Below are 72089 nucleotides of genomic sequence, written 5' to 3' on the forward strand. Positions count from 1 at the left end.
CTAATTCCATATCTAACCATAGCAGAGTATAGCTGTTTGTTGCAGAAATGAGAGCCCCCATCACTGATTAGTACTCTGGGAACACCAAATCTGCTGAAGATGTGTTTCTGGAGGAATTTTAGCACGGTCTTGGTATCATTAGTGGGTGTAGCAATTGCTTCTACCCACTTAGATACATAGTCTACCGCCACCAGAATGTGAGTGTTTGAGTATGATGGTGGGAATGGCCCCATGAAGTCAATTCCCCATACATCAAACAATTCTATCTCTAATATTCCTTGTTGAGGCATGGCATATCCGTGAGGCAGGTTGCCAGCTCTTTGGCAACTGTCACAGTTACGCACAAACTCTCGGGAGTCTTTATAGAGAGTAGGCCAGTAGAAGCCACACTGGAGGACTTTAGTGGCTGTTCGCTCACTTCCAAAATGCCCTCCATACTGTGATCCATGGCAATGCCATAGGATCCTTTGTGCTTCTTCTCTGGGTACACATCTGCGGATCACTCCGTCAGCACATCTCTTAAAGAGATATGGTTCATCCCAGAGGTAGTACTTGGCATCTGAAATTAATTTCTTTCTTTGCACTCTGCTGTACTCCTTGGGTATGAACCTCACAGCTTTATAGTTTACAATATCTGCAAACCATGGAGCTTCCTGAATGGCAAAGAGTTGCTCATCTGGGAAAGTCTCAGAGATCTCAGTAGAAGGGAGGGATGCCCCAGCTACTGGTTCTATTCGGGACAGATGATCAGCTACTTGGTTCTCTGTCCCTTTTCTGTCTCTTATTTCAATATCAAACTCTTGCAGAAGCAACACCCATCTGATAAGCCTGGGTTTTGAATCCTGCTTTGTGAGTAAGTATTTAAGAGCAGCATGGTCAGTGTACACAACCACCTTGGATCCTACTAGATAAGATCTAAACTTGTCAATGGCATAAACCACTGCAAGTAATTCTTTTTCTGTGGTTGTGTAATTCTTCTGTGCATCATTTAGAACACGGCTAGCATAATAAATGACATGCAGAAGTTTGTTATGCCTCTGTCCCAACACTGCACCAATGGCATGGTCACTGGCATCACACATTAATTCAAATGGCAATGTCCAATCTGGTGCAGAGATGACTGGTGCTGTGACCAGCTTAGCTTTCAAGGTCTCAAATGCCTGCAGACACTGTGTGTCAAACACAAATGGTGTGTCAGCAGCTAGCAGATTACTCAGAGGTTTTGCAATTTTAGAAAAATCCTTTATGAACCTTCTGTAAAATCCTGCATGCCCCAGAAAGCTTCTGATTGCCTTAACATTGGCAGGTGGTGGTAATTTTTCAATTACCTCTACCTTTGCCTTATCCACCTCTATTCCCTTGCTTGAAATTTTGTGCCCAAGGACAATTCCTTCAGTCACCATAAAGTGACATTTCTCCCAGTTTAAAACCAGGTTAGTCTCTTGGCACCTTTTCAGGACAAGTGATAGGTGGTTAAGACACGAGCTGAATGAGTCTCCATATACTGAGAAGTCGTCCATGAAGACTTCCAGAAATTTCTCTACCATATCTGAGAAGATAGAGAGCATGCACCTCTGAAAGGTTGCAGGTGCATTGCACAGACCAAAAGGCATCCTTCTGTAGGCAAACACGCCAGAAGGGCAAGTAAATGCCGTTTTCTCTTGGTCCTGAGGATCTACTGCAATTTGGTTGTAGCCTGAATAGCCATCCAAAAAGCAATAATAATCATGACCAGCTAGTCTTTCTAGCATTTGGTCTATGAATGGTAAAGGAAAATGATCCTTTCTGGTGGCTGTATTGAGCCTTCTGTAGTCAATACACATGCGCCACCCTGTGACTGTTCTTGTGGGAACCAGTTCATTTTTTTCATTATGAACCACTGTCATGCCTCCTTTTTTGGGGACAACTTGGACAGGGCTCACCCAGGGGCTATCAGAAATAGGATAAATAATCCCAGCCTCTAGTAATTTAGTGACCTCTTTCTGCACTACCTCCTTCATGGCTGGATTTAGCCTCCTTTGTGGTTGAACCACTGGTTTGGCATTATCCTCCAACAGGATCTTGTGCATGCATCTAGCTGGGCTAATGCCTTTAAGATCACTTATGGACCACCCAAGAGCTGTCTTGTGCGTCCTTAGCACTTGAATTAGTGCTTCCTCTTCCCTTGGATTTAAAGCAGAGCTTATTGATGAGCGGATAATTTATACGCTTTTTGGCATTGTTTTTACATAGTTTTTAGTAAGTTTAAGCTACTTTTAGGGATGTTTTCATTAGTTTTTATGTTAAATTCACATTTCTGGACTTTACTATGAGTTTGTGTGTTTTTCTGTGATTTCAGGCAATTTCTGGCTGAAATTGAGGGACTTGAGCAAAACTCTGAAAAAGGCTGACAAAAGGACTGCTGATGCTGTTGGATTCTGACCTCCCTGCACTCGAAATGGATTTTCTGGAGCTACAGAACTCCAATTGGCGCGCTCTCAACGGCATTGGAAATTAGACATCCAGGGCTTTTCCAGCAATATATAATAGTCCATACTTTATTCGAAGATTGATGACGTAACTTGGCGTTGAACGCCAAGTACATGCTGCTGTCTGGAGTTAAACGCCAGAAAAACGTCATGATCCGGAGTTAAACGCCCAAAACACGTCATAACTCAAAGTTCAACTCCAAGAGAAGTCTCAGCTCGTGGATTAATCAAGCTCAGCCCAAACACACACCAAGTGGGCCCCGGAAGTGGATTTATGCATCAATTACTTACTCATGTATACCCTAGTAGCTAGTCTAGTATATATAGGACATTTATCTATTGTATTAGACATCTTTGGTCTCAGTTCTGTTTTATTCTTCATCCTAAGAGGCTATTGATCACGTTTTAGGGGGCTGGCCATTCGGCCATGCCTGAACCTCTTTCACTTATGTATTTTCAACGGTGGAGTTTCTGCACACCATAGATTAAGGGTGTGGAGCTCTGCTGTACCTCAAGTATCAATGCAATTCTATTTTCTCTTATTCGGTCTCTATCTTATTCTTATTCCAAGATATTCATTCGTACCCAAGAATATGATGAATGTGATGAGTTAATAACCCTCATCATCATTCTCACTTATGAACGCGCGTGATTGACAACCACTTTCGTTCTACATGCAACCAAGGCTTGAATGTGTATCTCTTAGATTCCCCAACAGAATCTTCGTGGTATAAGCTAGATAGATGGCGGCATTTATGAGGATCCGGAAAGTCCAACCTTGTCTGTGGTGTTCCGAGTAGGATCCTGGGAATCCGGAAAGTCTCACCTTGTCTGTGGTATTCCGAGTAGGATTCCGGTAATGAATGACTGTGACGTGCTTCAAACTTGCAACCTGCTGGGCGTTAGTGACAGACGCAAAAGAATCAAGGGATTCTATTCCAGTAGGAGCGGGAACCAACCGGTGATTAGCCGTACTGTGACAGAGTGCGTGAGCATTAGTTTTCACTGCGAGGATGGGATGTAGCCATCAACCATGGGTGATGCCTCCAGATGATTAGCTATGCGAGTGACAGCCGCATAGGATATTTTCCCGAGAGGATGAAAGTAGCCACAGCTGATGGTGAACCCCTATACACAGCTTGCCATGGAAAAGAGTAAGAAGGATTGAGTAGAAGCAGTAGAAGAGCAGACGTCCTTGAGCCATGCAGCATCTCCATGCAGTTATCTGAAATTCTCACCAATGAATCTGCATAAGTGTTCTATCCCTTTTTATTTTCTTATTTTATTATTTCTATTTTCGAACCCATAAATAATGTTTAATTCGCCTAACTGAGATTTACAAGGTGACCATAGCTTGCTTCATACCAACAATCTCTGTGGATTCGACCCTTACTCACGTAAGGTTTATTACTTGGACGACCCAGTACACTTGCTGGTTAGTTGAACGGAGTTGTGAAAATAAACAGTGCCCTAAGAGTAAACATCATCAAAGTATAAAGAACATGTGATCACAATTTCGTCCACCAAGTTTTTGGCGCCGTTGCCGGGGATTGTTCGAGTATGGACAACTGACGGTTCATCTTGTTGCTCAGATTAGGTAATTTTCTTTTCAAAATCTTTTTCAAAATTTTTCTTTTATTTTTCGTTTTTCCAAAAAAAAAAAAAATATTTTCGAAAATAATTAATAAAAATCCAAAAAAATTAGAAAATCATAAAAACTAAAAATATTTTGTGTTTCTTGTTTGAGTCTTGAGTCAATTTTTAAGTTTGGTGTCAATTGCATGCTTTAAAAATTTTTTTTTTTCGAAAATCTCATGCATTCATAGTGTTCTTCATGATCTTCAAGTTGTTCTTGACAAGTCTTCTTATTTGATCTTGATGATTTCTTGTGTTTGTGTTGTTTGTTGTTTTTCATGTGCATTTTTGCATTCATATTTTTCATGCATTAAAAATTTCTAAGTTTGGTGTCTTGCATGTTTTCTTTGCATTAAAAATTTTTCAAAAATATGTTCTTGGTGTTCATCTTGATCTTCAAAGTGTTCTTGGTGTTCATCTTGACATTCATAGTGTTCTTGCATGCATTCATTGTTTTGATCTAAAAATTTCATGCATTGAGTATTTTTGTTGTTTTTCTCTCTCATAATTAAAAAATTCAAAAATAAAAAAAATATCTTTTCCTTATTTCCCTCCAAATTTTTGAAATTTTGGGTTGACTTGGTCAAAAATTTTCAAAATTAGTTGTTTCTTACAAGTCAAGTCAAAATTTCAATTTTAAAAAATCTAATCTTTTTCAAAAATCATATCTTTTTCATTTTTTCTAATTTCTCGAAAATTTCAAAAATCTTTTTCAAATTATTTTCAAAATCTTTTTCTTATCTTTATATGTAATTTTCGAAAATTCACTAATAATTAATGTGATTGGTTCAAAAATTTGAAGTTTGTTACTTTCTTGTTAAGAAAGGTTCAATCTTTAAGTTCTAGAATCTTATCTTGTAGTTTCTTGTTAGTGAAGTAAGTAATTTCAAATTTTTTTTTTGAATTAAATCTTTTTATCTTTTATTTTATCTTTTTCAAAAATTTTATCTTTTTTCAAAATTTGATTTCAAATATCTTATCTAACTTACTATCTTCTTATCTTTTTCAAATTTGATTTCAAATCTTTTTCAATCAACTAACTAACTTTTTGTTTGTTTCTTATCTTTTTCAAAATCACCTAACTACTTCTCCCTCTTCTATTTTCGAAAATTTCTCTCTCTTTTTTAAAAGTTCTTTTTAATTAATTAATTGTTTCATGTTTTAATTTTAATTACAATTTATCTCTAATTTTCGAAAATCACTAACTCTTTTTCAAAATTATTTTTGAATTCTCCCTCCTCTTTTCTTCTTCTATTTAATTATTTAATTACTAACACTTCTCTTCACCTCTCTTCATCCAAAAACCGAATCCATTCTTCATTCTTCTACCCCCTTTCTTTTTCTACTAACATAAAGGAATCTCTATACTGTGACATAGAGGATTCCTCTTCTTTTTTTGTTTTCTTCTCTTTCATATGAGCAGGAACAGGGATAAAGGCACTCTTGTTGAAATTGATCCAGAACCTGAAAGGACTCTGAAGAGAAAATTAAAAGAAGCTAAATTACAACAATCCAGAAGAACCCTTCTAGAAATTTTCGAACAAGAGAAAGAGATGGCAGAGGAAATAATAATATATAATGCAAGGAGAATGCTTGGTGACTTCACAAAACCAACGTCCAAGTTTGATGGAAGAAGCATCTCCATTCCTGCCATTGGAGCCAATAACTTTGAGCTTAAGCCTCAACTAGTTGCTTTAATGCAACAAAACTGCAAGTTTTATGGACTTCCATCTGAAGATCCTTATCAGTTTTTAACTGAATTCTTGCAGATCTGTGAGACTGTAAAGACGAATGGAGTTGATCCTGAAGTCTACAGACTCATGCTTTTCCCTTTTGCTGTAAGAGACAGAGCTAGAGTATGGTTGGATTCACAACCCAAGGATAGCCTGGACTCATGGGATAAGCTTGTCACTGCATTCTTGGATAAATTCTTTCCTCCTCAAAAGCTGAGCAAGCTGAGAGTGGATGTTCAAACCTTCAAACAAAATGATGGTGAATCCCTCTATGAAGCTTGGGAAAGTGATGAGCGGATAATTTGTATACTTTTTGGCATTGTTTTTAGTATGTTTTTGATATGATATAGTTAGTTTTTAGTATATTTTTATTAGTTTTTAATTAAAATTCACTTTTCTGGACTTTACTATGAGTTTGTGTGTTTTTCTGTGATTTCAGGTATTTTCTGGCTGAAATTGAGGGACCTGAGCAAAAATCTGATTCTGAGACTCAAAAGGACTGCAGATGCTGTTGGATTCTGACCTCCCTGCACTCGAAGTGGATTTTCTGGAGCTACAGAAGCCCAATTGGCGCGCTCTCAACGGCGTTGGAAAGTAGACATCCTGGGCTTTCCAGCAATATATAATAGTCCATACTTTGCCCAAGATTTGATGGCCCAAACCGGCGTTCAAAGTCACCTCAAGAAATTCCAACGTTAAACGCCCAAACTGGCACTAAAGCTGGCGTTTAACTCCAAGGAGAGTCTCTACACGAAATTTCTTCATTGCTCAGCCCAAGCACACACCAAGTGGGCCCGGAAGTGGATTTTTATGTCATTTACTCACTTATGTACTAGTTTTCTATAAGTAGGACCTTTTACTATTGTATTAAAAAAGGCTTTTTAGCAGACTCTTGGGTAGCAATCTTTGTTTTATGCTATCTTAGACCTTTGGGAGGCTGGCCATTCGGCCATGCCTAGACCTTATGCTTATGTATTTTCAACGGTGGAGTTTCTACACACCATAGATTAAGGGTGTGGAGCTCTGCTGTACCTCGAGTATTAATGCAATTACTATTGTTCTTCCATTCAAATTCCACTTGTTCTTTATCCAAGATATCACTTGTTCTTCAACATGATGAAGGTGATGATTGACGCCCATCACCATTCTCACTCATGAACAAGGTGACTGACAACCATTCTTGTTCTACACGCATCCGAGGCTTAGTGAATATCTCTTGGATTTCTGATTGCATGATGCATGGTTGATCGCCTGACAACCGAGTGCTCGCCTGACAAACGAGCCAGCCATTCCATGAGATCAGAGTCTTCGTGGTATAGGCAAGAACTGATGGCAGCATTCAAGAGAATCCGGAAGGTCTAACCTTGTCTGTGGTATTCTGAGTAGGATTCAATGACTGAATGATTGTGACGTGCTTCAAACCTGTAACCTACTGGGCGTTAGTGACAGACGCAAAAGAGTTATTCTATTCCGGTAGGGGAGGGAACCAAACCGGTGATTGGCAGCACTGTGACAGAGTGTGTGCATTAGCTTTCACTGCGCGGATGGGAGGTAGCTGCTGACAACAGTGAGACCCTACACAAGCTTGCCATGGAAAGGAGTAAGAAAGGATTGGATGAAGACTGTAGGAAAGCAGAGAGACGGAAGGGAAGGCATCTTCATACCTTGTCTGAAGCTCATACACCAATGATATACATAGTATCACTATCCTTATCTTTTATGTTATTTTCGTTCATCATCATATATATCTGAGTTTACCTGACTAAGATTTACAAGATGACCATAGCTTGCTTCAATACTAACAATCTCCGTGGGATCGACCCTTACTCACGTAAGGTTTATTACTTGGACGACCCAGTGCACTTGCTGGTTAGTCGTGCGAAGTTGTGTAATGCCATGGTATTAGGCGCACCAAGTTTTTTTGGAGCCATTACCAGGGATTATGAGAGTTGTGAAAAAGTATAGTTCACAATTTCGCATGTCAAGTTTTTGGCGCCGTTGCCGGGGATTGTTCATGTTTTGAGCAAGCTTTTGGTAACATCAGAGCCAAGATCCGGCAACAACATCAAATTTTTGGTGTTATTGCCCGGGATTGTTTAGGCTGGACAACTGACGGTTCATCTTGTTGCTTAGATTAGGTATTTTTTTTTCGAAATTCTTGAAGGTGAATTCTAGAGTTTCATGATGATTTGTTGAAATCTGGCTGGCTGAGAAGCCATGTCTAATCTGATTGGACCGAGGTTTCAACTTATCACCACAAGAGCTTGTTGATTTCGTATCAATCTTGCTTTTGGAGCAGTGATTTGCTAAGGCTTGGCTGACCTTTGGTCATGTCTAGTGTTTTGGACCGAAGCTTTCTTTGGAAGCTTGGCTGGCTGTGAAGCCATGTCTAATTCCTGGACCGGAGCCTTAGACTAGCATTGCACTGATTCCTGGAATTCTCATTAAGAATTTTGATACCTTTTTCCACTTAGTTTTCGAAAAATACTTAAAAATTTGCAAAATCATGAAAATCCAAAAATATTTCTTGTTTGAGTCTAGAGTCTCATCTTAAGTTTGGTGTCAAATGCATGTTTTTGTTATATTTTTCGAATCCATGCATATATTTTGTGTTCTAATCTTTGAATTCTATTGACTTGAGGTATGTTTTGTGTCTCATATGCATTCTCATATTGTTAGTGTCAGTAGTACACAAACTGCTAAGTTTGGTGTCTTGCATGCTTTGTTATTTGATTCTTGTTGCATTTTAATCATAAAAAAATCCAAAAATATTTTTAATTTGTGTCTTTTCAAGTCAATGATACAAAGAATTGAAGATTCAGAACATACTGCAGAGGAATTATACAGAAAAAGCTGAGCATTCAAAAATGCCCAGTGAAGAAGGCAGACTGGCGTTTAAACGCCAGCCAGGGTACCTGGTTGGGCGTTTAACGCCCAAAAAGGTAGCATTTTGGGCGTTAAACGCCAGAATGTATACCATTCTGGGCGTTTAACGCCAGGATGGTGCCAGGGGGAAGATTTTGTTTTCAAAATCAATTTTTTTCAAGTTTTCAAAGTTTTTCAAAACCAAATCTTTTTCAAATCATATCTTTTCAATCAAAATGTTTTCAAAATCAATTTCTTTCCTTTTTCAAAGATACTTACTAACAATTAATGATTTGATTGAACATTTTTTGCCTTTTCTATTAAGGAAGGTTTTATGTTTGAATCATATCTTTTCTTGTTAGGCAAGTCATTAGTTTTTAAAATCAAATCTTTTCAAATTATTTTCAATTCATATCTTTTCAAATTGTTTTCAAATCATATCTTTTAAAATTGTTTTCAAATCATACCTTTTCAATCACATCTTTTTAAAACCATAACTTTTCAATTAAATCTTTTTAACCACATCTTTTTCAAATAGTTTTCAATCAAATCTTTTTAATTTCTAATTTCAAAATCTTTTTCAAAAATCACTTAATTTCTTTCTCACTTTGAATTTTCGAAAATTATCAATCAAATTTTCAAAATGTTTTCAAAATCTTTTGATTGAATTTTCGAAAATTCTCTTCCCTCCTTCCCACATCCTTCTAATTATGGAGTACTACTCCTTCTAAATGCACAATTCGAACCTTATCTAATTAAAGTTCGAATTCTCCTTCTCCTTCTTCTTTCTATTTCTCTTTTCCTCTGACATTTCAAGGAATCTCTATACTGTGACATAGAGGATTCCACATTCTCTTTTTCTCTTCTCTTTCTTATGAGCAGAAGCAGAGACAAAGGCATTCTTGTTGAAGCTGACCCTGAACCTGAGAGAACCTTGAAGCGAAAGCTAAGAGAGGCCAAAGCACAACTCTCTTTAGAGGACTTGACCGAATTCTTCAAGGAAGAAGACATGGCAACCGAAAACAACAACAATGCCAACAATGCAAGGAAGGTGCTGGGTGACTTTACTGCACCTACTCCTGATTTCTATGGGAGAAGCATCTCTATCCCTGCCATTGGAGCAAACAACTTTGAGCTAAAGCCTCAATTAGTTTCTCTAATGCAACAGAATTGCAAGTTCCATGGACTTCCAATGGAAGATCCTCATCAGTTTTTAACTGAATTCTTGCAAATCTGTGACACAGTCAAGACTAATGGGGTTAACCCTGAGGTCTATAGGCTGATGCTATTCCCTTTTGCTGTAAGAGACAGAGCTAGAATATGGTTGGATTCTCAACCTAAGGAAAGCCTGGACTCTTGGGAAAAGCTAGTCAATGCCTTCTTGGCAAAGTTCTTTCCACCACAAAGATGGAGTAAGCTTAGAGTGGAAGTCCAAACCTTCAGACAGAAGGATGGAGAATCCCTCTATGAAGCTTGGGAAAGATACAAACAATTAATCAGAAGATGTCCATCTGACATGCTTTCTGAATGGAGCATCATAGGTATTTTCTATGATGGTCTCTCTGAACTATCTAAGATGTCCTTGGATAGCTATGCTGGAGGATCTCTTCATCTGAAGAAGACGCCTACAGAGGCTCAGGAACTAATTGAAATGGTTGCAAATAACCAATTCATGTACACTTCTGAAAGGAATCCTGTGAACAACGGGACTAGTCAGAAGAAAGGAGTTCTTGAGATTGACACTCTGAATGCCATACTGGCTCAGAACAAGATATTGACTCAACAAGTCAATTTGATCTCTCAAAGTCTGTCTGGAATGCAAAATACACCTGGCAGTACTAAGGATGCTTCATCTGAGGAAGAAGCTTATGATCCTGAGAACCCTTCAATGGAAGAGGTGAATTACCTAGAAGAACCCTATGGAAACACCTACAATTCTTCATGGAGAAATCACCCAAATTTCTCATGGAAGAATCAAGAGAGACCTCAACAAGGTTTCAATAATAATAATGGTGGAAGAAACAGATTTAGCAATGGCAAGCCTTCTCCATCATCTTCTCAGCAACAGACAGAGAGTTCTAAGCAGAGCACTTCTGACTTAGCAACAATGGTCTCTGATCTAATAAAGACCACTCAAAGTTTCATGAATGAAACAAGGTCCTCCATCAGAAATTTGGAAGGACAAGTGGGACAGCTGAGCAAGAAAATTACTGAACTCCCTCCTAGTACTCTCCCAAGTAATACAGAAGAAAATCCAAAGGGAGAGTGCAAGGCCATTAACATGGCCGAATTCTGGGAGGAAAGAAAGGAGGTGGACGCCACTGAGGAAGACCTCAGTGGGCGTGTACCAACCTCCTCTGAGTTCCTCAATGAGGAACAATGGGAATCTGAGGCTCAAATTGAGACTATAGAGATTCCATTGGACTTACTTCTGCCATTCATGAGCTCTGATGAGTATTCTTCCTCTGAAGAGGATGAGTATGTCACTGAGGAGCAAGTTGCTAAATACCTTGGAGCAATCATGAAGCTAAATGACAAGTTATTTGGAAATGAGACTTGGGAAGATGAACCTCCCTTGCTCACCAAAGAACTGGATGACTTGTCTAGGCAGAAACTGCCTCAAAAGAGGCAGGACCCTGGGAAGTTTTCTATACCTTGTACCATAGGCACCATGACCTTCAAGAAGGCCTTGTGTGACTTAGGGTCAAGTGTGAACCTCATGCCCCTCTCTGTAATGGAGAAATTAGGGATCCTTGAGGTGCAAGCTGCAAGAATCTCATTAGAGATGGCAGACAATTCAAGAAAACAAGCTCATGGACTTGTAGAGAATGTTTTGGTAAAGATTGAAGACCATTACATTCCTACTGACTTCATAGTCCTAGAGACTGGGAAGTGCATGGATGAATCCATCATCCTTGGCAGACCATTCCTAGCCACAGCAAAAGCTGTGATTGATGTTGATAGAGGAGAGTTGATCATTCAAGTGAATGAAGAATCCATGGTGTTTAAGGCCCAAGGATATACCTCTATCATCATGGAGAAGAAGCATGAAGAGCTTCTCTCAAAACAGAGCCAAGCAGAGCCCCCACAGTCAAACTCTAAGTTTGGTGTTGGGAGGCCACAACCAAACTCTAAGTTTGGTGTTGAAACCCCACATTCAAACTCTAAGTTTGGTGTTGGGAGGTTTCAACAAGGTTCTGAGTATTTCTGAGGCTCCATGGGAGTCCTCTGTCAAGCTAATGACACTAAAGAAGCGCTTGTTGGGAGGCAACACAATGTTTTATAATTAATTATTTTCTTTTGTTATTTTATCTTTTTTGTAGGTTGATGATCATAAGAAGTCACAAAAATAATGAAAAAAGCAAAAACAGAATGAAAAACAGGAAGAAAAACAGCACACCCTGGAGGAAGAAGCTGCTGGCGTTCAAACGCCAGTAAGCCTTGCTGTTGGGCGTTTAACGCCCAGTCTGGCACCCTTCTGGGCGTTTAACGCCAGAAAGGGGCACCAGACTGGCGTTAAACGCCAGTAAAGGGCAAGAACCTGGCGTTAAACGCCAGGAATGGGCACCAGCCCGGCGTTTAACGCCAGAAATGCCTCAAAACGTGATTTTGAGCAACTTTTGGTGCAGGAATGACTTTTCCTTGACACTACAGGATCTGTGGACCCCACAGGACCCTACCATCACTCTCTCTCTTCTTCCCCCATTCACCAATCACCTCAATACCTCTTCCCCATAAACCCTTCACCTATCAAATCCCATCTTTCTCTTCACCACTCACATCCATCCTTCATAAAACCCCACCAACCTCACCCTTCAAATTCAAACCACTTTCCCTCCCAAACCCACCCATTATGGCCGAACCTTCACCCCCCTCTCTCCTATATATACCCTTCTTCAACTCTTCCTTTTCACACAACATAAACACCCTTTCTTCCCCCTCTTTGGCCGAATACACTACCACCTCCCCTCTTCCTCATTTCTTCTTCTTCTACTCTCTTCTTTCTTCTTTTGCTCGAGGACGAGCAAACATTTTAAGTTTGGTGTGGTAAAAGCGTTGCTTTTTCGTTTTTCCATAACCATTTATGGCATCCAAGGCCGGAGAAACCTCTAGAAAGAGGAAAGGGAAGGCAAAAGCTTCCACCTCCGAGTCATGGGAGATGGATAGATTCCTCTCAAGGGTGCATCAAGACCACTTCTATGAAGTTGTGGCCTTGAAGAAGGTGACCCCCGAAGTCCCCTTTTCACTCAAAAAGGGTGAATATCCGGAGATCCGCCATGAGATCCGAAGAAGAGGTTGGGAAGTACTTACCAACCCCATTCAACAAGTCGGAATCTTGATGGTTCAAGAGTTCTATGCCAATGCATGGATCACAAAGAACCATGACCAAAGTGTGAACCCGAATCCAAAGAATTATCTCACTATGGTTCGGGGGAAATACTTGGATTTTAGTCCGGAGAGTGTGAGGGTGGCGTTCAACTTGCCTATGATGCAAGGAGATGAGCATCCTTACACTAGAAGGGTCAACTTTGATCAAAGGTTGGACCAAGTCCTCACAGTCATATGTGAAGAGGGCGCACAATGGAGGCAAGACTCAAGAGGAAAGCCGGTTCAATTGAGAAGGCATGACCTCAAGCCCGTGGCTAGAGGATGGTTAGAGTTCATACAACGCTCAATCATCCCCACTAGCAACCGGTCCGAAGTTACCATAGACCGGGCCATCATGATCCATAGTATCATGGTTGGAGAAGAAATAGAGGTTCATGAGGTTATAGCCCAAGAACTCTATAAGGTGGCGGACAAGACCTCCACCTTGGCAAGGTTAGCCTTTCCTCATCTCATTTGTCACCTCTGTTATTCAGTTGGAGTTGACATAGAGGGAGACATTCCCATTGATGAGGACAAGCCCATCACTAAGAAAAGGATGGAGTACACAAGAGATCTCACTCATCATGAGATCCCTGAGATTCCTCAAGGAATGAATTTTCCTCCACAAAACTATTGGGAGCAACTAAACACCTCCCTAGGAGAATTAAGTTCCAACGTGGGACAACTGAGGGTGGAGCATCAAGAACACTCCATCATCCTTCATGAAATAAGAGAAGATCAAAGAATCATGAGGGAGGAGCAACAAAGACAAGGAAGAGACATTGAGGAGCTCAAGCACTCCATAGGATCTTCAAGAGCAAGAAAGAGCCGCCATCACTAAGGTGGACCCGTTCTTTGATTTCCTTGTTATTGTTCTTCTGTTTTTCGATTTTTTATGCTTATGGTTATCTATGTTTGTGTCTTAGTGTCTTAGTGTCTATGCCTTAAAGTTATGAATGTCCTATGAATCCATCACCTTTCTTTAATAAAAATGTGCTTAATTGAAAAGGAAAGAATTGCATGAATTCTGAATTTTATAACAGTTTAATTATTTTGATGTGGTGGCAATACTTTTGTTCTCTGAATGTATGCTTGAACAGTGCATATGTCTTTTGAATTTGTGGTTCATGAATGTTGGCTCTTGAAAGAATGATGAAAAAGGAGACATGTTACTGAGGATCTGAAAAATTAATAAAATGATTCTTGAAGCAAGAAAAAGCAGTGAATACAAAAAAAAAACCGAAAAAAAAAACGAAAAAAGAAAGAAAGAAAGAAAGAATAAAGTTGTGATCCAAGGCAAATAAGAGTGTGCTTAAGAACCCTGGACACCTCTAATTGGGGACTTTAGCAAAGCTGAGTCACAATCTGAAAAGGTTCACCCAATTATGTGTCTGTGGCATGTATGTATCCGGTGGTAATACTGGAAGACAGAGTGCTTTGGGCCACAGCCAAGACTCAATAAGTAGCTGTGTTCAAGAATCATCATACTTTACTAAGAGAATCATTAACACTATCTGGATTCTAAGTTCCCAAAGAAGCCAACCATTCTGGATTACAAGGGATAGAGTGAGATGCCAAAACTATTCAGAGGCAAAAAGATAAAAGCCCCGCTCATCTAGTTAATACTGATCTTCATAGATGTTTTTGGAATTCATTGCATATTCTCTTCTTTTTATCTTATTTGATCTTCAGTTGCTTGGGGACAAGCAACAATTTAAGTTTGGTGTTGTGATGAGCGGATAATTTGTATACTTTTTGGCATTGTTTTTAGTATGTTTTTAGTATGATATAGTTAGTTTTTAGTATATTTTTATTAGTTTTTAATTAAAATTCACTTTTCTGGACTTTACTATGAGCTTGTGTGTTTTTCTGTGATTTCAGGTATTTTCTGGCTGAAATTGAGGGACCTGAGCAAAAATCTGATTCTGAGACTCAAAAGGACTGCAGATGCTGTTGGATTCTGACCTCCCTGCACTCGAAGTGGATTTTCTGGAGCTACAGAAGCCCAATTGGCGCGCTCTCAACGGCGTTGGAAAATAGACATCCTGGGCTTTCCAGCAATATATAATAGTCCATACTTTGCCCAAGATTTGATGGCCCAAACCGGCGTTCAAAGTCACCTCAAGAAATTCCAGCGTTAAACGCCGGAACTGGCACCTAATTGGGAGTTAAACGCCCAAACTGGCACTAAAGCTGGCGTTTAACTCCAAGGAGAGTCTCTACACGAAATTTCTTCATTGCTCAGCCCAAGCACACACCAAGTGGGCCCGGAAGTGGATTTTTATGTCATTTACTCACTTATGTACTAGTTTTCTATAAGTAGGACCTTTTACTATTGTATAAAAGAGCTTTTAGCAGACTCTTGGGTAGCAATCTTTGTTTTATGCTATCTTAGACCTATGGGAGGCTGGCCATTCGGCCATGCCTAGACCTTATGCTTATGTATTTTCAACGGTGGAGTTTCTACACACCATAGATTAAGGGTGTGGAGCTCTGCTGTACCTCGAGTATTAATGCAATTACTATTGTTCTTCCATTCAAATTCCACTTGTTCTTTATCCAAGATATCACTTGTTCTTCAACATGATGAAGGTGATGATTGACGCCCATCACCATTCTCACTCATGAACAAGGTGACTGACAACCATTCTTGTTCTACACGCATCCGAGGCTTAGTGAATATCTCTTGGATTTCTGATTGCACGATGCATGGTTGATCGCCTGACAACCGAGTGCTCACCTGACAAACGAGCCAGCCATTCCGTGAGATCAGAGTCTTCGTGGTATAGGCAAGAACTGATGGCAGCATTCAAGAGAATCCGGAAGGTCTAACCTTGTCTGTGGTATTCTGAGTAGGATTCAATGACTGAATGACTGTGACGTGCTTCAAACCTGTAACCTACTGGGCGTTAGTGACAGACGCAAAAGAGTTATTCTATTCCGGTAGGGGAGGGAACCAAACCGGTGATTGGCAGCACTGTGACAGAGTGTGTGCATTAGCTTTCACTGCGCGGATGGGAGGTAGCTGCTGACAACAGTGAGACCCTATACGAGCTTGCCATGGAAAGGAGTAAGAAAGGATTGGATGAAGACTGTAGGAAAGCAGAGAGACGGAAGGGAAGGCATCTTCATACACTTGTCTGAAGCTCATACACCAATGATATACATAAGTATCACTATCTTTATTTTCTATGTTATTTTCGTTCATCATCATATATATCTGAGTTTACCTGACTAAGATTTACAAGATGACCATAGCTTGCTTCATTACTAACAATCTCCGTGGGATCGACCCTTACTCACGTAAGGTTTATTACTTGGACGACCCAGTGCACTTGCTGGTTAGTTGTGCGAAGTTGTGTAATGCCATGGTATTGAGCGCACCAAGTTTTTGGAGCCATTACCAGGGATTATGAGAGTTGTGAAAAAGTATAGTTCACAATTTCGCCGACCAATACATTTTTGGCGCACCAAGTATAGTTCACAATTTCCCCGGCAACGGCGCCAAAAACTTGGTGCGCGAAATTGCAATAACACTTTTTGCAATCCCGCACAACTAACCAGCAAGTGCACTGGGTCGTCCAAGTAATACCTTGCGTGAGCAAGGGTCGATCCCACGGAGATTGTCGGCTTGGAGCAAGCTATGGTTATCTTGTAAATCTTAGTCAGGAGATCAGAAATTATCAGGATTTATTGTGAAAAGCAAAAGAACATGTAATGGTTACTTGTATTGCAGTAATGGAGAATAGGTTGAGGTTTGGAGATGCTCCATCTTCTGAATCTCTGCTTTCTTACTGTCTTCTTCATCAAACACGCAAGTCTCCTTCCATGGCAAGCTCGTGTAGGGTCTCACTGTTGTCAGCAGCTACCTCCCATCCGCGCAGTGAAAGCTAATGCACACACTCTGTCACAGTGCTGCCAATCACCGGTTTGGTTCCCTCCTCTACCGGAATAGAATCACTCTTTTGCGTCTGTCACTAACGCCCAGTAGATTACAGGTTTGAAGCACGTCACAGTCATTCAATCATTGAATCCTACTCAGAATACCACAGACAAGGTTTAGACCTTCCGGATTCTCTTGAATGCTGCCATCAGATCCTGCCTATACCACGAAGATTCCGATTAAAGAACCCAAGAGATAACTACTCAATCTAAGATAGAACAGAGGTGGTTGTCAGGCACGTGTTCATAGTTGAGAATGATGATGATTGTCACGGATCATCACATTCATCCGGATTAAGAACAAGTGTTATCTTAGAATGGAAGCAGGCATGATTGAATAAGAAACAGTAGTAATTGCATTAATCCATCAAGACACAGCAGAGCTCCTCACCCCCAACCATGGGGTTTAGAGACTCATGCTGTGGAAGAAAACGTGTACAATGTCATAAGGTTGCATAAGGTTGCATAAGGTACTGATTACAAAGTCAAAAGGTCCTATATGTAGTAAACTAGTATCCTAAGGTTTACAGAAATGAGTAAATGACAGAAAAATCCACTTCCGGGCCCACTTGGTGTGTGCTTGGGCTGAGCAATGAAGGAATTTCGTGTAGAGACCTTTTCTGGAGTTAAACGCCAGCTTTCATGCCAGTTTGGGCGTTTAACTCCAATTTTTATGCCAGTTCCGGCGTTTAACGCTGGAATTTCTGTAGGTGACTTTGAGCGCCGGTTTGGGCCATCAAATCTTGGGCAAAGTATGGACTATTATATATTGCTGGAAAGCTCAGGATGTCTACTTTCCAATGCCGTTGAGAGCGCGCCAATTGGGCTTCTGTAGCTCCAGAAAATCCGCTTCGAGTGCAGGGAGGTCAGAATCCAACAGCATCTGCAGTCCATTTTGGTCTCTGGATCAGATTTTTGCTCAGGACCCTCAATTTCAGTCAGAAAATACCTGAAATCACAGAAAAACACACAAACTCATAGTAAAGTCCAGAAAAGTGAATTTTAATTAAAAACTAATAAAAATATACTAAAAACTAACTAAAAGATACTAAAAACATACTAAAAACAATGCCAAAAAGCATACAAATTATCCGCTCATCAACCATCGATCCTGACCTAACGGGATATTGGCTTCAGCACTTACCTTGGAGGCTCAAGTATGGGCACAAATTATGTCCTATTACGTCTTTCCGAGCACTCACGAGTCTTCCTTCACTGCAGACATGGTTGTTCTACTCTGGTGTATCCTTACAAACCAGCCTCTAAACTTACCAAGACACATCCGGCATGCCTTGGGACACGTACAAATTGCGGGCAACCTACCTTTTCCCGTCCTGGTTTCAGATCTAGTCTCAGCAGCCGGAGTATCCTACAGATCTGGGGACATCAAGGCCATGATTCCATGGGATGATCAGTACGTCCCTAACGGGAAGTATATCAGACCTCCAGCAGCCACCACCAACCGGCCTGCAGAACCGGTCGAAGATATTCCTTCTTCTTCCACACCACAAGAACCTTCAACAAACCAATTGCTCCATCAGATACTTGAGAGGTTGGACCAACAAGACCAGACGGCAAAGCTAAGGGAGCGCCGTAACCAGCGCCGATTCACATACCTCAAGGAGCTGCTTATGGGAAACCACCCACCCGGGGAAGATCCGGACTCCACTTCATTTACCAGTACAGGGAGTCATGACGGTCCCGATTGTGGAGATGATGCTACCAGCCCCCCTTTGTTCCTGACTGATGGCACCGAGGACAGTGCAAAACCTTAAGTGTGGGGAGGTCGGTCAGTACCTGACTTCTGGAGGCAATTTCTTTTTCTTAAACACCAATAGGTTATTTTTCTTTTGTTAAGATAGGATAGATTGCATAGTAATAGGTTACCTGCATGCATGTTCTATTTGATTGAAAAATAATAAGTTTCTTTTTAAGACTCTATTTTTGAAAAATTTCACTAATTCAAATCAAAACTTTTGTGTTAAATTTGTTTGAAGATTGTAAATTGAAACATAGTTTAAAAAGCTAAGAACACACAACCTGTGAGATTTGAGCTTAATTGCATGGTTACACTATTTAACCATAATATTTTATTCTTATGTGTTTACTTCTCTATGATTGTAATCTATATTTTGTTCCATCCTATATGTCCAATGTTTAGTGTATTTATATGCATGCATAGGATTGAGGCCATTATTTGATTATCAACTCACTTATCCCAAATAAGCCTACCCTTTTATGTCACCCTTGTTAGCCCCTTTGAGTCTTTTAATCCCTATTTATTCTAAAATTTTACCACATCACTAGCCTTAAGCAGAAAAATAATTTAATTACCCCAAATTGAATCATTGGTTAGTTTAAGCTAGAGATTATGTGTCAATTAAGTGTAGGGAAACTGTGGGAACTTGGGATGATAGGAAGGTGTTAAATTGACAAAATATTTGGAATTTGGGTGCATGCTCATGTAAGACTAAATGATTAAAATACTATGTGCATTGATATATTATGTTTATCAATATATATATATATAATTTTTAATTGAGTAAGAAAATAATGGGACAAAAAAATTGCCCCAGTATTTAGTATAGCAAAAATCAATGCACATGTGATAAAATTAAAAAGAAAAGTTAATGCATGAGTATGAGATGAAAAAAATGGGAATTTTGGGTTGCTAGGAATGATTTAAGAAGTTATATAGAGTGTGTGTATGTTTATGTGAGAGCTTAAGTTAGTCAAGGATTCAATTTATAGCTCATTTAGCCATACATATACCCTCACCTTTACCTTAGCCCCATTACAACCTTGAAAAGACCTCATGATGTTTGCATTGGTACATTAAATACTTGTTGATTGGTTAGGTGAAGAACAAAGTTTAGAAAGCATGACTAGAGAAGAGTAGAGTGATTACCTTATACACTTGAGAGATTAGAGTGCATATACACCACCAGTGAGGGTTCAATGCTTGATTCTATGTTCACTGCTTTTATGAGCTGTCTTCTTACGAGTTTACTTGTTTTTACTATATAATTTGAATTAGTGGAATTTGATTTATGTTTGTCTTGAAGAACTTATTTACTTTTAACCAAGTAGGCAGAATCATATAGTTGCATTCATATACATAGGTTGTATTGCATTGCATGAGTCTTGCTTTTCCCTACTCATTTTTCTATCTCCTTAAGCTAAGCATGAGGACATGCTAATGTTTAAGTGTGGGGAGGTTGATAAACCACTATTTTATGGTTTATACTGTGTTTAATTGAGTAGTTTTTATCAAGTCCTTGCCCACTTACGCATATGATTTGCATGATTTTACAATTCCTTCCTAGTTTTGTTCTATGGTTAAAAACTTGCTTCCTAAAAGTCTTTAAATTGTGTATTTTAATTGTCCTTTATGTCATTCGATGCCGTGATTCGTGTGTTAAGTGTTTCAGACTTTATAGGGCAGAAATAACTTAGAGAAAAGAGAGGAAGCTTGCAAAAATGGAAGGAACACAAGAAACTGAGGAGATGACCAGCGAGCATCGACGCGCACGCATGGCTGACGCGTGCACGCGACATGAAGAAATTTGCAGCGATGCGTGCACGTGCCTGACGCGTACGCGTGAATTAGATTTTGCACGAAGACACGTGCGCGTGACTGACGCGTACGCGTAATACGCCAAGACGACCAGCGACGCGGATGCGTGACCGACGCGTACGCGTGACTTGCGCAATCTGCAGAAATAACAGAAAATGCTGGGGGCGATTTCGGGCCGTATTTTGACCCAGTTTTCGGCCCAAAAACACAGACTAAAGCCAGGGAACATGCAGAGACTCAACACACATTCTCATTAGGATAATTTTTAGTTTTTAGATCTGATTTTACTCCTCCTCTAGGTTTTCTCTACATTTATAGAATTTTAGTTTATTGCTTTTGCTTTGGATATTGAAGAGCCATTACCTCCATGGAAGTACTATTCTAGTTTGTTTCCCTATTCTCTTACTCTCTTAGTTATTTATTAATTCTGTTCAGATACTTGTGTTACATTTTAGATTTATCAATACAGTTTATCACTTTTTCTTTTAATCAATTTTCAATCCTTATTTTATTTAATTTATCATGTTTTCTTCTATTATTTCTGCAAGCGTTTCATTCATGTCAATGGAGTAGACCTCCAACTTGACATGGGGGTTGATTAAAAGGAGACACTTGAGTTGGAAGGCTTGATTGGTAATTGGAAGTTGTTGGCCTGCTCACTAGTTACTAACGCTAATCCTTCCCAAGGGAGAGGATTAGAACTTGTGAATAGAAGTTGGCTTAACTACTTGACTTCCCTTCATTCGTTGAGGGTTAACTAAGTGGAAACAATGACCTATTACTAATTAAGTGAAATGCTCAAGTGAGTAGTTAAACTGGAAGTTGTTGGCTAATTCTGTATTTACTAACGCTAGACCTTTCCAAGGGAGAGGGCTAGGATTTGCGGATAAGAGTTAGCTCAATCACTTGACTTTCCTTTATTTAGTAAGGGTTAACTAAGTGAAAACAACAACCTTTTTAATACTACACTTGAGAGATCCCAACAAGGATAGAACTTCCAATTAATCATTCCCCCAGTCAAGGCTTTTTAATTAGAATATATAATCCTCTCTTAATTGCAATTATTTATTTTCTGTCATTCAACTCTCAAAAATCTCTTGGAAAACTCCTGATTAATAAATTAGCATCCTAGTCTGCAACTCGTTGGGAAACGACCTGGGGCTTATACTCCCAATATTTTTATTCTAACTTTTGTGACAACCCTTCTAAATTGATAAGCGGATTTTAGTCGATTGAGAACTGTACTCACAACGCTGTTTTCTCTATAAATTCTTAATCGGTCAATTTTCGCCACGTCACCGCTGCAATATTCCTTTGTATATGTCCAACACTAATTAGCTTTTTTTTTATGGGATGTGCACTTGTTTTTATTTTGGGCCTACACTAGTAAAATTCTCATCAATATATTTTTTATGTTATAGGAAATGGAAGATCAACTAGAGTTTGAAAGGATAGTTGGATTAAGAGAATTAATACTTTAATGAATTACCGCCTTATTCCTATAAATGAAGACAAAAAAAAATGACAGTTTTAGAAATCTTTAATGAAATAGATAAATGGAATTTTCAGTGGCTACAAAGTCATATATCAAAGAAAATTATTAAAAAAAATTACAGCAATCATGCCCTCTTTAGAAGAATTGAGAGAGGACAAAATCATGTGGAACCTTACAAATTTAGGAGAATTCTCAATCACAAGCACATATAACATGTTGGCGCAACATACAATCACCCAAGATCACACATGGGAAATAATATGGGGATGAAAAAGACCTCAAAAAATCAAAATTTTTATGTGGCTTACCTCTCATTCCAGGCTTATGACATCGGCTAGAAGAAGAAGACTGCTGGGAACCTGTGACCGCTGCCATCGATGCGAAGGAATGACAGAAAACATAATTCACGTTCTTAGAGATTGTCCAGCCACTTCACGCATATGGAATCGATTAATAAATCTAAGACAGCTCTAAAGTTTCTTCAGAGCTCCCTTCGATGCATGGTTGAAATGGAACCTTACCTCTAATCTGAGCAGCAATCCCAACAAAAATTGGGTTACCATCTTTATGGTGACTTGCTGGTGGAAACAAAGAAATTTTCAACTCTCCCTTCCGACGACCTAACGACGTGGAAAGAATAATTCATTCCTATATCTTTGAAATCTCCCAAGCTTTTAAAAAGGAGAATTTGATCAGACCAAGAAAAAACAGAATTGAGAGACACACCTCTTGGACACCACCAATAGAGAGATGGATCAAAATTAACACATATGGAACTTCATTGGGGAACCCATAAATAGCGGGATGTGGAGGAGCATTGAAGAATAGCGACGGGAGAAGGGTTGCGGATTTTGCAATTAATCTGGAGCACTGTACAGCTTACCAAGCAGAACTTTGGGGTGTATATCACGGCTTAAAAACTGTTTGGAATTTGGATTTTAAGAAAATAGAAATTGAAACTGATTCTAAATCAGTGTTCGAAGTTCTAAAGATGGGGAAGTATAATCAAGAGCATCTTAATCCTATTCTCAGAAGCATATTTATGTGAATAAACAAACAGTGGCAAGATTGAATTGTAAAAAAGAACACTAACAGAGAGTTGAGATACTATTTCATTGACAATCCACCCATAGAATTAAAAACAATTCTAGCTGATGATTATATAGAGGCTACTCTATCCCGTTTTGTTTATAAATTGTAATTTTTTTTTCTTTTGGGGCTGTTATGCCCCGTTTCTTTACCAAAAAGCAAAAATAAATTTTTAATCCAATTAAATATATATTTATCATCGTCAATTATAATTTGAAATATAATTTAAACTAATTTAATTTAATTTACAAATTTATTCTTTTTTGGTTTGAATTATATTGCACGAAATAAAATTTAAAAAAGTTTGAATATTAAAAAATAAGGACGTAATTTAAGTTCAAAAAATGACTTATTAAAAAAGTAATTTAATAATTATACGCAGTGCGAAGTTTAGAAAAAAGTTTTGAGGTATAAAAAAATTTTTACAGAAAAATTACATAGAATTTAAATTAAATAAAATTTAAAAATATAAATATTTTTTAAATTTGTTATAAATATAAAAATAAATGAATAATTTTAGAAAATATTTTGTTTTTTTCTTCTGAGAAATACTAAAATGACACTCACTTTCTCTCTATTTGTAAGATGTACACTTCTTTTCCTTATCACTCTTAAATTTTAAAATGACACTCTCTTCTCCTCTATTTATAAGGTGTACATTTCTCTCTCTTATAACTTTTAAAAAACTTTCTCTTTAATCCCTTTAAATTTTTTTTTGTGTTAACTACTATTAACTTTACTCATTTTTCAAAAAAAAAATAAATTATTTTTACAAAAATACCCTTTAACAAAAATTTTATTTTTTGTGATAAAATTTTGTTTACCAAAATATACTTCAACAAATTATCTTTCTATTAATTAAATTGTATACTTTTTAAAATATGTTTTAAAAAAATTGTTAATGATTAAATTATTTTTTTCTAAGATACCCTTCAATAATTTTTTAATTATTAAGGAACTTGTTTTGTAAACATGTGAAGGAATACGATGTTAATTTTTTTTAAATTTTGGATTTATCCATCTCAACTTGTTTTTAAGTTTTGATAAAGTTGTTAGTAATTTTCAATAGTTCTATGGAAACAAATTATTTATTAATATTAATTGTTATACATATTAACAGTGGTAAGATTTTTTTAATTTAACGTTAAAATAATACACATTAAAATAAAAAAATTAATAATAAAGTACAAAAATAATTGTTAACAAAAATCTTGGTAAAATCATAATTTAATAATTAAAAAATTATTAAAAGGTATCTTAGAAAAAATAATTTAATCATTAAAAAAAAATTTTTAAAAGAATATTTTGGTAAAAATACAATTTAATCAGTAAAAAATAATTTATTAAAGGGTATTTTCGTAAACAAATTTTAATAAAAAAAATTTGCTAAAGGATATTTTAGTAAAAATTAATTTATTTTTTCTTGAAAAATAGGTAAAATTAGTGTTAGTTAACACAAAAAATTTAAAAGAGATTAAAGAGAAGATTTTTTAAAAGTTATAAGGGAAAGAGTATACATTTTACAAATAGAAGAGAGGAGAATGTCATTTTAACATCTTTAAAAGTGAAATTTTCTCATAATTTTACTGATAAAAGATTGTAAATATAACTATTGTTGAAGTTATATTTTATTATTTTTAATATTAGTTTTTTTCTTGAAAATTGCATTTTTTATTTTTTATTATTACGGTTATAAAAAAATTTAAAAATATAAACTAAAATATATTTAAAAAAATTATTGTTAGAATAATAAATATTAAAAATTACAATACTTATTGAATGTTTAAATATTTTTATCTAAAAAAATTCAATCAAAAAGACTTATAAAAAATAAAATAATATTAAACTAAATATATAAAAAAAGAAATAAAAATTACTACGAATAATAAGTCTCAACTTTGGTGTTTCACTTGCACAGAAAATAATTATTATACTAAAAAGAGGTTAATCTCACTTATCGATACAATAGACAAAGAAATTAAAAAAGATTTTTGTGTTTCGGTTTATTTAGTTCATACTTGAAAAGAATTTAGTGTCCAAATTATTATTTTAAAATATCTTTCATTGTATATCTTCCATCTTCTATTATATAAAAGAAATATAAGAGTAGTTTAATGTCTTTTATTATATATCATTTATAAAATAAAATATTTTTTACTTTATTAAGTTGATTATTTTTAAATTTATTATTACCATATTTTAATAAAAAAATTTTGAATTATTAGCATATTTTGTAAATATCTAAATATCATTTCATTATCTTTTTGAATTTAATTGCTCATATAGTTGAGTTAAAAAAACAAAAACAACTAACCAATTGAATAAAGAATATCATATATAACATTACTACAAATTATTTTATAAAACATTTGAGGAACATGGCCCCATTACCCCAATAAAACTCCATATATATATATATATATTATTACATATTAATTTAGATATTTTTTATTAATAATTAATCACTACAATAATTATATTTATCATAATAAAATAATTAAATCAGCACCAGATGAATAATCAAATTCGTTTATAATAATATAATAAAAAATTTTGAGATAAAAAATACACTTTTATACGCGATAATTAATTGTTGACTACTTTTTGTTTGCATATAATATATATGACTGAATAATTATATATTAACCACTGTTGTCATTAGGTAAAACATAAAATATAATCATGTATGATTAATTAATAATTCCATCAGTATGATCACAGCTTGTATTCTTTCTAATAAAAAGATAACATGCACGTATACTTTTCTAGCAATACATGTCATTTACGTGATTAATTAGTCGTAGGAAAAAAATATAAAAACAACTTTTCTACAACTCAATATAATATAAGTCAACTCTATTATAATTTAAATTTTATAAATCAATAAAATTTAAAAATTAAAATTCAAAATTTTAAAAAAAAATTTATATTTATCCTAATCATATTTATAATACACAATAAAAACAATTCATAAAAAATCTAATCCCTTTCTATTTATTTGAAAACAGTCAAATCTCTCCCTCCGTAAACTTGCTGTCTCCACGCATTTTTTATGCCGCCGCTCACCGACCATCGTCACATCTTTCGTCGCGCTGCGCAGCCTCTTCCACGCGTCTCGTCGCCGTCCTTCTTTCGTCGACGCCGTCGCCCACCATCCCAACGCATCTGCACCGCTGCGACTCCCATCCGTTGCGACGCAGCCACCGCCGATCCCCCATTCGTGATGTGCGATCAACTACTCCGATCCATGGCGACTCCTCTACTTGCGATGCGCGGCCTCCTTGGCTTCCTCCTCGCAACGCGCCACCACGAGTCCCCACCGTACACGCAACACCGTCCAAGATGTCATCGTCGGTCAACCTACGACTCTTCTTCTTTTCTTCTCCTATTTGATTTTGAATGATTCTTTTAACTAGTCTTTTATGTTTCTTTTTTCTAAATTTTAGATGATTCTTTTTATTAGTTTTAGATGATTCATTTTCCTATATTTAGTATGTTTTTTCTTAGGATTTGGATGATTCTTTTTTTTTATTTTTTGTATGTTTTTTTTCTTAGGATTTAGATTATTTTTTATCTTATGTTTTGGTATTTTTTTGGAAATTTTTTCTTTTGAAAAAAGAAATTAGGATTTACGTAATAAATGGTAAAAGATAAATTAAAATAAAAAAGATAATTAATAATTATTAATTTTATATTTTTTAAAAAATAAAATTTAAATAATTAATAATTAATGACAATTAATTAATATAAAATGTAATTTAAATATATTTGTTGGCTTGTATTTGACTATATTCTCCTGAATGCACTAGCGGAATTGTTAGTCGTGCATAGTAATGTATATAAAATCATGCAAACATACATGCCCAAACATATATAGGTGAAAAGAGATCCATTATCGAGGATGTGAAGCTAGCTACAATAGTAAACAAATTTAAGAATTCTATTGCGCGTCATTGGCTTTGCTTGTACAAAATCTTAAAGGGCTTTCCCCTTATTCATCCTTTTTATCTTCACTTGAGAGCCTTAGGCCTAGGTTGCATTCCACGTTCTCCTTAGTGATTGGTAATCCTTGTTTAACCTCCAAAAAAAACCGCGTACTAGGATTATTTATAACACTAGCTTAATTAGTTATGGTTCCTTAATTTCTAGGTCTGGTCACATCCACGATTTTGTATAATGTTTATTGTATGTATGAATCATCATCTCAAAGATTGATGATGATGATGATGATGATAGATGAACTATGTATGAAGGTTATTTTGAAACAATGACATGGATAACGTTGGTTTTAGTAGCAAATTAAATTAAAGTACTTATCCTCAAAGCGCAATATCAACAATTTCCTATCAAATTCAGTTGGAATCACCCTCTCTTGAGCTGTATTCTCATCCTCCTCCACCTACAAACCAACACAAGATAATCTAATGGGGTAAATACGATTTTGGTTCCTTAAATTCAGTGCTAGAATCGAATTCGTCCCTCTTGTTATTTTGCCATTAAAGTCGTCCTTAATGTTGCATTTGTATTTAACTTCGCCCTTAAAATTTTTTTCGAATATAAATGCCCTTTGCATCGTTAGGGTAGTTAGAAGAATGGTTATATAAAAATAAAGGGAATAGGTATATGTTAACCCCAAAAAAGAAGGGCAAGTTGGTTGAATCTGGAACTACTGCCGACACCACCGTCGTCCACATCGAGGAGGGAGAACGCCATGGCTGCTGAAAGCTCGATGTTGTGTCGGAGCAAATCTTCCTCGCATGGTGCGTTGCTGCTCTGTTCCCATGGTGAGAGGCCGGTGCTGCGTACCTCGGGGACGAAGGAGAACTACGGGCGCAGATTTTGGGGCTGTGTTTATTATGGGATTTGTTTTTCTTTCTTTTCTTCTGAGTTGAGTTATTTGGGTTGAGGAGTGGAGATTGAAGATGGTGATTTTGTGTAGGTTCATGAAGGCTACAACTTCTTTCGTTGGGCAGAGTCGGAAACAGAGGTGGAAAACCCAGAAATTGCAAGGATGAAGAAGAAGGTTGCCTCCCTGAAATCAAGGACGAAAACGGCAGAGTAGAAGTTAATGGTCGTTGCTCTGTTAGGATTTGTTGGGTGGGCTGGGTTCCTGTTTCTGTTGCTGCAGAATTTTTCTATGTCTAGGCCTAAGTGTGTAATTCCGTTGAACCTGGTATGAAAAGGGTATATGGCTATGATGCTGTTGTTGTTGTTGGTAGATTTTTTTAGGGTTGGTTTTGTTGACTGTGTGTTGGTGAAAAGTGTTTTGGTGGTAAGTTATTAGGTGACAATGATGTACCTGGTATGAATGTGTTATGTTGAATTGGTTCTCAACATGTATAAATGACAATTATGTGAATTTGATTTCTGCTTGGTAAATACCTGTTATCCATAACTGACTAATTTCCTAACAATATAACAAAGTTGAATCAAAGATAACCTCATGTGAATATGGTAAAATGTCATAATAACATAGATAATAAAAAGTGTTTCAGGCACATAGGTAATCCGAAAAGGGATGGCTGGTCCAATCCAGCAACCAAGTACAAGTCATAGATGCTCATAGGCAAAGTTGACAGAAACATAACATAGCAAGAAGTAGCTAAGAAGTCACACTGCACTTTTCCAGCAAATTTCATAGAAACATAACCCAAAATAAGACAACATGTACAAAATACCCAACAGATTACACAAAAGACAACATAACTCAAAATAAAGCATATCCTAATTCTCTTTTCCTAAATCATTCCCCATTTTCTTGGAGGCAACTTTGCCATTAACTTCAGTTTTTTTGGAGAGATGTGAGGTGCTCCAGAGAGCCTGGCAGAGAAGTGACCAACAGGTTGGCTTGAAGATGTGGTAAGGGTAGGCTGAGATGAAGGAATAGTTGTGGTGGCTGGCTGTGATGAGGATGAAGGAGGTGCAGGTTGGGTTGAGGAATTGGGTTGTGGAGCAGGTTGGGTTGAGGAATTGGGCTTAGCAGTTCCCTTAGGCCTGCCTCTAGGCCTTTTGGGCTGTGCTGCATTGCTGGATTGGGCTGCAGAGCCTGGCTGAGTTGCTGAAATAGCTTTCCTCTTGACAGATTGCTTGGGATTGGGCTGGGAAGAGGTAGTCTTCCTTCCTCCCTTGGCAGGTAGATGGTTTGTCTTGGTGCTTCCCTTCTGCTGCTTTCCTTTGTTCTTTGACTGCTGGGCCACACAAACATATACAATTCAATATTTGGATAGCAACATTAGCTGAGACTACAAGTAATAGAAGAAAGACAAATTAAAAATCATACCAACTCCTCAATAGGTTTTGGGCATCTGCTTCTTTTGTGCCCAACAGATCCACACAGAGAGCACCTTTGTGTCTCTCCCTTCCTTGATAGGTGAGTGCGACTGCTCTGCTCTTCATCTCCAGGAGCTGGTCTCCTCTTTTTCACTGGCCTGTGACTAGGCCTTCGATAGGGGGGAGGCATAACATCAGGGTGTGCAGTCCTCTCCCAAAGATCCACTCCATTCAAGGGATGTATGATTGAGTCATAGCACCTCATGTAAGCTTCTTTCTTATAACACCTAGCCACAAAAGGTTCTAAGTTTAGTCTCTTGAACTTGATGCAATTGATAGCATGGACACAGGGTATGCCACTCATCTGCCAAATTCTACATGAACATTCATGGGAGCTTAAGTCCACCGCAAACTTGTCTAATCCGTTCACCACTTCATACTTCGAAGCTGCAGACCAGTATGGTCTCCAATCCCCAGCTAACCTATATCTCTTCTCCAACCTGAATCTAATCCTAGGTAAGATTGTCCCTAAATAATTTTGTGCAAGTTCTCTATTTTCTGTCCACCTAGTCATTAGTTTTACCCTGATTTCCTCTGACATGGTGACTATAGGCTTCTCTCTAGCATCAACAATGGCAGAATTAAAGCTCTCGGACATGTTATTAACCAATGTATCTACCTTAGAGTTATAGGTGAACCTAGATCTAGACCAATACCTAGGAGGGATAGCAATTAGGTACCTATAGGCCTCCTGATTCACAGCTTTCACCTCGGCCATGTGCCTCTCCCAATCCCTCTAGTGAGTTGCCTTAGCACACTTCCACATCAGTTTCTTCAATTGTAATCCCGGAAATCTCTTTCTGAAGTTACTGTACAAGTGTCTCACACAGAACTGATTATCCACGCCAGGTATAACCTTGTCATATGCTGGCAACAGACCCTGCACGCATGAAATCAAGAAAATTGTAATTAGGAAGAATTGAATGGATGTATTTCACTCTATAAATTTAGTGTTATTTGCTTACTTTTTGTTGGTCAGACATGAAGGTATATCTTCCCATCTTATCCAGCCCATCATCAGATGTAAGATGACTTAGAAACCAGCTCCATGAGTCCTTCGTCTCGGCTTCCACAACCGCATACGCAATCAGCAGCATTTGGTCATTGGGATCCCACCCAATTGCAGTTAGCAGCTGTCCTCCCTGGGGTGTCTTCAAGAAGCAGCCATCTAGGCCAATGAAATCCCTGCAATGCTGGAAGCTCTGCTTGCATGCTTCCAAGCACACATAGATCCTCTGAAAGATGCAGTAACTGGTCCTTGATGATGCTGGTGCTTCACTGTCAAGATCTGGGGACCTCTGCACTTGTATGCGAACGGAGGATCCTGGATTTGCCCTCATCAGCTCCTGTCCGTAATCGTAAATTCTTTTATACTACTCTCGGAAGGTTTCCTGAATTTGATCAAGTGCAATCTGCTTGGTCTTAGTGGCCAGTGACTTAGTGACAGTCAAGTTCCATTTCTTCTGTGCCTTGGAAACCAACTCCTTTATTTTCACCTTCGAATTTGACTCAACCTTCTTCTTAAACGCCTTGCCGAGCCATTTCGAATGTAAGATCCCCACCCTGTGTGCTTGTGTGCATGTGTGTGTCAAGTTCATACTGCGTAGCTGCCAAGTTTCCTCACCCCTGACCTTTGCAGCATACACCCAAAAAGGACAATCACCCGAACAAACAGCCCTAACCCTCTGCAAGTCACACTTCCTAAACCTGATTGACCTTGCCGTATGCACAGCATAAGCAGTTACAGTGTCCTTGAACTCCTCTTGAGATGCATATAATGTGCCAACTTCCCATTTGTATTGACTCATATCTTTCTGAAGCTTGTGAACTGGAAATGTGAAGCCCTCATGCTCTGAATCAGACCCAACCTGGTGATCGAAATCTAAGTCATCATTGTCTCCTCCCTCAACATTCTCAAACTGCTCATTTGCACAAGCATTCTTATTCACAGCCCTAGGTTTTTTACTCATCACATTCACATCTTGAAACCCACTAATCTCAGGATCAACATCATCATCACTATCAGTAAAGTGCACATCATCTTTACTATCGTCCTCTTCCCCAGATGGATTATACTCCGAATCGAGACTGTCACTATTACTAGATTTATCATACCCAACTTTATTGTCGTCCTCTGCCCCAGACTCAACAGCAAATGGTTCAGATTGCTTTCCCCCCTCATCTACTCCACCGTACGGAACCAGCTCCTGCCCCTTACTAATGTCACCCATCCCATCTTTATCCCCAACATCAATGTAGCCAACATCATAGAACATCTCTTCCTCCTGAACCTTATGGACAAGATATAACTCTACATGGTCTCTCAACTCTGCTATTTGACACATCTCAATGGAATCCGCATCAGTTTTAAACAATTTCAGATTTTTCTCCATGTCTTCAGCAACTGGATCCTTGAACCATAATGATGGGATATTCTCTTCGACGTAACCAAATTGCTCTAGCTCAGCATACGCTTCAAAAACAGACCACCAATCACCATCAATATCTTCTATCACCGTTGTTTCTCCTCCCACATACTCTAATGGACCGTTCTTATACGTAAACCATCCTCCATGGTAAACCTTCACTTTAAAATAACCCATCGTCTTCTACCACACCCTGAAACAGAGTACAACAACACATACACATTAATGTAGAACATGAAACAGACAGACCTACCTACTCCCTACTTTCCACACACATGGCCTCATTCTAACGATAAACACACCCCCAAACCCTAAGTAATCTAACCCGAGAATACCCACTGCAGCGAGAGCTACCAAACTGAAAAGAAGGAACAAAAACATACCTACTCAAACCCTATCGGTAATGCTCCAGCGACTCCTCACGTCCCTTTCTTCCAGTTCGTCGTCCTCGCCTCCTCTCTTTAGTTTCAGTCCATCAACATCTCCGGTCCTCTCCGATTGTGGGTTAGGGCACAATGTATTGGATTTCCTTTACGAAGCCTTGTGAATAAGAAACCAAGCATTATGAATAAGAAACGTTAAGGGTTTCTCGTCCAGGGAAAGAAATAAAGCATTTCCCGCGAAATGAAAAGGGTAGAATTGTCATAAAAAAATTTTAATTACAAAGGACGAAGTTAAATACAAATGCAACATTAAGGACGACTTTAATGGCAAAATAACAAGAGGGACAAATTCGATTTTGGCACTAAACTTAAGGGACCAAAATCGTACTTACCCATAATCTAATTGTAACTAAAAATGATATTTGTACAATAAAATTTGTTACTAAAATTAATCACCAATATATTTGTGTATAAATATATATATTGTTTAATTCATTTTTAATATATATTTATATTTTAATATATATTTTATATTAATAATTAATTTTAATGACTAATTTTAATATACACCTAACATGATTCAATAATAACAATAAATATACACTAATTAAGGACTAGGAAGTTACATTGTGTGATGCATGCTACAATACTAACATATGAAATATCGTAAATACTTCAATAAAATCTTACAATTCTCTTTATATAAAAATGTTTTCTTTTAATTATTAGATGGTAAATTGTAGAATTTAATTTTAATATATTATAAAAATATTATTTTTATTTAAAAATATTGCTATTTTCTTTAAATTGTTACTTTTTTTTCTTATAAATCACGTCTTTAAAATAAGACTAAATAAATATTATCATAAAAAGATATTTTAGACATTTTTATTGAATTAGGTATCATGAAATAAACCCTAAATTAATTGAATACCAATTAATCAACTTGTTTATACCAACAACCAGCCTTTTTTTTCTTTCTTTCTACATCAAGATTATTAAAACAAAAAAAATTGACTCTAAGCCATGTCTTATTAGCACTAGTACAATATTAATACTCAATTATCAAGATACATCTTTGTTAATTTCATTTAATTATTTTGAAGCTTGTCGCCACGTTCAGTTTAACTATTATTATTGTTAACTATGATCTTCTTGGAATTGAAGATTCTTTCTTTCTTTCTTTGACTTGAATTGAATTAAGAAACTACACGTAAGACTCGATTTAGCTACCGATTATGATCTATTTGAAGATGATATGATTATATGATTAGTAGTATTAGTTTCATCTTCTTTTAGGAATTAAGTAATTACTGCAAATGATATATAACTAGAATGAAATTGCTAATAATATTGATGAATTATTAATTAATCATACACGATCATATTAAATATAATCATATAATATGTTTATAAAAAATCAGTTTAAATCAATTATTTATATAAAATAAAATATATATTAACATATATAATTCGCATTGAAAATGAGTTGAATAATATATAATATATTATACAAAAATATATGATAATTAATTTGGTGATCGAATTTTATTGTGCATCGAACATTTTAATATTTTATATTTTAATCTCATAATAATGACGGTCAACATATAATTATACAATTATGCTATGAATATACTAAAAATCAGTCCCTAATTAACTATTTTATATAGAAAAACAAATTTTATATTTTATAAAATAATTTTATTATACTGTTTGTAAATAAATTTGAATATTCTGATAATTAATTATTTAATAAAAAAATGTATCTACATATACAAATACATAAGAATTGATGTTTAGTGTAGAGAGTACACCGTTGTAAAAAAATATTTTGTAAAAACATTAAATTGCTTTTATTAACAAAAAAATCAATTTGTGAATTTAAATTAGTTCTTTATTTTTTAATATTCAAAATTTAAAATTTTGTTTCGTCAAAGGTGATTAAACCAATACAATTAGAACAGGGATTATAAATTAAATTGAATTAATTTAAATTATATTTCACATTATAATAATTTAGAAAAAGAAAATTTACAAACAATTTTGCCAACACTATTGAGTTTGAGTAGGGAGAGACAATAATTAAGCAACCAAATAAGATGTGAGCATTACTATAAATAAAAAAAAAGGAATATCAAATGAAATGATTTCCTAAAACTAACAGAACCTCAATTTGGGTTATCCCGTGAGTAAATATTCTGGACCTCCACATTATCTCCGATAATAATATCCTTCAGTGGGATAAGAGTAGGAACAAGATCAATCATCTGAATGGTGCTGTATTCATAGTAAAACTGAAAAATCCTAAGTTCTTTATTTTCACGATCATGGAAGGCAACAAAATCATAAGACATGGTTATGGAAGAATTAGTATTTCTGTCAGAACTTACGAGAATGGGAGTCCAAGATTCTTCAACTCCATATTTTTCCATCATCCACATTGTGACCAGCAGCTCATTAAAATATATCAAGCAGAGAAAACCCCTGAATTCAAATATGCCGAGTCTTGTACCCTGATCCATGGGCACCATAGAGAAGGATTGGAACCTCTCCGTGTCGAAATTGAAAGCCCATATGGACATATTGCCATCAACATCCATACCAATCCAATGAAGTGCCCCATTTAAAGCAATAGAATAACTCGACATATATACCAAATTCTTGAGATAATTTACCTCAATATTTACCCATGTTTTTGATATTCCAACCCTGAGCATTTCAACAACCATAGGATGATCATGTTTAAAGATATGAATTCTCATTGCCTTGTATTGGTTTGATTTTGGGTGAAAACCAAAACCCCAAGATATTTTGCACTCGCAGGGTTTCAGCATTGGAGGGGGTTTTGGAAGTTTTATAAACTCACCTGTTATTGGGTTGCAAACAAATGAAATGTCTCCGTCCATTGAACAATTCAAGTAAAGAAGACCATTATAACAAGAAAGCACATCAGCATAAACTCTTCTACCCTGAATTGATTTAGGACGAGGGAGAGGAATCTCAAATTTAGGATCAAGTTTTATACCGCGACTATTGTTGGGTTTCAGGACCTCAAACACACCGCTGAAGAATGGAGTGTTTCTCCTGTCATACCATTCAATTATTCGGTCATATTCAACAAGGTGAAGGAATCTTGAATGGGACGTTCCGATCATCACGGCACGAAGTGTATGAGTAAAGAGTAACTTGGCAAAATTTGGATCAGAAATTAATGTGTTCCAATACTTGCAAACACATCTACAAATCAGAACAGACTTTATGGGAAGTCTAACAAAAATATCGGTAATTATATCGACTGGAAGACTGACAAAATAACACCTTTGTACTGGGAGTTTCCTGGCACAATTAAGTATAAAATAGTTTAGATTCACGGTGTTATTTTGTGTTATGCTAAAAAAACAAAATATGGCTTACCTCACCCAGCGCACAAAGAAGCATTGGAAGATGGATTTGATCATTTTACCTATCACTCTCACGTGACAATAATTGTTGGGAGAAGCCAGGCACTATTGAAGCAAGTGAAGTTGATGTTTTTGAGGGGAAGTTTACTGATTTTTATAACAATCTAGGTTTGTTTCGATTTTTAAGGAAGTACCATTTCAATTCAAACTTTAAATTACTTTATTTTGATTTTATTTTTAGATTTAATTATTATATAAACCTTTTAAATTTTAAAATTTTTTTAAAAACTAACATGAGTTAATACAAGACTAAATAAAAGTAAAAGAATAAGTTTACTTATTTTATGTTTATACTAGCGGCTCAAGAGTTCAACCACTTTTCTATTATTATTTTTAAGAAATTAATTTTTATATTTCTATTTTAAACTTATAAATTTAATAAAATAATTTAAATATTAAGAATAAAAAATTTAAAACAAAAATATTGATTTAAATTATTTAACTTTTAAAATGTATATGGTTTATAAATTTAAATTAAATAAGATATTAAAAAATTTTATTATGTTGTTATTATGTGTAAAAAAATTAAAATTAAAATTTAGAAATATTATTTATAAATTAACTATTTATAAATATTATTAAGTTTATTTATTTATTTTTATTCGTATTTAATTTTAATCAGAGATAAAAAATTATATTTAAAATATTTTTTATTTTTATACATAATTCTAATTGATAAAAAATATTTTTTTAATTCTATTATTCAATTTTTAAAATTATTTTTAATTTTATTATTTTTTAAAATTATTAATTTATATTTTTATTATTGTCTCAAGCCACTGTGATATTGCATTATTTTTCTTTTTCGTCTTTTTCTACTTCCACTTTCACATACTACTAGAATTTAAACATTTACTAATACTTTTTGTTCAACACTGTTTAAAATGTTAGTTATACTAATAAAATTATACTTTTAACATTTGTAAAATAAATGTTAGAGAATGTAATTTTTTAAATGAAGAAAAATAAACATCACATACAAACGTTACCAAATCAAGTTTCAAGTTTCAAGTTTCAACGCATCTCCTTTGCAGTCCATTTTCTTCACATCGAGATCGAATTTCTTTCTCGTTCTCTTCCGACTCAAGTTTATCTATCCAAATCGGTTTTGCTTATTCTCGATTTAGGTCACATACCTCAATCGGTTCATATTCTTATTCTCGATCAAGGTTTTGCGATTTCAGCGCGATTTGAATCATTCTCGAAATTTCGATTCAGTTTTTCGATTTCGATCTCAATTTTGGTAAGAATTTTCTCTTTTCGTTCATTCTATTCACTCTGTTTTCAATTTCTCATCCCTTGCTGATTTTGACTGAGATCTGAATTGTGCTTCAACCTAGTTTCTCGAATCTTTCTATCCTTATAGTTTATGTTCAATTTCCTGCACTTGTTTCTCTCTTTGTTTTTTCTTTCTTAGAATTTGTTTTTGAAACTGTGTTTTTGAAACTCTGTTCAATTTCTCTCTTTGTTCAATTTGTTTTTTCTTTCTTAGAATTTCTTGCACTTCTTATAAATTGATTTAGGTTTTGAATTGGTTATTTAGTAGTTAGGTTTTGAATTTAGGTTTTAATTAAGTTGTTTAAGGGGTTGATATCTAATGTGACAGGAAGAAAGTAGTGAGGAAGAAAGGATTAAGGATTGATCTTCAAATTTGGGATAGTTTGTTTGAGATATGGTGAACCACGAGTAGAACATGTTTGTGAATTTGTCTCAGTGAATATAGGTACACTGCTGTGATTATCATTTGGTTATGAAGTGAGCATGTAATAGTTACTCACCAATTTTGAACGAGAATTCAAATTACTTACCAGGGCTATCCCTTAAATTCTTGATATTCTGTTTGCATTATAATTAATTATCCATGTTCTTATGAGATATTATGTCATATAATGCAAGCTAGTGAGGTTTTAATTGGTGATTTCCCAATATTTTTCATTTCTTAGACCTTAATTGATGGTTGTGATCCTAAGCTTTTATTTCCTGTCCTCCTTTCTCTGTTCTATCATTTCTATATATGAAGTTAGTGTTAAGAGAATGTATGTACATGCTTGGTCAACTTCATTTTGCAGGTGCTAGAGTATCTGGCTGTGGGCAAGATACTGACATTTGAACATATCAATCGTGGTCTCCCATGTCATGGAATGGAGAGGTGGGTAAATTTCAATTTTTTTTTCTCCACTGGAATAGTTAGAAATTTCTAGTAGTCATGTCTAGTTGTTGCCTCTTTTGTTTTGGTTCTTATGGTTAACACAAGCTTAAAAAGATATTATTCTGGTATTATAAAACCATGAAATATGCTACACCATATGTGTGTGTCTGTGTGAAATGTTAAATATCTATACTACTAATAATGGGTATTGGTCCCTTTGGTTATAATTCCTACTACTGCAGTTTTTGTATCAAATCTTGTCTGTGTGAAATTCACATAAAGATGCTGAGATGACATCTATTTTCACTTATGATAATTGGCCACTGATATAGGGGTGTGTTTGTTTCTGATTTTCAAAATAGTGATTTTAGTTTACAACTTGATTTTTTTTATAAATTTGTAAGAAAGTTGAAAACTGATTTTAATTAGAAGCTACCCTGTTTAGCTTTTACCAAAATCCAAAAAGAAGGAAAAAGCTCAAAAACAGATTTTTATTTTTTTTTACATTATGATTATTTTCTAAATTTATACAAATATGTGAAAAGTTTTGTCGGAGAAAGTTAAAACAAGCGCATCCATAGTGTCAAGTTTGTATTTGTCAAGATGTGTCAAATCTTTCGGTGCTTAATGGCTTTCAAAGGTTAAGCAGAGGATGCTATGATGAGAATGTCTGCGCCTGCGGGCATGGATGCTCTGTTCTTTTGATTAAGTAACCTCCTCAATCAACTTGTTTAAGTAAATAATCCAACTATGATTTTGTAATGCTTCTAAGAATCAATGTCCTGCCATTTATTTTTTTATCTGTGATTCTCCTATATTAAAAAAAAAGTTATTATTAGTTTTCTAATTTTGAGCATCATATAATTTTAAGCACATTATTGATTAAGGAATATGAGCTTAATAGGATGAACTAATTAGATGTTAAAAATTATATGAGAGTATTTTAGTAAAAAATCTTTATAAATGACCTTGATTTTGAATTTCTTTACTCTTCGGCATATGTCTTAAAAGTGAGAAATCAAATAAAATGGAGATGGTACTAGTACAGAAAATAATATAATACCACCCTCATTGTTCTTATGCTAAATCTGAGGTTAGGTTAAGCCTATGAGATTTTAGCATTATCTGCTCTAGTGCTCTTAGCTTTATGAATTCCACAATGCTTGACGGGTATCATCACTGGGGCAATTCTTTCCCTTGAGCTAGTTCTTTGGGTGGAATTACACGAAAATGTTATGATGGTATCATTATTTATGAATTCCACAATGCTTGAAGGGTATCAATTTCGGCCTATACATGGAGTTATTTGTGTTCACCAAGTCATTAATTATTTGTAATACTATTGGCAATTTGAGGCGTTAATTGAGTAATGCTGAATGAAGAGAGTTAATTAATTAATTATTGTAATTAAGTAATGGTTGCTTCTTTTCACCAAGACGTGATGCTTTTCCAGCAGGTCTAAGAGTCCTTGTTGTTGATGATGACCCAACATGACTTAGGATCCTTGAAAAGATGCTCAAGAAGTGTTCCTATGAAGGTTCTTGTTCTTGCTACTCTTTCTTTCAACTCATCACTAACTATATATGCCACTCTTCTTATCTTATTTATATATTATGTGCTAAGTTTGAAGTAATAATTAATTGTTGCACTATGGACTATGCTTCTCCAAAATTGATAATATGAAATTTTCTTGATTGCCTTTAATGATATTTTTGGGTCTAAGTTACTATCTGAATTTTACTGTGTTATGTTAATAGAAATGATCTAACATGTTAAAATTGAGAATATTTTAATATTTTTCCATTTTATTTAATCTTTTTTATAAAAATAAATCTTTTAAGATTATTTTATTTTGTTTTTTACTTGATAACTTAGTCATTTGAGGTTTCAAGATAAGTTTTATTTCATAAGAAACGAAAAAGTTGGGTAATTGAAATCAGAACAATTTATAAGTTAGTGATTCTATTCTCTGTTACCATGTTTACTAAAAGAAGTTCTCTTATTGAATTTCATGTTTGTTAATCTTTCAGCCATGAGTATTAACTGTCATTTGGATAATTGATGCAGCAGTATAGGCATCTAGTGTTTTAATTTAGTCATGTGTTAACAAAACATGTATTTAAATTTCGACAAAAATAGAGAAAAACGCATTCTTCAAGTAAAATTTATGAATTGAAGTTTAACATGTAAAAGTCAATTAATTGATGAAGATAAATGCTTTGATGCATAATCGAAAACTAGCTAACACTAAGTTGAAATACGGGGAAGGAACACTCAAATTTTATCTATAAATAGAAGAAGAAAAGAATTGATGGAAACTTCCATTCCAAAACATAAAATCACATTAAAATGCTGCAAAATTTTTAATCACACGCTACTAAAGATTATAGAGTGCAAGTGCATGTGAATATTGTGAGTTAATTTTTTTTATTGTTTATTTTAATTTTGCAGAGATCATGTTGACAACAATATAGGCACCTCACAATAATTATTGCACCCATAATATTGCAATCCACAAAAATAACTTGCAAATTTAAAGTTTGAAATTCAGAGACTTTTATGTCAAAAAGCATGTAGAACATAGGAGTTTGTTTTTCCAAATTTTGTTTTCCAAATTCATAAGATTGTTGTTGATTGCTTTTTGGTAGGCATGACCGGTCCAAGGCGGTAGAAATCTTAGTAAAGGATTTGAAAGTGTTTGCTACTTTTAATGAAGAATTGTTCAAAGAAATCACACAGCTTTTGACATTGGAGAATTTTAGGTTTGGGTATATATATTGGCATCTTGTGGGTTTTGGTGTTATCGTTGTCCAAAAAGTGAGCATTGATAGGATTTCGAACAATTTCCAATTTTAAAATTGTAAATAGGCTACTTGAATCTGTATATAGGACAATTGTTTATGTTGTTGTCTTCCTGGGATGTGTTCTGTTCCATAGTGCTCCATTGGATGCAGGGAGAATTTTCACAGTTCTTGCAACATTGAGGATCATGTCAGAACTAGTTAGGATGATCTCTGAGACTCTCTCTATTCTTATCCAAGTTGTGGTATATTTCGATCGGCTCAATACCTTTTGCTTGCTGAAGAGTTAGGCAGTAATAAAATTGCAAGGAGTGTTAAGCAAAGTTCAGTTGGTGACAACAATGCTGTAGAAATTGAAGATGAAAACTTTACTTGGGATTCCAGACCACCTGCTGAGGTAATTCCATGATTATTTTTCTTCAGGTTTTATTTTTGCCCACTATATGAGTTCTTATTGCTTTTTTGTTTGATGTGCATAAGATGAACTTGGTTGACTGGTTTAAGGGACTGGTAACAAGTTGTCGCAGCGATGAGCTAGTCAAGCAGATAAATACATTTTTCTAGAATTAGTATAAGGACCAAGTTTTTTATGTATACTATGTATCACTTTTCTTTTTCTTTTTATATGAAATATTCATAGAGTTTAAGTGCTATAAGTATTTTTTTTCTTTATTCATTTTATTTGCATCACAAAGCAAACTTGTACAATGATTATTGATTTATGAAAGAGGCTATAAAAATTTCATTTTGTGATTTGTGAATTTAATGAAATATTTTATGTTGTAGTAATTAATTTTAGTATATTTATATTATGTATAATATAAAATAAAAAAAAAATAGTATAATATAACTAAAAAAAATGTTACTAAAGATTTTTTGTAACATTTTTTAAGTGTTACAAAAAATATCTATGGTAACATTTTTTGAAGTATTACAAAAAATATTTATGGTAACATATTTTAAGTGTTACAAAAAATATCTATGGTAACATTTTTTTAAGTGTTACAAAATATATCTATTGTAATATTTCATTAAGTGTTACTAAGAAAGGTTTATTGTAATATTTTTCATAATATTACTATAGAAGATCTATTGTAACATTTTTACTAAATGTTATTAAATCTTTAGAAAAATATTAGTAAAACTCTTTAGTTACATAGAGTATATTTAATATTTGTTAAAATGTTACTAATATACATAGCTAATATTTTAATATGATTTGGTAATATTTTTTAAATGTTAGTAAAAGGTAATTATGTAATAGTAAATACTGTACATTTTTTAATCTGATTTACATAATTTATAAATAATTTTTTAAAAAAATCACAAACAATGACATGGCCACATTATTTTCTGTTTTCTTTTCAATAATCAAATCTCATCTTGGGAATAAGATCAGACTAATCTTAGGTCAAAGATATATAATACCAAAATTAAAAGAATGAAGTAAATCAAAATAAAAATAAGATAAAATTGGATAAAAGATTCACTTTACCTCATTAAAAAATGACTTATTTAATTTTATTTGTGTATTTTATACTTTGTCACAAATGTTACAATAGTTTGATAAGTAGTATTTGTTGATTTCATATTGGATCGAAAAAAAAATCTAATCATAAATTCATAAATATAAATATAAAATCTAATCCTTTAACAAAACTAAAAATATATTAAATTAAATTAAATATCACAACAAGTAAAAATATAAACTAACCTAAACAAACTAAATATTATAACAAGTAAAAATATAAACTAACATAAACTGAGGCTGGCCAAAAAACATGTTAAATAAGGTTCTTACTTCTTAGGCTTGTTTCGATTTTCAAGGAAGTACCATTTCAATTTAAACTTTAAATTACTTTATTTTGATTTTATTTTTAAATTTAATTATTATATAAACCTTTTAAATTTTAAATTTTTTTTAAAAACTAACCTGAGTTAATACAAGACTAAATAAAAGTAAAAGAATCAAGTTTACTTATTTTATGTTTATACTTGCGACTCAAGAGGCACTGTCGTGTCTGTTCAGCCGCTTTTCTATTATTATTTTTAAGAAATTAATTTTTATATTTTTATTTTAAAAGTATAAATTTAATAAAATAATTTAAATATTAAGAATAAAAAATTTAAAAGCAAAAATATTGATTTAAATTATTTAACGTTTAGAATGTATATTATTTATAAATTTAAATTAAATAAGATATTAAAAAATTTTATTACGTTGTTATTGTGTGTAAAAAAATTTAAATAAAAATTTAGAAATATTATTTATAAATGTTATTAGGTTTATTTATTTATTTTTATCAGTATTTAATTTCAATCAGAGATAAAAAATTATATTTAAAGTATTTTTTATTTTTCTACATAATTCTAATTGATAAAAAATATTTTTTTAATTCTATTATTCAATTTTTAAAATTATTAATTTTTAACTCTAATTTTTAATTTTTTGCTACAAAAATTAATTTTTTAATTCTAATTTTTAATTTTTTGCTATATTATCAAAATTTGATGTCAATAATTCTAAAACATAATATCAAAATATATTAATTTTTAACTAAATAATAAAAAATAATATATCATTGTAAGTTTTTAACTAATAATTATAAATCGAAGTCGCAGTTTAATATAGTACCTTGGACAAAAAACAATCATTGCTATTCACATTTGATTACTACTATATAAATTTCATGTTTACTTTATTGTGCACATTAATTAAACGGTACTTTATTATTTCGTTTTGTATGTTTATAAATTTTTATAATCTAATGTGAATCTTCTTACTATTTTGTTTGTCATTTGAATATTATCCATAAAAATAGTTACTTAAAGTGAAACACTACATAAAGAAAAACAAAAATTTTTTAGATTCATCTTCTAGTTTCTTTTTTAATCCTCATTTGATATTACTCAAATTTAATATGCTGATGATATTGATTTTTTGTAATTAGTTAAATAGTTACTTAAGGACAAAAATCTATAACAATATAAAATGGTAATATGAAGTTTCATATTCTTATATATAAGAACATTATGGTTTATTATTTTATATATTATCTTTGTACCACATAATAAAAAATAAAATTTTATATCTTATTTTTGTTACTTATTTTACTTTTTTTTTTGTCTAAATTAGCCTATATATTATTATATTATCAACTCATTTCTCTTTATTTATGCAATAATTTTTCACTTCTAATAGTTATTCATTAATAAATATTGAATTGTCCAATTTCAAACATATTCTCTTGAACTACTTTTTAATTGTATGGTTGGAATCATTTAAATAGGAGATTTTTAGACCCTAAAGTTTTTAAATTAAAAAAATAAAATAAAATAAATTAAAATGCCTAATAAAATAAAAATATAAAATATTCTAAAAAATAAAAGATATAAGAAAAAAACAAATTAAAACTTATATCTCCCATGAGACGAAAAAAAAGAAAATAATTATAAATATTGAAATAATAAAAAATATATATTTAGATATTTATTGAGTTGTGTGTCGCTCAGGCCATAAGAGGCATGATGACTTGACGTCATTTTCACCTTCCTCCGGCTTATCACTGGCAGTCTGCTCACGGTTTCAAACTTCATGTTGGCAACTAAGTAGGAGGTGACAACAGCCATGCACCACCTGTGTCAGCGTTTTCGAAGGCACCCCTCTCTTTTGTCAATTTATTTAAAAAATCAAAATTATTAACAAAGTTCTTATTTTATCCATTTTAATGTTAGATGCAGTTTGTTCACTCTATCGTTGGTATGTGCATATTTGTTGTGTACTTTGTATGTCAATCAAATAATCTTTTACTATGTGTCAAACGAATAATATTAAATTAATTAATTTTATTTAATATTTGCAATATATTTTAGAAAATTAATAAATGACAAATCTAGTGCTCTACATAATTAAATGTCAAATTTAGTATTCTAAATAATTAATAGTTTAGAAAATTAGCATACTAATATTTTAAAGAACACTTGATAGATATGAATTTTCTTACATGCTTTGTATGTCAATTAAATAACTTAGCCAATATACCAATTAAATAATATTGTAAACGACAAAATTAATAAACCTTTTTGTATTATGATTTATTTATTTTAGTTTAATTTAAAAATAAGTATTTATGTACTCAAATTTTAAATATAATACTCTATATAATCAATAATATAGAAAATTAAAAAAAATTGCATACAAAGAAATTTAAAAAAAATTATGAATAATTAGAATAAAACCAAACTACTGATCAGAGTATAATGTACTCAGAATAAAAATGGTAGTCGGTATAGACTAAAATTAATATAAAACTAAACAAAATATAATTTAAATAAATATCTCAAAATATAACAAGATCTATCAAAAATTACTTTAATGATTGAACACTTCTTTTCATCATAATTATTCTTTTCTTCTTTTTATACATTGGTTCGAAAACAACATTTGACATAGTCTGTTTTAGAAAGTTATTTAAAAAATTATTCAAAAGTTAAAAATGTTAAAATTGAGTAAGAAGTAAATAAAATTAGAAAAATAAAAAAAATTAAAAAAAATAAATAATTTGAGTGAAGGATTGAGAAAGAAATTATGTGTGAATGTTTTATAATTGTTAGTAAAATGTATAATTACAAAATTAGTTTTAAATTATGTTAAAAGGGTTAAAATAAAAAAAAATTGGACACTAAACTTTATGTACTCGTATTATATATTATTATAGAATATTGTTATAGATATATAAGGCATGAAATAAATGAAACAACTTAACGATAATAACTTAAATCTCCTATAAAGTGAAAAGGATATAATAAGTACTGCATGCAATCATAAAAAAAAAGTTAACGTGATATCGGTTGTTACAAAGTAGTTATGAATTTAGGGAGAGTTTTCTTATATTGGTGCATAGTTACTTAATTACACTCCATCTGTTATATATCATCAAGTCTAATATAAAATACAATCCTTTAATTAAATTAAAAATATATTAAATTAAATTAAATATCATAACAAGTAAAAAATGTAAACTAACCTAAACTAAAATTAAATACTATAACAAGTAAAAAAAATATAAACTAACCTGAGGCTCACCCAAAAAACATCTGAAAGGGTTGTTATGCTTGCTTCGATTTTCTTCGATTCTCAAGCAAGTACCAGATATGCTAAAAAGTGGTACTCGGTAGTAATTCGGAGAGTAAAATATCATTTTTATTCTTAATGTTTGGAATAAATTTATAGTTATTTTTAACATTTAAGTTGTTTTATTTAAGTTCTTAATGTTTTAAAATTGACTCAATATTATCTTGTCGTTAGGAATCTGTTAACAGTATTTACAGTGGGACAAAGTTAAAATGATTTTAAAACGTTAGGGACGAAAACGATACATATAAATAAATTTTAATTTTATCCTTCAATAATATCAATCTTTTACGGTACATAGTTATTCAATTATTTTTTAATCACATCTAAGTAAATTACATTTAATCACATTACTTTTATTTTAAATAAATTTATATTTTTTTATAATTTTACTCTTAAAATTTTTTACTTATCATGAAATATTTGTAGAATGACTAGAATCACATTACTTTATTATATATGTATCATTTTTTCCCTATAAGTTTATGTACCAGTCATTCTACAAATATTTTATAATGAATAAAAAAATTTTAAGAGTAAAATTATAAAAAAAATTAATTTATTTAGAACAAAAGTAATGTGATTAAGTGTAATTTACTTAAATGTGATTAAAAAAATAATTGAATAACTATGTACTGTAAAAAATTGATATTATTGAAGAATAAAATTAAAATTTATTTCTATGAATCATTTTTGTCTTCAACATTTTCGTCCTATTTAAGTCTCTAATGTTTTAAAATCGTCTCAATTTTGTCCCCTCGTCAATTCTATTAACAGATTACTAAGAATAACATTGAGTCAATTTTAAAACGTTAGGGAATTAAATAGGACGATTTAAATATTAGAGATAATTTTAGAACTTATCCCAAACATTAAAAACAAAAATAGTAGTGTAAAATAACAGTAGTGTATATTTTGTGATTTGTAATCATTAATAAATTATTATTAATATTTTCAATGATATGAAATTATATTTAATAGTGTAAAATTATATATATTTTTAATGATTAAATATTAGCTAAATTTTAATAAAAATATTAGATCTTAAAATTTTTTCGTAAAATAATAGAAAATGTTGTTGAGGAATGTGTATTGATTTATTGCAATTGGTTTTGTTGGTTTTTTTATGGATAAATTATTATTTTTGTTTACGAATATTCAAATTTCAAAATGCTAGTAAACATATTCGTAATAAAAATGAAATTTACCTTATTCTATCATACCCCTGAAAAATACAATTATTTTGATAAATTTATGTATACTCTAAAAAAATATTAAAATTTTTTAAAGGATTCAAATTCTAAAAAAAAAAACTAATTAAAATAAAATTTGATTTATTTTTTTCATTTGCAGAGCCAACTATAATGTCGGCGAGGATATGAAGATTTTTTTCCTAGTTGATGCAATGTTGAGTAATAATAATGAAAAAAAATTCATATTGGTAAAAATACATAATTGAGGTCATACAAAAAATTATTTAATTCAACTTACTTTAATTACAAGAAATGCGTTGAATACTGTTGAATTTATTGTCAGATTTAGTGTCGCAGATTAGTGTCGGCTTTACCGATGAATTTATTGACGGTTTTAATGTGAAATTCGTCATGTCAAATCATTACATATGGATTTCCGTTTTCAATGGTAAATTTGCCGGTAATAACGGAAGGAAAAACAAAAAAAGTGTGTGAAACGTAGCGTGAGATTTACCGACAAATTTATCTGTCAATAAACCCCATTAGTAGAACGTTGTATTTTGGTGACCCGTAATGCATTACCGTCGAATTTATCAGCTGGTAAATTCAACAGTAACGAACCCTAAAATTCGAAGCGCGAATCCTCTCCTCCTACATTTCAATATCTCCTCTCTCTCTCTAATCTCTCTTCTCCCATTCTCTCTTTCTAATCCTCTCCTCTCTCTGCCGCTCTGTTAGCCCCACCGATGCTGGCACCTCTTGTCGCCGGCTCCTCTCCTTGCACTATCTCTTTTTCGTGACGATAAATTTGCTCAAGTGGCGCCTCTGCTCCGTGAACAATATGTACTGCTTCTGCTCTGCGACGAGAGATTTGTTACGTCGCCGGCCACCTCCTCCATCGCAAGTAAGTTGATCGTTTGTATCATTAGATTTTTTAAAAATTAATGTTTCGATTTTATTGGGAAATTAATTTTAATATCACGATACATAAATGATAAATAGATAAAATATTTATAATATAGATATTATAAACTAACACAATATAAAATATTAATTCAACTCTTGTGAAAAAAATTCTCAAAATATGAATTGGATAACAAACTAAATATTTTTATTGGTTTTGTTATTTTTATTAGTTTTTATTTTGTTGTAAAGTGAACAATAAATAAATTTCAAATTCTTTAATCTCTCTTGTACATTTTCATTTCTAATATTTAATTATATCTTTATTTTTATAATAATAATAATAATAATAATAATAATAATAATAATAATAATAATAATAATAATAATAGAATTATGTCATGTTAGAATTTTGTACGTGTGTGTATGAAACTGTGAATCCTAATGCATGAAAAGTCAACTTTATAATCTAGAAAAAGAGTGAGTGATTACACCATGCATGGATGAGAGAGATTTGAATCTACCTATTAATGTGGAGGAGTACTTGGTGATATTAGAGGAAGAGGATGTTAAAGAAGGGATTTGGCATTGGAATATTAGGAGTGTTTACCATAATTTGGAATCATCCTGAAAGTTTTCGGATCAAGCCATATGAGGGACAAGGTTTTTCAGTTTTTCTTTGTAAAGAGGCTGCTCTCAAATAATTAATTTTAAAATTTATTACTTAAAAAATTGTTACGGACCAGCCCAGCTGGACGTGTTAATCGACCCGGTCCAAGAATCCGCCGGCCCGATTGGGTGAGTCATCATTCACGACTCGCCCGACAGGCGACCCGGCCACGCACCCTCCTTGCCAGCTGCATGACAGCTGGGGTAAAGGAACCTTCTTGGAAAGGGGCCTTCCCCTGTGGGGCCCATCTTCTGATAGGATATATAAGGGGTGGGTCCTACCCCTCCCTCAAGGTACGTCACTGTTACTCTGCTTACACATTACCTATACACTCTCCTGACTTGGGCGTCGGAGTATCTTTGCAGGTGACCCCCCACTCCGCTCGAAGTTCTCGGGAAGTCGGCCGCTCCTACCCTCACTCCCACACCTCACTACCAAGCGGGAACCCGCACTCAAACTCGAGACCTTCACGAACCGTCTGGTACCCGACCTACCGAACATTGACGCCGTCTGTGGGGACCGCCTAAATGAACTTCCTACTAGGTCCGGTGGAGCCTGGCGATGGAGCCGAACCCAGGGGGCAGCCTCGGTGGTTTCCTCCCGCGAACGTACGAGGTCCCCTCTACGACAACCCGAGCCATCCTCACGATCCCAAGAAAGACGCCCCTTCGGGGGAACAGGCAGTGATAGTGCCAAAATAATGCAGGAACTGCGACATAGGGTGCAGAACCTGGAACGCCAACTGGCAGATCAGGGGCGTCGCCAACAAACTCTCAAACCAGATTATTCGCGATCTCCCGACAGGCGAGGAAGAACGCCCTGATGCGTGAGCATCTTTCCTATCTTTTTCTAGTGAATTTGCATCTAATTTGTTGAGTTTAATTAAGAATTAATTATATTTTAGCCACTATGGATGCTATTTTGAGTTTTGTGCAATTTTATTTATTTTAGGTAGCATTCGGATGGATTTGATGAAGTTTCTGCAGAGAAAGAGAAGAAACCAAGGAGATGGCAGTGAGGAGCAACGCGCACGCGTGCCTGACGCATGCGCGTGATCTGGAAATATCCATGGCAACGCGTACGCGTGACTGACGATAGAATTTTAAATTATTAGGATTAGTTATAAAAAGAAGATTCCATTAGAGGAACCTCATTCGATTCCATTCACATCCCATCAGGGAAAACATAATTGACAATCCTAATTTTCTCTCTTTTCCATGAGCGACTAAACCCCCACTATTAAGGTTAGGAGCTCTGTCTATTTGTATGGATTGATTTTATTACTTTTTCTATTTTAATTTATGCATGGATTTATATTTAAGAATTGTTTTCGTTCTTTATCTTATGAATTTGGGTGGAACGGAAGTATGACCCTCTTTCTATTTGAGTTCTTGTATAACTTGGAAAAGCTCTATACTTGAACAACAGCTTGAAAACATATTCTCCTAAATTCTAATTATCTGGATTTAACGGGATACATGACATATAATCCTTTTATTCTTTGGGTAATTAGAGTTTTTGTAGCATATAAACTGGAATTTGATCATGTAACTTCTAATTGGAATTAATTGACCAAGAAATTGGCAGTTAATGAATTTTAGAGGAGACTAGAAAGGTCTAAGGAATTAGGGTCTAGTCACATATAGTTTGCCATAAATTAAATCCTACATAATTAAAATAGTTAGTAAGAAAAGTTAATCCGAAAAAATAGATAACTCTGAAGCCTTAACTGTTTTTTCCATATTTTCTTCCCAATTTATTTACTTGCCTTCCTTCAATATTCTTTATATTGTTTAATGTCTTTTATATTTCCCAAACACTACTTTCTGCTTGCCTAACTAAGCCAATCAATCAATCATTATTGCTTGATCCATCAATCCTCATGGGATCGACCCTTACTCACGTAAGGTATTACTTGGAACGACCCGGTGCACTTGCCGGTTGGTTTGTGGTTAGAAATTCCGCACCACGCCCCAAAGAAGTCATTTTAGGCGAACACCCAGCCCGCGATCTGGATCAGATAGTCTCCAGGAGGGGAACCGGGAAGCGCCGAGAAGACGGCGTGACCCTGTAATCTACACCCGACCTACAAGGAGGCTAGCCACCGAGTGGGGTCGGGAGGACAATGGAGAAAGACCGACCAGGACGCGACGCCCAGTCATCATGGGTGCAACCCCCTTCCATCATTCAATCCTTGAGGTCCGGCTACCAAAACACTTTGATAAGCCAACGGACATGAGGTATGATGGGACCCAAGACCCACAAGAGCATCTGACAGCCTTCGAGGCCAGGATGAACCTGGAAGGGGTAGGCGACGAGGTAAGATACCGCGCTTTCCCGGTCACCCTGGCAAGACCTGCAATCCGGTGGTTCAGCAACCTCCCGCAAGGCTCGGTAGTCAAGTTCTCAAACATCAGCCGCGCATTTTTGGCCAAGTTCACTACCCGTATTGCAAAGGTGAAACACCCGATCAACCTACTCGGTGTGACACAAAGACCCGACAAACCGACCAGAAAATTCTTGGATAGGTTTAACGATGAGTACTTGGAAATCGATGGCCTAACCGATTCGGTGGCTAGTCTGTGTTTGACGAATGGACTTCTAAATGAGGATTTTATAAAGCATCTAACCACCAAGTCGGTGTGGACGATGCAGGAAATGCAGAACGTGGCTAGGGAATATATCAACGATGAAGAAGTCAGTCGGGTGGTGGCAGCCAACAAGCGGTAGCCCGCCTATAACCAACCCCGACAGCACGGTAGCGGGGAAAGGCTGAAGGAGCACACCAAAGACGGAGTGCCGGCCAGGACATCCAAGCCGTTTCCCCGGGTGGGAAAGTTTACTAATTATACCCCTTTCACAGTCCCCATTGTAGAAGTTTACCAGCAAATAGCTGAGAAGGGGATTCTGTCGAAGCCTCGACCCCTGAAGGACAGAACTAGAGGGAACAAGAACCTCTATTGTGATTATCACAAGGGCTATGGGCACAAGACACAAAATTGTTTTGACCTGAATGATGCGCTGGAACAAGCAATATGGGATGGAAAGCTAGTCGAATTCTCCCACCTCATCAGGGAGCCGAGAAGACGAGAACGAGACCGAGATGGAGAAGACAAGAGTCGCACAGTTAAGCGACGCCAAGAGCCCGAGGACCACGAGCACGGTCTTACCGTAGTAAACGTGGTAATTGGGAGAGACGCAGCTCCAAGGTCGAAGTCGGCGCACAAGAAGGACACCAAGGTCCTAGCAGTCTCGTCATCTAGCCCTGTGCCAAACTCCAAGAGGGATCCGTCCATATCATTTGGTCCAGAGGACCAATGGTTTGAGGAAATCGCGGAGAACCTTCCGATGGTCATCACGGCCAGAGTGGGAACCGGCCTGATCAAGTGGATTCTCGTAGATACCGGCGTCGACTCGAATATCATGTTCTGCAACGTGTTCGACACCTTGGGTCTCCGAGACGCCGATTTAAAGACACACCAACACGATGTAGTAGGATTGGGCGACCACTTCATCAAGCCCGATGGGATAATCTCCCTGCCGGTATCCGTAGGATTAGGACGGGAGAGAAGGCCGGTAATAGTGGAGTTCGTGGTTCTGCGAGACTCCACAACTTACAATATCATCCTAGGAAGAAAGACTATCAACGATCTCGGAGCAGTGATCAGTACAAAGATGCTGGTAATGAAGTTTGTCGCTGACGATGGATCCGTGGGATCCGTAAAGGGAGACTTGGAAACGGCAATCGCCTACGACAATGCCAGCCTCTCCTTGAGAAAGAAATCCAAAGAGGCATCGGGAGTATTCCTTGCCGACCTGGACGCTAGGGTCGACGACAAGCCTAGACACGAGCCAGAGGGGAACCTAGAAAAATTCAGGGTCGGCGACTCCGAGGAGAAGTTCACCTTCATGAACAGAAACCGCCCGCAGAACTTGAAAGAACCTCTAATGGAAACGATCCGGGCTAATGGCGACCTATTTGCCTGGACCCCAGCCGACATGCCGGGGATAGACCCCTGGCTCATGTCGGACCACCTGGCCGTCAAAGCAGAAGCCAAGCCGATCGCTCAGAGGAGGAGGAAAATGTCACAAGAAAGGGCAAAGGAGGTGGCCAGGCAGACGGCCAGCTTTCTCGAAGTAGGATTTATCCGGGAACTCGACTACTCGACGTGGCTGTCGAATGTAGTTCTGGTTAGAAAGCACAATGGAAAGTGGAGGATCTACGTGGATTACTCCGATCTTAACAAAACATGTCCCAAAGACTCTTACCCCCGCCCCAACATAGATGCGCTCGTCGATGCGGCGGTGCGATATCGGTATCTGAGCTTCGTGGATGCTTATTCTGGCTACAATCAGATACCGATGCACCGGCCAGACGAGGAGAAGACGACATTCATAACACCAGGAGGAACATACTGCTACAAGGTAATGCCATTCGAGCTGAAGAACGCAGGGGCCACCAATCAAAGGTTGATGAATGATCGCACGGAATCGTGATCCACACTTTTCACAATTCCGTGGCAACTAACCAGCAAGTGCACTGGGTCGTCCAAGTAATAAACCTTACGTGAGTAAGGGTCGATCCCACGGAGATTGTCGGCTTGAAGCAAGCTATGGTCATCTTAGTTGATCTCAGTCGGGTGGATTTAATTGATTATGAGAATTTGTGAACTGGATAATAAATAAAACATAAAATAGAATAGAGATACTTATGTAATTCGTTGGTGGGAATTTCAGATAAGCGTTTGGAGATGCTTTGTTCCTTCCGAATTTCTGTTTTCCTATTACCTTCATTCAATCATGCACACTTCCTTCCATGGCAAGCTGTAAGATCCTCTCAGTGAAAATGGTCCGGCTACGGTTTCTGTACGGCTAATCAACTGTTGGATTTCTCTTCTTGGATGAAAAATACCAGGCACAAATACCGCAGGGCTAATCATCTGTCGGTTCTCGCTTATGTCAGAATATGACCTTTATCCTTTTGCACACTGTCACTGCGCCCAACATTCGCAAGTTTGACGCTCTTCACAATCATCCCTTCCCAGATCCTATTCGGAATACCACAGATAAGGTTTAGACTTTTCGGATCTCAGGAATGCTGTCTGTTGTTCTAGCCTATACCACGAAGGTTCTAATCTCGGATTCAGATGCTCTATTGTTAGGAGAGACGATGTGAATCATTGGTTAGAGAACCAAGAGAATATACTCCAGCTGGCGTCCAATGAATACATTGAACATTGATGAGCGGATAATTTATACGCTTTTTGGCATTATTTTTAGTTAGTTTTTAGTATATTTTTATTAGTTTTTATTATATTTTTATTAGTTTTTATTCAAAATTCACATTTCTGGACTTTACTATGAGCTTGTGTATTTTTTTGTGATTTCAGGTATTTTCTGGCTGAAATTGAGGGACCTGAGCAAAAATCTGATTCAGAGGCTAAAATAGGACTGCAGATGCTGTTGGATTCTGACCTCCCTGCACTCGAAATGAAATTTTTGGAGCTATAGAAATTCAAATGGCGCGCTCTCAATTTCGTTGGAAAGTAGACATCCAGGGCTTTCCAGCAATATATAATAGTCTATAATTTGCCCGAGTTTTGACGACGCAAACTGGCGTTTAAACTCCAAGTTCCTGCCCTATTCTAGCATTAAACACCAGAAACAAGCTACAAGCTAGAGTCAAACGCTAGAAATAGGTTAAAAGCTGGTGTTTAACTCCAAGAGAAGTCTCTACACATGAAAGCTTCAATGCTCAGCCCAAGCACACACCAAGTGGGCCCCGGAAGTGGATTTCTGCATCATTTACTTATTTCTGTAACCCTAGTGACTAGTCTAGTATAAATAGAACCTTTTACTATGGTACTCATATCTTTTGATCAGTTTTAGATCTTTGGATCATATGTTGCACTTTTATGGGGGCTGGCCATTCGGCCATGCCTGGACCTTCATCACTTATGAATTTTCAACGGTGGAGTTTCTACACACCATAAATTAAGGGTGTGGAGCTCTGCTGTTCCTCGAGTATTAATGCAATTACTACTGTTTTCTATTCAATTCAACCTTATTATTATTCTAAGATACTCATTCGCACACAAGAACTGATGAATGTGATGATTATGTGACACTCATCACCATTCTCACTTATGAACGCGTGCTTGACAAACACTTCCGTTCTACATGAAAACAAGCTTTAATGCGTATCTCTTGGATCTCTCTTCAACGATTCACATCGTCTCTCTTGACAACAGAGCATCTGAATCCGAGATCAGAATCTTCGTGGTATAGGCTAGAATCAATTGGCAGCATTCTTGGGATCCGAAAAGTCTAAACCTTGTCTGTGGTATTCCGAATAGGATCTGGGATGGGATGACTATGACGAGCTTCAAACTCGCGACTGTGGGGTGTAGTGACAGTCGCAAAAGGATTGTTAAATTCTATTCCGATATGATCGAGAACCAACAGCTGATTAGCCATACGGTAGCAGTGCATGGTATTTTTCATCCGAGATGAGCAATCCGACAGCTGATTAGCCGTACAGAAACCGTAGAGGACCATTTTCACTGAGAGGATGATGAGCGGATAATTTGTATGCTTTTGGCATTGTTTTTAGTATGTTTTTAGTATCTTTTAGTTAGTTTTTAGTATATTTTTATTAGTTTTTAATTAAAATTCACTTTTCTGGACTTTACTATGAGTTTGTGTGTTTTTCTGTGATTTCAGGTATTTTCTGGCTGAAATTGAGGGATCTGAGCAAAAATCTGATCCAGAGACTCAAAAGGACTACAGATGCTGTTGGATTCTGACCTCCCTGCACTCGAAGTGGATTTTCTGGAGCTACAGAAGCCCAATTGGCGCGCTCTCAACGGCGTTGGAAAGTAGACATCCTGGGCTTTCCAGCAATATATGATAGTCCATACTTTGCCCAAGATTTGATGGCCCAAACCGGCGTTCAAAGTCACCTCAAGAAATTCCAGCGTTAAACGCCGGAACTGGCACCTAATTGGGAGTTAAACGCCCAAACTGGCATAAAAGCTGGCGTTTAACTCCAAGGAGAGTCTCTACACGAAAATGCTTCATTGCTCAGCCCAAGCACACACCAAGTGGGCCCGGAAGTGGATTTTTATGTCATTTACTCATCTCTGTACACCTTAGGCTACTAGTTTTCTATATATAGGACCTTTTACTATTGTATTTTCATCTTTTGATCATGTTTTGATGATTGAACCCTCTTTGGGAGGCTGGCCATTCGGCCATGCCTAGACCTTGTTCTTATGTATTTTCAACGGTGGAGTTTCTACACACCATAGATTAAGGGTGTGGAGCTCTGCTGTACCTCAAGTATTAATGCAATTACTATTGTTCTTCCATTCAATTCCACTTGTTCTTTGTCCAAGATATCACTTGTTCTTCAACATGATGAAGGTGATGATTGACGCCCATCACCATTCTCACTCATGAACAAGGTGACTGACAACCATTCTTGTTCTACAAGCATCTGAGGCTTAGTGAATATCTCTTGGATTCCCGATTGCACGATGCATGGTTGATCGCCTGACAACCGAGTGCTCGCCTGACAAACGAGCCAACCATTCCGTGAGATCAGAGTCTTCGTGGTATAGGCAGGACCTGATGGCAGCATTCAAGAGAATCCGGAAGGTCTAAACCTTGTCTGTGGTATTCTGAGTAGGATTCAATGATTGAATGACTGTGACGTGCTTCAAACCTGTAACCTACTGGGCGTTCGTGACAGACGCAAAAGAGTGATTCTATTCCGGTAGGGGAGGGAACCAAACCGGTGATTGGCAGCACTGTGACAGAGTGTGTGCATTAGCTTTCACTGCGCGGATGGGAGGTAGCTGCTGACAACAGTGAAACCCTACACGAGCTTGCCATGGAAAGGAGTAAGAAGGATTGGATGAAGGCAGTAGGAAAGCAGAGAGACGGAAGGGAAAGCATCTTCATACGCTTGTCTGAAGCTCTTACACCAATGATATACATAAGTATCTCTATCTTTATCTTAATGCTTTATTCGTTTATCATCATACCCATTTGAGTCTGCCTGACTGAGATGTACAAGATGACCATAGCTTGCTTCATACCAACAATCTCCGTGGGATCGACCCTTACTCACGTAAGGTATTACTTGGACGACCCAGTGCACTTGCTGGTTAGTTGTGTGAAGTTGTAGTAATCACAATTTCGCGCACCAGAGGACGAGAAGTAGCCATTGACAATGGTGACACCCATTGCCATGGAAAGGAGTATGAAGGATTGGATGAAAGCAGTAGAAAAGCAGAGATTCAAAAGGAATAAAGCATCTCCATACGCTTATCTGAAATTCCCACCAATGAATTACATAAGTATCTCTATCTTATTTTATGTTTTATTTATCTTTTTATTATCAAAACTCCATAATCATTTGAATCTACCTGACTGAGATTTACAAGATGACCATAACTTGCTTCAAACCAACAATCTCCGTGGGATCGACCCTTTCTCACGTAAGGTATTACTTGGACGACCCAGTGCACTTGCTGGTCAGCTGTGTGAAGTTTTAAGGAAACGTGTGAATCATGGTATTGCGCACCAAGCTTTTGGAGCCTTGCCAGGGGATAACAATTTCGCGCACCAAACATCATGTAAACCGCAGTGGTTGTCAGGCACGCAGATCTTGGCTAAGCGATTACTGAAGATAGTGGGTGATTGTCACGGGTCACCCATTTAGTCTTGACTTAACTGAATTAAGTACGAGAGTATATCTTGGAGAAGAAGTAGGCGTGAATTGAAGGAAAGATAATAATAATTGCATTAATTCATGAGGAACAGCAGAGCTCCTCACTTTAATCTATGAGGTGTAGAAACTCCACCATTGAAAATATATAAGTGAAGGAGGTCTAGGCAAGGCCTAATGGCCAGCCTCCAATGATTACAAAATAGTCCCAAAAGATCTAAGATGATAAATAAGTCTCTAAAAGTAGTTTATATACTAAGCTAGTAAACTAGGTTTACAGAAAATGAGTAACTAAGTGCAGATAGTGCAGGAATCCACTTCCAGGGCCCACTTGGTGTGTGTTTGGGCTAACCTTGAAGCTTTCATGTGCATAGGCCATTCTTGGAGTTTAACTCCAGTTTGGTGCCAGTTCTGGCATTTTACTCCAGAAAATGGTCTCTGAGTGGCGTTTGAACGCCAGTTTGGGCCATCAAATCTCAGACAAAGTATAAGCTATTATACATTTCTTAAAAGCCCAGGATGTCTACTTTTCAACGCAATTAAGAGCGCGCCAATTGGGCTTATGTAGCTCCAAAAAATCCACTTTGAGTGCAGAGAGGTCAGAATCCAACAGCATTTGCAGTCCTTTCTCAGCCTCTGAATCAGATTTTTGCTCAGGCCCCTCAATTTCAACCAGAAAATACTTGTAATCATAGAAAAACAAACAAACTCATAGTAAAGTCCAGAAATGTGAATTTTCATAAAAACTAATAAAAATGTAATAAAAACTAACTAAAACATACTAAAAACTACCTAAAAACAATGCCAAAAAGCGTATGAATTATCCGCTCATCACAACACCAAACTTAAATTGTTGCTTGTCTCCAAGCAACTGAAAACAAAATAAAATAAAAGAAGAGAATATACAATAAAGTCCAAACTATCAATGAAGCTTAGTTTCAATTTGATGAGCGGGACTTAGTAGCTTTTTTGCTTCTGAATAGTTTTGGCATCTCACTTTATCCTTTGAAGCTTAGAATGATTGGCATCTATAGGAACTCAGAGTTAAGATAGTGTTATTTGATTCTCCTAGTTCAATATGTTGATTCTTGAACACAACTACTTTATGAGTCTTGGCCGTGACCCTAAGCACTTTGTTTTCCCAATATTACCACCGGATACATAAATGCCACAGACACATAATTGGGTGAACCTTTTTAGATTGTGACTCAGCTTTGCTAAAGTCCCCAGTTAGAGGTGTCCAGAGTTCTTAAGCACACTCTTTTTGCTTTGGATCACGACTTTAACCACTCAGTCTCAAGCTTTTCACTTGGACCTTCATGACGCAAGCACATGGTTAGGGACAGCTTGATTTAGCCGCTTAGGCCAGGATTTTATTCCTTTGGGCCCTCCTATCCATTAATGCTCAAAGCCTTGGATCCTTTTTACCCTTGCCTTTTGGTTTAAAGGGTTATTAGCTTTTTCTGCTTGCTTTTTCTTTTCTTTCTTTTTTTATTTTTTTCGCTATTTTTTTTCGCAAGCTTTGTGTTTTTCACTGCTTTTTCTTGCTTCAAGAATCAATTTCATGATTTTTCAGATTATCAATAACATTTCTCTTTTTTCATCATTCTTTCAAGAGCCAACAATTTTAACATTCATAAACTTCACTATCAAAATTATGCACTGTTCAAGCATTCATTCAGAAAACAAAAAGTATTGTCACCACATCAAAATAATTAAACTAATTTCAAGATAAAATTTGAAATTCATGTACTTCTTGTTCTTTTGTAATTAGGAACTTTTTTTTCATTTAAGAAAGGTGAAGGATTCATGGAATTATTCATAGCTTTAAGACATAGCTATTAGACACTAATGATCATGTAATAAAGACACAAAACATAGACAAAACATGGAGCATGAAAATCAAAAACAAAAAATTAAGAACAAGGAAATTAAAGAACGGGTCCACCTTAGTGATGGCGGCTAGTTCTTCTTCTTGAAGTTCTTACGGAGTGCTTGAGCTCTTCAATGTCTCTTCCTTGTCTTTGTTGCTCTTTCCTCATGGCTCTTTGATCCTCTCTAATTTCATGGAGGATAATGGAGTGCTCTTGATGCTCCATCCTTAGTTGCTCCATGCTAGAACTCAAATCCCCTAAAGAGGTGTTGAGTTGCTCCCAATAGTTGTGTGGAGGAAAATGCATCCCTTGAGGCATCTCAGGGATTTCTTGATGAGGGACTTCCTCATGTGTTAGTTGAGGTCCATGAGTGGGCTCTATTGTTTGCTCCATCCTCTTTTTAGTGATGGGCTTGTCCTCTTCAATGACGGTGTCTTCCTCTATGACAATTCCGACTAAATTGCATAGGTGACAAATGAGATGAGGGAAGGTGATGAGCGGATGATTTGTACGCTTTTTGGCATTGTTTTTAGTATGTTTTTAGTATCTTTTAGTTAGTTTTTAGTATATTTTTATTAGTTTTTAGTTAAAATTCACTTTTCTGGACTTTACTATGAGTTTGTGTGTTTTTCTGTGATTTCAGGTATTTTCTGATTGAAATTGAAGGTTCTGAGCAAAAATCTGATTCAGAGACGGAAAAGGACTGCAGATGCTGTTGGATTCTGACCTCCCTGCACTCGAAGTGGATTTTCTGGAGCTACAGAAGCCCAATTGGCGCGCTCTCAACGGCGTAGGAAAGCAGAGATTCAGAAGATGGAGCATCTCCAAAGCCTCAACCTATTCTCCATTACTGCTGAACAAGTAACCATTTCATGTTCTTTTGCTTTTTACAATCAATCCTGATAATTTCTGATATCCTGACTAAGATTTACAAGATAACCATAGCTTGCTTCAAGCCGACAATCTCCGTGGGATCGACCCTTGCTCACGCAAGGTATTACTTGGACGACCCAGTGCACTTGCTGGTTAGTTGTGCGGGATTGCAAAAGTGTTATTGCAATTTCGTGCACCAAGTTTTTGGCGCCGTTGCCGGGGATTGTTCGAGTTTGGACAACTGACGGCTTATCTTGTTGCTTAGATTAGGACTGTTTTATTTTTGTTGGTTTATAGTCTTTTAGTTGAGTCTAGTTCATATTTTAAGTTTGGTGTCAATTGCATGCTTTTATTTTTCTCTTGATTTTCGTTTTTGCATGTTCTTAGTCCCTTTTTGATTCATAAAAATTCTAAGTTTGGTGTCCTCTTTGTGTTTTTCCTTTAAAATTTTCGAAAATTAGTGTTTGATTTTCTAAAAATTTTAAGTTTGGTGTCTTTTTGTTGTTTTTCTCTTTCCTCTTTTCAAAAATCAAATCTTTTTCATAAAAAATTTTCAATCATATCTTTTTAATTGCTGTTTTCAAAATCTTTTTAATTAACTAATTGATTTAGTTCTCAATTTGCTTTGATCTTGTTTTCTTTTTGATTTTCGAATTTTTTTTATTTTTATTTCCTTTTGTTCTATTTTATTTTTTTTCGTTTAATTCAAAAAAAAAAAAAACAAAATTTATCTATTTACAATCATTATCATTTCCCTTTTGTCCATTATGGACCTAAGAGGGATTGATCAGTCCAAAAGGACTCTGGGGTCATATGCTAACCCCATTACAGCTGCATATGGGAGTAGCATCTGTACACCTCCCATCAAAGCAAGCAGCTTTGAGCTAAATCCTCAACTCATTATCATAGTGCAGCAAAATTGCCAGTATTCCGGTCTTCCACAGGAAGAACCTACTGAGTTTCTGGCACAGTTCTTACAAATTGCTGACACAGTACATGATAAAGAGGTAGATCAGGATGTCTACAGACTATTACTGTTTCCATTTGCTGTAAAAGATCAAGCTAAAAGGTGGTTGAATAACCAACCTACAGCAAGCATAAAGACATGGAAACAGTTGTCAGACAAATTCCTGAATCATTTTTACCCTCCAAAGAGGATGACACAGCTAAGGCTGGACATCCAAGGCTTTAAACAAGAGGATAATGAATCCCTTTATAATGCCTGGGAGAGGTATAGAGGTATGCTTAGAAAATGCCCCTCTGAAATGTTTTCAGAGTGGGTACAATTAGACATCTTCTACTATGGGCTCACAGAAAAAGCTCAGATGTCTTTAGACCACTCAGCTGGTGGATCTATACACATGAGGAAGACAATTGAAGAAGCTCAAGAGCTTATAGACACTGTTGCTAGAAACCAATATTTATATTCTAGCAATGAGTTCGTTCCAAAAGAGGAAGTCATGGCATTAGTCACTGATCCTAATCCTCAAGAACAGATGAATGAACTTAATCAACAATTGCTCCTGATGACAGAACAGTTAGCAGAATTTAAAGAAATGCTCTATGATACTAAGGTTGCTAACAAGAACATAGAACTGCAGTTGAATCAAGCAAAACAGCAAATATCTAAACAAATAACAGAAGAATGTCAGGCAGTTCAACTGAGGAGTGGGAGAACACTGAATACCACTGCTCAAAAGAGCAAAAAGCCAAACAGGGAACAATTGACAGAGGACAACCAAACCACTGTTCAAAATCCCTCTGAGGACAGTAAGAGCCCAGAGAGGAATGTTATTGGCGTTCAAACGCCAGAAAGGGAAGGAAAGTTGGCGTTAAACGCCCATTCCTTGCCCAGTTCTGGCGTTCAAACGCCAGAAAAGGGAGAGAAGTTGGCGTTTAACGCCCAAACTTCACCCATTCCTGGCGTTCAAACGCCAAGGGAAGATCAGACACCTGAGAGTGCTAACAGTAATCCCTCTAACAAGGCTTCTTCAACCACTTCTGTAAGGAATAAACCTGCAGCATCTAAGGTTGAGGAATATCAAGCCAAGATGCCTTATCCTCAGAAACTCTGCAAAGCGGAACAGGATAAGCAATTTGCCCGCTTTGCAGACTATCTAAGGACTCTTGAAATAAAGATTCCGTTTGCAGAGGCACTTGAGCAAATACCTTCTTATGCTAAGTTCATGAAAGAGATCCTAAGTCATAAGAAGGATTGGAGAGAAACTGAAAAAGTGTTTCTCACTGAAGAATGCAGTGCAGTCATTCTGAAAAGCTTACCAGAAAAGCTTCAAGATCCTGGAAAGAATCGCTTTTTGGCATTGTTTTCAGTATGTTTTTAGTATCTTTTAGTTAGTTTCTAGTATATTTTTATTAGTTTTTAGTTAAAATTCACTTTTCTGGACTTTACTATGAGTTTGTGTGTTTTTCTGTGATTTCAAGTATTTTCTGGCTGAAATTGAGGGTCCTGAGCAAAAATCTGATTCAGAGGCTGAAAAGGACTGCAGATGCTGTTGGATTCTGACCTCCCTGCACTCGAAGTGGATTTTCTGGAGCTACAGAAGCCCAATTGGCGCGCTCTCAACGGCATTGGAAAGTAGACATTCTGGGCTTTCCAGCAATATATGATAGTTTATACTTTGCCTAAGATTTGATGGCCCAATCCGGCGTTCAAAGTCACCCTCAGGAATTCCAGCGTTAAACGCTGGAACTGGCATAAAACTTGGAGTTAAACGCCCAAACTGGCATGAAAGCTGGCGTTTAACTCCAGAAAAGGTCTCTACACATGAAAGCTTCAATGCTCAGCCCAAGCACACACCAAGTGGGCCCGGAAGTAGATTTTTCTGTCATTTACTCATTTCTGTAAAACCTTAGGTTACTAGTTTACTATTAATAGGATCTTTTGACATTGTATCAGTACCTCATGACACTTTTACACGTTTCTCATTGTACTTCCTACAGTATGAGTCTCTAAACCCCATGGTTGGGGGTGAGGAGCTCTGCTGTGTCTTGATGGATTAATGCAATTACTACTGTTTCTTATTCAATCATGCTTGCTTCCATTCTAAGATATCACTTGCTCTTAACCCGGATGAATGTGATGATCCGTGACACTCATCATCATTCTCAACTATGAACGTGTGCCTGACAACCACCTCCGTTCTATTTTAGATTAAGTAGATATCTCTTGGATTCTTTAATCGAAATCTTCGTGGTATAAGCTAGAACTGATGGCGGCATTCAAGAGAATCCGGAAGGTCTAAACCTTGTCTGTGGTATTCTGAGTAGGATTCAATGACTGAATGACTGTGACGTGCTTCAAACTCCTAGCAGGCGGGGCGTTAGTGACAGACGCAAAAGAATCACTGGATTCTATTCCGGCCTGACCGAGAACCGACAGATGATTAGCCATGCTGTGACAGAGCATAGGAACGTTTTCACTGAGAGGATGGGAGGTAGCCACTGACATCGGTGAAACCCTACATACAGCTTGCCATAGAAGGAGACTTGCGTGTTTGATGAAGAAGACAGTAGGAAAGCAGAGATTCAGAAGATGGAGCATCTCCAAAGCCTCAACCTATTCTCCATTACTGCATAACAAGTAATCAATTCATGTTCTTTTGATTTTCACAATCAATCCTGATAATTTATGATATCCTGACTAAGATTTATAAGATAACCATAGCTTGCTTCAAACCGACAATCTCCGTGGGATCTACCCTTGCTCACGCAAGGTATTACTTGGACGACCCAGTGCACTTGCTGGTTAGTTGTGCGGGATTGCAAAAGTGTTATTGCAATTTCGTGCACCAGTGATTTCTCCATGAAGGGTTATAGGTGCTTCCATAGGCTAATCCCATGTAATTCACCTCTTCCATTGCAGGATTCTCAGGGTCATAAGCTTCTGTTTCAGAGGATGCTTCTTTATTACTGCCGGATGCAGCTTGTAATCTAGTCAGATTTTGAGAAATCATATTGGCTTGCTGAGTCAATATTTTGTTCTGAGCCAATATGGCATTCAGAGTGTCAATCTCAAGAACTCCTTTTTTCTGAGTCACCCCATTATTCACATGATTTCTTTCAAAAGTGTACATGAATTGGTTATTTGCAACCATCTCAATGAGTTCATGGGCTTTTGCAGGCATTTTCAGATGAAGAGATCCACCAGCAGAATGATCCAATGACATCTTGGACAACTCAGATAGACCATCATAGAATATACATATGATGCTCCATTTTGGAAGCATGTCAGAGGGGCACCTTTTGGTTAATTGCTTGTATCTTTCCCAAGCTTCATAGAGGGATTCACCTTCCTTTTGTCTGAAGGTTTGGACTTCCACTCTAAGCTTGCTCATCTTTTGAGGTGGAAAGAATTTGGTCAAGAAAGCATTGACCAACTTGTCCCAAGAGTTCAGGCTTTCTCTAGGTTGTGAGTCCAACCATATCCTAGCTCTGTCTCTTACAGTAAAGGGGAAAAACATAAGTCTGTAGACCTCGGGATTAACCCCATTGGTCTTGACAGTGTCACAGATTTTCAAGAATTCATCTAAGAACTGATGAGGATCTTCCGAAGGAAGTCCATGAAACTTGCAATTTTGCTGCATTAGAGAAACTAATTGAGGCTTAAGCTCAAAGTTGTTTGCTCCAATGGCAGGAACTGAAATGCTTCTTCCATAGAAGTCGGAAGTTAGTGTAATATAGTCACCAAGCATCTTCCTTGCATTCTGACAAACCCCAATTTGACGGTTTATCTTGTATTGAATTTAGGGGATTTTATCACCTCTTACCCACATTTATTCAATGAAATAGCATGGTTTTGTATATTCTCCTTTAATTGTGCTTAAGAGTGAAAACTTGCTTTTTAGGACTTAAAATAGTTAAATTTAATTCACCTTGATTCCATTAGATGCCTTGATATGTTTGTTAAGTGATTTAAGGTTTAGGAGGCAAAGATTGGATCAAGGGAATGAAGAAAGAAGCATGAAAAGTTGGAGAACTCATGAAGAAATGAAAGAACCGGAAAGCTGTCAAGCCGACCTCTTCGCACTTAAACGACCATAACTTGAGCTACAGAGGTCCAAATGATGCGGTTCCAGTTGGGTTAGAAAGCTAACATCCGGGGCTTCGAAACGATATAAGATTTGCCATAGTTGCTACACGTATGGTGGCGCGCACGCGCAAAGTACGCGCACGCGCCGTTGCTGCCACCTAGTTCACTTAAAGCAACATGTGGCCAGCGATTTTAGAAGCCTTGTGGGCCCAATCCAACTCATTTCTGATGCTATTTAAGCCAAGGATTGAAGGGGAATCAAGATACTTTTTCATACTTTACAAGTTAGTTACCAATTAGTTTAGTTTAGCTTTTAGTTAGTTTCTAGAGAGAGAAGCTCTCACTTCTCTCTAGGATTAGGATTAGGATTAGTTCTTAGATCTAGGTTTTAATCTTTGCTTTCTTCTACTTCTACCTTTCAATTTCTTGTAGTTACATTCATCTTCCTCTATTCTTTTGTTGTAATTTCCTTTATGTTGTTCTTATATTTTGTTGTAGATCTAGTATTGTTCCTTCTACATTCTTCCAATTCAATAAGAGGTAATTCATACTAAATGTGTCTTCTTTGCTTTTCTATTGTTGATCTCTTGTTTTTGTAGTTGTAGATTCCTTCAATTCTTGCATTTAATAATGATTACTTCTATTGCACTTTATGTGTTTGTTGAAATGCCTCTTCTAGATATAGTATAGATTTTTGTTCCTCTTGGCCTAGGTAGAGTAATTAGTGACACTTGAGTTATCTAATTCCTTTGTTGAATGATAATTGGAGAGATTGCTAATTGGTTTGGAGTGCACTAAAGCTAGTCTTTCCTTGGGAGTTGGCTAGGACTTGTGGCTCAAGTCAATTCATCCACTTGACTTTTCTTTCTTTAGTAAGGGTTAACTAAGTGGTAGCAATGAACAATTCTCATCACAATTGAGAAGGATAACTAGGATAGAACTTCTAATTTTCATACCTTGCCAAGAGCCTTTTATAGTTGTTAGTTTACTTTCTTGCCATTTACTTTCATGCCTCTTATCCAAAACCCCAAAACAACTCAAACCAATAACAAGACACTTTATTGTAATTCCTAGGGAGAACGACCCGAGGTTTGAATACTTCGGTTTATAAATTTAGGGGTTTGTTACTTGTGACAAACAATCTTTTGTATGAAAGGATTATTGTTGGTTTAGAAACTATACTTGCAATGAGAATTCATTTGTGAAATTCTATACCATCAAAAAACCAATCGTCACATTCCCAGCATTGTTGTTGGGTTCGGCTGCCATGTCTCCTTCGTTTTCAAAAATTTCTGTAAGGTTTTCTCCGAAGTGTTGTACTTTAGCTTCTCTTAGCTTCCTCTTCAGAGTCCTTTCAGGTTCAGGATCAGCTTCAACAAGAATGTTCTTATCCCTGTTTCTGCTCATATGAAAAAGAAGAGAACAAAGGGAATAATAGGGATCCTCTTTGTCACAGTTTAGAGATCCCTTGATGTGTCAGAGGAACAAAGGAGTAGAAGAATGAGGTAGAGAGAGAAGGAGAAAAATTTGAACACAGAGAGAGGGAGAGGGTTCGAATTTTTGATGAGGGGAGGAGAAGTAATAAATAGAAAGAGATGAGGGGGAGAGAGAATTCGAAAATTAATTAAAAGAAAAGAGAAATATATATATATATATATATATTAAAAATTTAGCTAATTTCAAAATTAAAGAAAGAGAAAAGTAGTTAGGTGGTTTTGAAAAAGATAAGAAATAGTTTGGAAAAAGATAAGAAATAGTCAACTTCGAAAATATAAGAAGTTTAGAAAAAAAGATTTTTGAAATTAATGTTTAAAATGATATGATTGAAAAGATATGATTTGAAAAGATATTAAAAAGATTTGATTTTTATGACTTGACTAACAAGAAACTAAAGGATATGATTCTAGAATTCAAAGATTGAACCTTTCTTCACAATAAAGTAACAAACTTGAATTTTTGAATCAAAACATTAGTTGTTAGCAAGGATTTTTGAAGATGTAATATAAAATTAAGAAAAAGATTTTGAAAAATTTATTTAAAAAAATTCGAAAATATTAAGAAGAAAAATTGAAAAATATTTGATTTTTGAAAAAGATTTGAAAAGATAAATTTTTTTGAAATTGAGATTTTGACTTGACTAAAAAAAATATGATTTTGAAAATCTTTGACTAATTCAATGCAAAATTTCGAAATTTATGAGTAAAATAAGGAAAAGATATGATTTTTGACTTTTGAATTTTAATAAGGAAAGAGGGAAACAACAAAATGACTCAAGACATAAAAATTTAAGATCAAAACAAAGAAAACATGCAAAAACACTTTGAATGTCAAGATGAACACCAAGAACATTTTGAAGATCATGATGAACATCAAAAACATATTTTTGAAAATTTTTAAGAAAAGAAAGACATGCAAGACACCAAACTTAGAAATTTTCAATGTTTAGACACTAAGAATTCAAGGTTGCATATGCAAAACAAGAAAGGACAGAAAACAAGAAAATCACAAGATCAAACAAGGAGACTTACCAAGAACAACTTAAAGATCATGAAGAACACCATGCATGAGTTTTTCGAAAATTAAAGAAAAACTAATACATGCAATTGACACTAAACTTAAAATTTGACTCTAGACTCAAACAAAAAACACAAAATATTTTTTGGTTTCTATGATTTTATTAAATTTTTTTTGTATTTTATTTTTTTTCGAAAATTATTTTGGAAAAAGAATAAAGAAAATCAAAATTTTTTATAAGAATTCCAGGAATCATGCAATGTTAGTCTAAAGCTCCGGTCCAAAAATTTAGACATGGCTAAATAGCCAGCCAAGCTTTATGTAAAAGCTTCGGTCCAAAAGATTAGACATGGCCAAATGGCCAGCCAAGTTTCAGCAGGACATTGCATACAACAGCCATGTATAACACTATGTGTACAACAGCCAAATTGATGGGGATCAAAAGATTCCTGCAATGATAGGTTGAAGCCTCGGTCCAAAAGCTTAGACATGGCTTAACAGTCAACCAGACTTCAACATATCATCATGAAGCTCTAGACTTCATTCTTAAAAATTCTGAAGAATAAAATAAATTTATATAAATTTTTTTATTATTTTCAAAATTAAAAATAAAAGTAGGCATAAACATAAAATAAAATTACCCAATCTAAGCAACAAGATGAACTGTCAGTTGTCCAAACTCGAACAATTCCCGGCAATGGCGCCAAAAACTTGATCGCACGAAATTGTGATCCACACTTTTCACAACTCCAAGGCGACTAACCAGCAAGTGCACTAGGTCGTCCAAGTAATAAACCTTACGTGAGTAAGGGTCGATCCCACGGAGATTGTCGGCTTGAAGCAAGATATAGTCATCTTTGTTGATCTTAGTCGGGTGGATTCAATTGATTATGAGAATTTGTGAACTGGATAATAAATAAAACATAAAATAGAATAGAGATACTTATGTATGGTGGGAATTTCAGTTAAGCGTTTGGAGATGCTTTGTTCCTTCTGAATTTCTGTTTTCCTATTACCTTCATTCAATCATGCGCACTTCCTTCCATGGCAAGCTGTAAGATCCTCTCAGTAAAAATGGTCCAGCTACGATTTCTGTACGGCTAATCAACTGTCGGATTTCTCTTCTCGGATGAAAAATACCAGGCACAGCTACCGCAGGGCTAATCATCTGTCGGTTCTCGCTTATGTCGGAATAGGACCTTTATCCTTTTGCACACTGTCACTGCGCCCAACATTCGCAAGTTTGAAGCTCTTCACAGTCATCCCTTCCCAGATCCTACTCGGAATACCGCAGACAAGGTTTAGACTTTCCGGATCTCAGGAATGCTGTCTGTTGTTCTAGCCTATACCACGAAGGTTCTAATCTCGGATTCAGATGCTGTGTTGTCAGGAGAGACGATGTGAATCGTTGGTTAGAGACCCAAGAGAATATACTCCAGGTGGCGTCCAATGACTATGTTGAACGTCATGTAGACCGCAGAGGTTGTCAGGCACGCGGATCTTGCTAAGCGATTACTGAAGATAGTGGGTGATTGTCACGGGTCACCCCTTCAGTCTTGACTTAACTGAATTAAGTACGAGGGTATATCTTGGAGAAGAAGTAGGCATGAATTGAAGGAAAGATAATAATAATTGCATTAATTCATGAGGAACAGCAGAGCTCCTCACCTTAATCTATGAGGTGTAGAAACTCCGCTGTTGAAAATACATAAGTGAAGGAGGTCTAGGCATGGCCGAATGGCCAGCCTCCAATGATTACAAAATAGTCCCAAAAGATCTAAGATGATAAATAAGTCTCTAAAAGTAGTTTATATACTAAGCTAGTAAACTAGGTTTACAGAAAATGAGTAACTAAGTGCAGATAGTGCAGAAATCCACTTCCGGGGTCCACTTGGTGTGTGTTTGGGCTAACCTTGAAGCTTTCACGTGCATAGGTGATGAGCGGATAATTTGTACGCTTTTTGGCATTATTTTTAGTATGTTTTTAGTATCTTTTAGTTAGTTTTTAGTATATTTTTATTAGTTTTTAGTTAAAATTCACTTTTCTGGACTTTACTATGAGTTTGTGTGTTTTTCTGTGATTTCAGGTATTTTCTGGCTGAAATTGAGGGTTCTGAGCAAAAATCTGATTCAGAGACTGAAAAGGACTGCAGATGCTGTTGGATTCTGACCTCACTGCACTCAAAGTGGATTTTCTGGAGCTACAGAAGCCCAATTGGCGCGCTCTCAACGGCATTGGAAAGTAGACATCCTGGGCTTTCCAGCAATATATGATAGTCTATACTTTGCCCAAGATTTGATGGCCCAAACCTGCGTAGCAACTCGGCCTCAGAAATTCCAGCGTTAAACGCCGGAACTGGCATAAAACTTGGAGTTAAACGCCCAAACTGGCATGAAAGTTGGCGTTTAACTCCAGAAAAGGTCTCTACACGAAAATGCTTCATTGTTCAGTCCAAGCACTCACCAAGTGGGCCCGGAAGTGGATTTTTCTGTCATTTACTCATTTCTGTAAACCTTAGGATACTAGTCTACTATTAATAGGATCTTTTGACATTGTATCAGGACCTCATGACATTTTACACGATTCCTTTGTGTACATTCCACGGCATGAGTCTCTAAACCCCATGGTTGGGGGTGAGGAGCTCTGCTGTGTCTTGATGGATTAATGCAATTACTACTATTTCTTATTCAATCATGCTTGCTTCCATTCTAAGATATCACTTGCTCTTAACCCGGATGAATGTGATGATCCGTGACACTCATCATCATTCAACCATGAACAGTGCCTGATAACCACCTCTGTTCTACTTTAGATTGAGTAGATATCTCTTGGATTCCTTAACCAGAATCTTCGTGGTATAAGCTAGAACTGATGGCGGCATTCAAGAGAATCCGGAAGGTCTAAACCTTGTCTGTGGTATTCTGAGTAGGATTCAATGATTGAATGACTGTGACGAGCTTCAAACTCCTGAAGGCGGGGCGTTAGTGACAGACGCAAAAGAATCACTGGATTCTATTCCGGCCTGATTGAGAACCGACAGATGGATAGCCGTGCCGTGACAGGTGCGTTGAACATTTCCAATGAGAGGATGGGAGGTAGCCATTGACAACGGTGAAACCCTACATACAGCTTGCCATGGAAGGAGCCTTGCGTGTTTGATGAAGAACAGTAGGAAAGCAGATTCAGAAGATGGAGCATCTCCAAAGCCTCAACCTATTCTCCATTACTGCAAAACAAGTACCTATTTCATGTTCTTTTGCTTTTCACAATCAATCCTGATAATTTCTGATATCCTGACTAAGATTTACAAGATAACCATAGCTTGCTTCAAGCCGACAATCTCCGTGGGATCGACCCTTGCTCACGCAAGGTATTACTTGGACGACCCAGTGCACTTGCTGGTTAGTTGTGCGGGATTGCAAAAGTGTGATTGCAATTTCGTGCACCAAGTTTTTGGCGCCGTTGCCGGGGATTGTTCGAGTTTGGACAACTGACGGCTTATCTTGTTGCTTAGATTAGGACTGTTTTCTTTTTGTTGGTTTAGAGTCTTTTAGTTGAGTCTAGTTTCATATTTTAAGTTTGGTGTCCATTGCATGCTTTTGTTTTTCTTTTAGTTTTTCGAATTTTGCATGTTCTTAGTCCCTTTTTGATTCATAAAAATTCTAAGTTTGGTGTCCTCTTTGTGTTTTCCTTTAAAATTTTCGAAAATTAGTGTTTGATTTTCTAAAAATTTTAAGTTTGGTGTCTTTTTGCTGTTTTTCTCTTTCCTCTTTTCAAAAATCAAATCTTTTTCATAAAAATTTTTTCAATCATATCCTTTTAATTGCTGTTTTCAAAATCTTTTTAATTAACTAATTGATTCAGTTCTCAATTTGCTTTGATCTTATTTTCTTTCTGATTTTCGAATTTTTATTTTAATTTTCTTTTATTTTATTTTAAATTTTTTTCCCGTTAATTCAAAAAAAAAAAACAAAAATTTATCTATTTGCAATCATTATCATTTCCCTTTTGTCCATTATGGACCTAAGAGGGATTGATCAGTCCAAAAGGACTCTGGGGTCATATGCTAACCCCATTACAGCTGCATATGGGAGTAGCATCTGTACACCTCCCATCAAAGCAAGCAGCTTTGAGCTAAACCCTCAACTCATTATCATAGTGCAGCAAAATTGCCAGTATTCCGGTCTTCCACAGGAAGAACCTACTGAGTTTCTGGCACAGTTCTTACAAATTGCTGACACAGTACATGATAAAGAGGTAGATCAGGATGTCTACAGACTGTTACTGTTTCCATTTGCTGTAAAAGATCAAGCTAAAAGGTGGTTAAATAACCAACCTACAGCAAGCATAAAGACATGGAAACAGTTATCAGACAAATTCCTGAATCACTTTTACCCTCCAAAGAGGATGACACAGCT

General features: G+C 35.8%; 1 protein-coding gene, 1 long non-coding RNA gene and 2 other non-coding genes across 9 annotated transcripts; 2 read left to right on the forward strand and 2 right to left on the reverse strand.

Annotated features, from left to right (window-relative positions):
• Window positions 1-10115: 10115 nt before the first annotated feature.
• LOC130938147 (small nucleolar RNA R71) lies at window positions 10116-10219 on the reverse strand. The gene has a single exon (XR_009069324.1). It is a non-coding gene; the product is annotated as a small nucleolar RNA R71 (small nucleolar RNA).
• Window positions 10220-34482: 24263 nt separating this feature from the next.
• On the reverse strand, window positions 34483-35469 carry LOC130934321 (jacalin-related lectin 37-like). The gene has a single exon (XM_057863902.1). It carries the CDS (start codon window positions 35467-35469, stop codon window positions 34483-34485), a length of 987 nt encoding a protein of 328 aa, XP_057719885.1.
• A 1282-nt stretch (window positions 35470-36751) lies between these two features.
• Window positions 36752-41478, forward strand: LOC130935388 (uncharacterized). 6 transcript variants are annotated; one of them, XR_009067871.1, is made up of 5 exons: window positions 36752-37018; window positions 37845-37924; window positions 39378-39461; window positions 40376-41122; window positions 41206-41478. It is a non-coding gene; the product is annotated as an uncharacterized LOC130935388 (long non-coding RNA). The 6 variants fall into 6 exon arrangements; XR_009067869.1 differs by having other exon boundaries at window positions 40573-41122; XR_009067870.1 differs by having other exon boundaries at window positions 39381-39461.
• A 22869-nt stretch (window positions 41479-64347) lies between these two features.
• Window positions 64348-64455, forward strand: LOC130937859 (small nucleolar RNA R71). The gene has a single exon (XR_009069053.1). It is a non-coding gene; the product is annotated as a small nucleolar RNA R71 (small nucleolar RNA).
• The last annotated feature ends 7634 nt before the right edge of the window (window positions 64456-72089 follow it).

Source organism: Arachis stenosperma, chromosome 6, assembly GCF_014773155.1.
Source record: "Arachis stenosperma cultivar V10309 chromosome 6, arast.V10309.gnm1.PFL2, whole genome shotgun sequence".
Taxonomy (NCBI): Eukaryota; Viridiplantae; Streptophyta; class Magnoliopsida; order Fabales; family Fabaceae; genus Arachis; species Arachis stenosperma.

What these genes read in the sequence shown, in the direction of transcription:
- LOC130934321 (XM_057863902.1), bottom strand. Translation starts at nt 35,469, where the DNA reads ATGATCGGAACGTCCCATTCAAGATTCCTTCACCTTGTTGAATATGAC.